Source organism: Cupressus sempervirens, chromosome 5 (genome assembly GCF_028749045.1).
Source record: "Cupressus sempervirens isolate cs-2001-9-10 chromosome 5, ASM2874904v1, whole genome shotgun sequence".
NCBI classification, from domain to species: Eukaryota; Viridiplantae; Streptophyta; class Pinopsida; order Cupressales; family Cupressaceae; genus Cupressus; species Cupressus sempervirens.
In genome coordinates, this window is record NC_143122.1 from 534669424 (window position 1) to 534741512 (window position 72089).

General features: G+C 35.9%; 1 protein-coding gene and 1 pseudogene across 1 annotated transcript; both read left to right on the forward strand.

The window, feature by feature from the left end:
- The first annotated feature begins 10463 nt into the window (after positions 1 to 10463).
- LOC149557053 (cytochrome b561 and DOMON domain-containing protein At5g47530-like) lies at positions 10464 to 14382 on the forward strand (annotated as a pseudogene).
- Positions 14383 to 17705: 3323 nt separating this feature from the next.
- Positions 17706 to 50277, forward strand: LOC149557054 (uncharacterized). The gene is made up of 7 exons (XM_089831727.1): positions 17706 to 18034; positions 19492 to 19755; positions 20055 to 20170; positions 20392 to 20470; positions 20571 to 20709; positions 49356 to 49469; positions 49634 to 50277. Exons 2-7 carry the CDS (start codon positions 19538 to 19540, stop codon positions 49823 to 49825), a joined length of 858 nt encoding a protein of 285 aa, XP_089687853.1. The 5' UTR covers positions 17706 to 18034; positions 19492 to 19537; the 3' UTR covers positions 49826 to 50277.
- The last annotated feature ends 21812 nt before the right edge of the window (positions 50278 to 72089 follow it).

The following is a 72089-nucleotide window of genomic DNA, read 5'->3' on the forward strand; positions in this document are numbered from 1 at the left end:
AACTTCTACGTGACTGAAGAAGAAGGACAAACTAGTGAAGAAACTTAAGACTAAATTGGGTGAGGGTGTAGAGGAGGAAGAGCAAGAGCAAGAACAAACACAAAGACCTCTTGCATTGACCCAAGGCTTTGGAGAGGACAAAGAAGAAGAGGAAATTTTAGGTGTCAAGGGAGAAGTGGCTGAGGAAGTACCTACTCAAGCATAGCCAAAGAAGAGGAAGGCTAAGGCACAACCAATTACTAAAGCAAAAAAAAACTGTTAAATCAAGCCCAGCCAAGCCTATTGCTCCTACCACTAGAGCCAATACAAGAGCAACAACTCAAAACGCCAAGGAGAAATCTAAGGCTATAGATCAAGGAGGTCAAATGGAGAAGAAGCAAAGAAGAAAATATGTTGCTCAACTTGATTTAGATGAAGAAAAGACAGAATCAAATGATATTAGCCAATTCAAAATGGTAAGTCACAAACCACTTTCTGATCTTAAAACCTCTGTAATAATGTCAAGAATAATGTAGATTTATCTAGTTTCAAGAATTTTGATTTTGATAAATTGAGTAGAGATGAAAAGAATCAAGTGGAAGAGGCATTGTATGGTATGATGTCTAAATATAAGAACACTCCAATAGAGTTTTCCAACCCTATACCCAAAAGTCTATATGATATTGTTGAGCAAAAGTGACATTATTGTTTAAATCTTGAGAAACAAATCAAAGAGTCAACATTAGCTCAAGTGATGCTAGAGCTAACAAAGGGATAGATTGCTAAGGCAGTGAAGAGATATGTAGTTAGGTTTACACCTAAATATAGAGCCTTCAGCATTCTTCAAAATGATATTGATGATGTGGTTAAGAAATCAACCTAAATATGGAAATTAATCTATGGGTTAACCATTGTGAAGCAAGGTGAGGTTGATCCCTCTGAAGAAAAATAGGATGATAAGAATGAGGATAAGCAACATGGCAAGGATGATGACAAAGATGATGATGATATGTAGGAAGATGATAGGATAGATAATATTTTTGGGGAGGAAACTGAAAAGCAAGATGATGACATGGCAACAATTGAGCAACAACAAGATGAACAAAGTGTGCAGGACACACAAGTGTCGAGTGTCAGCCCCCCATATGACACAGTCAAGTCAACTGAAACAATTATTGTTAAGAATGTTCTTGATGCTTTAGCTCATAACATCAATCCATTGACTCTAGATGACTTGAAGAGGATATTGGACTAGTCTACACTCCAAGAAAAATTATGTGAAAATCTAGTATTCGTGAGTGTAGATGAGCTCCAAAAGGTGGTAACTAATATCACAAGGGACAAGGTGAATCCACAAGAACCACCTTCCGTCATCCCTTCAGTTACCCATGTGCAACCTTTAATTCAAACATCGGTAGATACATCTACTAAGGTTGACACACTTGTGAAAGTTGACATTGTTGAGAAGAAGTAGACTAAAGCATAAGAGAAAGAAAAAATAGGATAGACAGATACATCTATACCTATACCTAAAGGACATGATCAAGGTGCTACTCAAATCATTGTGATAGACAAGAGTAGATCTGAAGAGAGTGAAGATACACCAAAGGTTGATGAACAAGAGGCCATCCAAGCATTGGTAACTCTACCAGCATTTGGCACTCCTTCCACTCAGGCTCTTCAAAAGTCAAGCACTGAAGCTATGCCATTGCAAATCTTAGTGTCTATCTCCAACTCTTCTAAGGTTGAAAAGGTAACTCACTATGGTGAAAACACTCTTGAAAAAGAGGTAATAATACCTAAGTTTGATTATGACACAATGACTCTAGATCAAATAGGTATTTTATAACAAGCTTTAGAGAAGAAGAAGCATCAAGAGATGCTAAGGAGAGAATACAGGCAGAAGCAAGCTCTTCAAGACATTAAAGACATCTTTTTAGATGCATTTAGTCTGCGTACTCTTGAAGAGACCAAGCCATTGATTGAACAACAAACTGATATAGTGGAAAAGGTCAACAATGAAGACATTGATACAAGTGTAAAACTTTTAGAATGGTCTGAGAAGAATTTCTAAGGAAAAAGTGAATGAGAAGATATCTGGTGAAATAACACTAACCCAAGTTGCATTGGCAACTAAGGTTAAGGATGTGAAGAAGGTACTTGAGAATATATTCTTATTGTACACCAAATTGTGTGACCTCACACTCTTCACCCAAAAGACTAGACATGGAAATCCTCCAAAAAGAACTAGGTTATTCAGGCCTCCCTCATCCCACACATGGAAATCCTCCACAAGGAACTAGGTTATGCAAAAACTCTACTAAAGAAAGATCCCAATATTTCTACTCTAGATGGCCTAGTACACCTTACAGTAGAGCTAGCCATCCAACTCAAGTCATTGGATGTTGCATGTGACAATTGGTATGTAACTCTTAAAATCATCATGGAAGTCCATAAATCCTTTTTGTACAGATACACTATAAGTGTATAGCCCATTTGACATAAGTCTCAAAAAGGGGGAGTAAGTAAGCAAGAGGGAGATAAAAGATAAAAGATAAGGGGGAGAATATCCTATGGGAGACAACAAAAAGGAGAGAGCAACATAAGAGTATAAGTGCATTGAAGTAAAGAGTATCAACATAAACAAACCTACGTAGGATGGAGATTTCTTTTTGGATATAGAACAAACATATTAACTCAGGGGGAGTTATACAATTTTTGAAGTTTTGTATATAAGTTGAGTCATGGATGTGTTATATTCGAGAAGATTAGATTGATTATGTATATTAAAGTGTTTTTGACACTCATGTCAAAGAGGGAGATTATTGATCTCAAATTGGTTTTGACAATTGAGTGTCAAACACACTTAAGACATTTACTTAGTTCTTATTGAACTAGTAATGCATGCCAAGTACAACATGTAACTAAAAGACCACACCGAGTTGCAATGAGTGCCAAGTCACTCATGTGTCGACTCACTCAGGTGCTGAGCAGATAGACCATGCTAAGTGATTCAAGTGCCAAGTGAACAGTAGATGCTGAGTCAAAAGCATAATTACAATGTATGTTGAGCATCAGTAACTTCATATGCCAAGTACCACAAATTGGACATATTTGTTTGTAATGACACAAATAACTATGTAAACCAATTTTTAGCTGACTTAAGGATAGATTATGATCATTTGAAGATAAGGATGAATCTATATGTGGATTTTCTATGCTATTACATACATCCAATTATAAAATAGGAAGGTTTAAGCGGCAATATGGATGAACCTCAGTCATAGATTCATACCTAACCCTAAGACACCAAAGTAATTTTAAGGAAGACAAAGCCCTAAACTTTTGATGTGGGTTACAAGAAGGTAACAAGGGGAGAATGATCAAATTGGAGAAGGAAACAAGATTTTTTATAGAGCATTTAAGATGACTTAGCAGTGAGAGTGAATTGCAGAATCAGTTAGAGAAGAACAAAGGATAGAGAAGGATACAACATTGCTCTATTTGATCGTGAAGGATTAAGAAGGACATTGTGTAGAGTTGATCTGTTATTAGGTAAGCAAGTGCCAATTACAAGATCTATGTTGGGACATTTTATCAGGTGATTTTAGTTAAATCTCCTAGGTAGAGTAGTCCTAATAGGCTTTACCAAATCCTTTAATAGGATGGCATTCCAATTGAATAACCTAAAGTCCCCTAAACAGACACACTTCTAATAGGGTGTTGAAATCTTCTAACAAAGTGGCACTTAATAGTCCTTGTAAGCCTTTAACAGGGCATGCCTTTTACAGGGCCGATCATGATTCATGGTTGAACCATTGTAACCTTAATTGGCTACACTTTACAACTATAGTAGTAAAGATTTGTGGGTGTCATCCCCTCTCCATTTTCACCTTCTCTTTTGGAGGGTTTCTGGGTAATCATATCTGGTGTTATATGTGTGATTGCTTATATGTTTACATGATTTAGATGTATGTTCTTTACATGTTATTTCAATTTATCTATTGAATGCATGAGATGGATGTGTGGTGAAAAGTTTAATGGGTTTATGTTTTAACTGTTGATTAACCCCAACCCCCCCCCCCCCCCCCCCCCGCCACCAAAAAAAAAGAAGAAGAAAAGTTTACCTTTCCTATTTGTAATTCCAACAGACCTAGAGACCAAAAAGAATTAGTGCTACCAAGTCGCGGATCCAAGAAGATTACACATGGAAACATGTACGAACAATAGGTATAACATAACATAAAACAACATATGTAAGAAATAGAGATACATATAGAATAATAATACAATAGGTTCGATTCATTTATAACCTTGCACCAAAGAAGAAAAAAACATCATATAAAAGAATCTAACAATATTTAGCAAACATATTATGGGAGAAGCACAATACAACAGATAAACACACAAAATAACTACCATGAAGGACCAGCTAATCAAGCGCACTGCCTACTCTCCCCATCTAATTTTTTTATCATTTAGGGAAGGTGGGTTACTCACAAGAGGGACTATATCCAATACAGTAGGAATGATAGCCAGTTCCAAAGAAGGATCCTCTTGAGATCACAATGTTCAATACTAGGTGTAACTGTTAATTGTTAGGAAATCATATTAGGTAAATCAATGTCAATGTCAATAGTTTCATATTCATCATTAACATCATCAACATCATCAAGAGTATCTTCATCATCTAAATTAATCAAAATAGGATCTAAGATGAAAAAACAATCATTAGAATTAGGTAACTTAACACCATTATTAGTAACAACTTCTTCTAACACATCATGCATATTTGTATTTAAAGAAGATAAAGATTTTTGAATAATAGAATTACAAGCTTTATCTTGAGCACTACACTTTTTATAACATTCGTTACCAGATCGGTTATGTTTTGTCTTACTTGAAATTTGTTGAGAACTAGGAGGAACATTTACAGGATCCTTCATAGGTTCTATAGGAGGATTAATATGATTACTAGCATACTAACAAGCAACAGGAGGAACTTGATTAATAGTTGTAAAAGCCATAGATAAAGGAGGTATGGAAGGTGTAGGTAAAAGACCACGATTAAGATCCTTAGGAGGTAAGTTTAACTCAATAATCTTCCACTACTTATAGACTTGATATGAACAAAAAATATGATCAAGTTGAGCAAGACATGAATTGGGTAATTAAGGCCAAAAGAAATCAATGGTAGCAACATCCCTCATCCTAGAAGTATGATATAAGCTATAATTAAATATTTTCATTGCATCATCATAAAAAAACTTAAGACATTTATGAATAGGTGAAGCAACAACATGCATGGCATTTAACCATGGTAAACCAAGCTTAACTTGAAATTGATCAGAAGTAGGAACAACAACAAAGGTAGTGTTCACAATCTTTCCACAAAGTTCAACTGATAAATCAATAGAACCAAATGATGGATAAAGAAAACCATTACAAGTTTGAATCCATACATCTGATTTATCATAAAAATCACATTGCAAACTTTTCATAAAAAGTTTTTCTTTTGTAACAACATTGACTAAGGAGGTAGGATCAACAAGACAACCATGAGTAGGAATCTCAACAATCTTAGCATAAATATGAAAGGGACCATTAGGAGCTTTAATAATCTTAGAATCATCAAAAGTAATCAAAAGTTCTCAAGGTCATTTTTTCTTAGGTTGTTGTCGAGGTTTAGGTTGAGGCTTCAATTTAGGCTTAGGTTTTAGTTGAGCTAGAGCTGAAACTGGAGATTGAAGTGGAAATTGAAATTGAGGTGGAGATACAGATTGAACCACATGCTCCACTTTATTAACAACATGATTAAGATCATCCATCTTTGAATCATACACAATATCCATAGAGGATGGCTGAGCAATAGTATTACTATCATGTGTAGGTAAAGGATTCGTATAGATTTGCAGATTTTGATTAGGAGAAGCATATTTACTTATACTTCCATAAAAATTATCAACAGATAAACCATTAGAATCAATTAAGTCCTGAACCCTATGTTTTAAAGAATAATATTTCTCAGAATCATGACCATTCTAGCAATGATATTGACAAAAATCTTTCGGATCAAAATATTTAGCCACCATTGTAGCAAGTAAAAGAGGACGAATAGGAGGTAAAGTAATCATATTAGAATGTAAATATTCAAAAAGAGGAGTAAACGTATGATTCAATTAGAAAGCAGTGGATGCAGAATTGGCATTGTGAGGTGCAACAACAATTACATTTACTTGTTTATTTATCTTGACATAGTTGTTGAATTTTTGAAATTTATTTGGATTAGGAGAAACATCACTATTATCAATAGGAATAGGAGCCATTGGAGTGGTGCTCTCAAATTGACTCACTTGTAATTGATAATGATGAAGCGTTGCACAAAGTTGTTGAAAAGAAGTAAATTTAGTAAGCAAGATTTTATCTCTAATATCCTTTTGCAAATTTGAAATAAAAATATGTTGAATATCAACATCAAGAAAAATATAGGACATCTAAGCATGCAAATGCTTAAATCTACCAATAAATTTGGTCAATTTTTCTTTACAATTTTGTTTACAATGCATCAAAATAGTCAAAGACACATGCGGGCCAATGTTGTTTTGAAATGGTTGAATAAAAGCATTAGAAAGTTGAGGAAATGAATGAATAGAATAAGAAGTCAAAAAACAAAACCATTGTAAGGCCTTGTCATGAAAAGTTAGAGCAAACAACTTCACTAAAATCCTATGATCATGAGCATAATCACTACAAAGGATTTGAAATGTTTTAACATGATGAATAGGGTCTCCCTTACCATTATAATTCTCAAGACGAGGCATATCGACTTGTTGAGGAATGGGAGCATGAATAATATCCTGAGACAAAGGACTTCCCATGTCACAAGTAGGGATACTAAACTTTTTTTGAGTCAAGGATGCAAGTTGTTGTTGTAAAGATGACACAGTTTGAGCCAAACTAATAATTGTAGAATTGTGAGAAGAAATAGGAGAATTGGCAATGTTAGAAACACTAGGTTTGTACAAAGCTACAAGAATAGAAGACACAAATGGAGGAACACTAGGAACTACATCTAGCATAGGAGTAGAATAAGTAAAGGGAATACTATGATAAGAAGGTTGTGAAGTAGGAAGGGACACAAGAGGAACACTCATAGGAATAGAGGGAACTATTGTAGTCATCAAATAAGGAGTATAGGTAGGAACACTAGGGAAAGGAACAAAAAAAGGTTCTACACTAGTGATAGGAGGAAACAACCCTAAATCGTGAGCTTCTTGAGCAAAAGGTTTAACATTAGAATGCACAAGGTGAATAATACCACACAAGAGATTAACACCATGTGTGAGGAATAAGGTGTCTCAACCTTGGATTATTCCTATTCTTATTATTTGTTTTGTAAAATGTATTTCTTGCAAATAATGTTGATGTGTCGGCATCTTGAATTGTGTATAAGGAGATCATAGCTAAAAAGATTATGACGGATTCCTATGACACGTAAGAGCTATGTTAGGAAGATTCAATGATAGGTGAAGACATGTGGCAACTGATAAATTTGAGTACTATACACTCTACCCCAATAGAAATTTTTTGTTAGGGTTCCTATTTTTCTCGGAGAATGGTAAAACCCTAATACGGTTACCTTTTGGAGTAGCCCTAAAAGTGAAGCGCATGATATAAGCATTTTTAGGGTTGTGAAGAGGTGGATGCAAGAAAGTGTATTGTTGGTATTGTGAGTTGCTACAGGAGTCTTTTGTTGTCGCTGTTGAACTTGCATTGCAAGTGTATTGTAACCTTGTGTTGAAGATAATACATTGTGCAGGTTCTAGAGGGGTGGGGTTGTTTTACTGAAAGGTTTTTCCCCATCGACAAATCTTTGTGTTATGTGTTTCTTTCTTTGTCTATTTTCTTTATGCTTGGTTTGTTGTAATATTGTTGTTTACATGATATTGGATCTGTAAGTATAAAAGATTTTAATAGGATTTGCATCATACTTCTCTCAAGAGATTAATGTAGGAAGTTGTTTCTGCACGTGAGTTTCCTTACACCATGGTCACTATCACAAAAAACTTTCTTAAGAGCTTCTATAGCTTGAATAAAATCTTGATTATGGTTTTCTTGAAGAAACCAATTACCCATTTTATCAAGTTCATTTGAAAGTTTTTGGACTTGTTCAAGAGCAACTCTTAAAGCATCATCCTCATCATGAGATGAGCGAGAAGAGTTTGGCTCCATAAGAGGATTAGAATTAGGAAGAATTGAAGTGTCATCCGAAATCCTAAGGAAAGGAGAAGAAGACTCAGGCTCAAAGGTACCCATAAGTCTACAAGTACGTCTAACCCTAAGATTAGAAGTAGGACTAGAAGTAATAAAGCTCATAAGCCAATACAAGGCAAATAGATGAAACTATAAAACAATAGTATTTTTGTATTTTGAAAGAAATTTTGTAATTTTTTTGTATTTATAAATTCAAAATGCAAGAGCATAAACTAAATCTAATCTTAATGAAAGAAAAGATCTAATGAAAAAAAAAAAAAAAGATAACACCACAAAACACAATAGGGCATCTAATTCCATAAAATAAAAGAGGGTAAATGTGTCGGGTTCACCAAAATGAACACACAAGATGATATGAAAGGAAATCTAACACCATAAAAAAAAATAGGGCATCTAATTCCACAAAAGAAAAGAGGGCAAGTGCATTAGGTTCACCAAAATGAATAGAAAGAAAATGGAAACCTCCTCTCAAACCCTAACTTCAAAAAAGAATGATCCAAATTGATTAAGCACAAGAAAGTGTTCAATGCAGAAATGGATCAAGTGATGGAAAATAGGGAGAAAGGAGGTTATATGGTCTTTCTATTGTAGGGGAGTATGTGCTTAAATCCTAAAATAGATAAAAGATGAATACTAACCTTGAATCTGGAAAATATCAATTTTTGATGTCTGTATGTAGTTTCTGGAAAATTTGTAACTATTTCGGATTGGAAATGTTGAGACAGAGAAAATCCAAAAATATTTTGTCTTTTTGAAGGGAGGTCAACTTTGACCCTGTTGGTGGAGCACAATCTTACCTCGGGGAACAATTGTACCCCAAAAAGTCAACCTTGACTTGCACTACTTTGATGAAATTTCTGTTCATAGATCTCTCAACTTTGATGAAAAGGGCTTCCAGATCTATTCTCCAATTCGTTGTTCCACACCTATAACTGCAAGAAAAATGGTTTTGTTGTTGGATGGGGGGTTTGCCTCATTCAAAGCCTAGTTTGGAATTAACCTTGAAATATAATTAAAATTATAATATGCATAAACAAAGTAAATGGAACTATTCACCTTGCTTATGTGGAAATAATTATGGACGATTCAAATCCTTGAATCCACAAGTACGGATGCTCCAAATGTATGTAGAATGCATGTAGGATGTTTCAAATCAATGTCATTAGATCTTCAACACCAATCTTAAATGTATCTTTGCATAGAAGAAGGCTTGGATGAATGTGGATGGAGAGATCTTCAACAAGAGGGCTCCATAGAGATTGAATCCTTCAATGGCTAACAATGGACCTCCTTGATGAATTGGATGCTTGAACACTTGAGTGATTGAATGATTGATAGATAGTAGAACTTCACTTCATAGATTGTAGATAGTAAATGTGCTCATGAAATTATAGATAACTTGTGTGTCAAAATGAGGGAAGAAAGCTTCCTTATATAGATATCTAGGGTACTAACTGCTAGAGAAGGTTGACATAGGAGCATTAAATCCCATTTAACCTTAAACCCTAGGAATGGACCTAGATTAAATGCAATTTAAGAGTCTACCATTCCAAAACCCGAAACAACCAACCCAGAAGTGGTGAAAGAAACTTTCTGAAGCCGAAGATCTTGAGACTCCTAGAAATTAAAAATAAGACCTGATGTCAGGGATGAGGTCAAACCTGCCCTAGGTCAGGGTCGAGATTATCCTTGACCTAGGTTAGGTTTGAGGTCATCCTTGACCCAAAGGCCAAAGTCCTTAGTTTCACATAGCAGTTTATCAGAAATGGGCTGGAATTAGAGAGAGAGGAGTAGAACAGGGGGAAAACAATCAGATCCATGTGAAGACCCATTCAAGGTGCTTGACATGACCCTAGACCACTTAATTGGAGGGCTAAACACTCTTAACATGGAAGTGCTTCCATTTTAAGAAGATAGAATTTGTAATTTGATAAGTTGCAGTAAGAAAAATGGTAAAGACAACGTGACAAAAGAAATAATTAACAGAAATCATGCTCATTAACATGTGGCTTTATACACACCCATCAAATCCTCTACAAACATATTCTTTGATGCCTGTCAACTAGGTGTAACACCAAATAGGTAATTTGGACCCACCACAATAAATAAATTTAAACATAAGTAAAATTGACTAGATTCAATATGTTAGAATTTTGGTTTCACAAGATGTCTTTCCAACATATTATGATTTCAGTTTTAGAAGCATTCATATGACCCAACATAGCACAATATCTTACCAAATTTGTAACAAATTAAATGCATTAGGAGGTACACTGTCATATACCTACCATGCATACAATGGGTCACTAGGTATAACTTTCTAGGCTACCTCTGCTACTTTTGGAGGATGGGTAGTTTTGGGGATAAACCCAAATTGGATACAAATGATTGGCACACATGCCTCAATTAATATTAGATTGAGTAATGGATCAATTGTTGTTGATACATATAATGAGGACTCTTAGGCTACTACTTTGAGTCCTTCAAAGATTAGTATTCCTATGATCAGTTATAGATGCTAAAAAATGGTTCACATCTATGGTTTAATCACATTTTCATACTAACTCGTCCCATTTTCTCATTTCACTAATTCTGATCTTTTGGCCAAACTTGAATATCACCCAAGCAAGTTTTGATAATGTCCTTCATCATTCGTATCCCCTTTCACATCATTTGTAGATCATTTTAGAATCATATCAAATTAACCCAGAATCATATCAAATCAACCTAGAATCATATCAAATCAACCTGGAATCATCCCTAATCAACCCAGAATCATCCCAATCAACCCAAAATCACCCCAAATCAACCCAAAATCATCCTAATCAATTGGAATCACTCCAAATAAACCTAGAATCATCCCTAATCAACTTAGAATCACCCCAAATCAAGCATAGTCAACTCAAAATATGTCAGATATCTCAAATCGATCATCATTTGTCAAACCCTAGGCATTGTCATGTCTCTCAGTGCCTTGTAAACCTATCAAATATTATCAAACTTATAAAATCCGACCTTCATACTATCATGTCTCTCAAGACTAGGTCAAAATCCCATTCTTATCATCTGATCTTTGACATTTTTGAGTCCCTCAGCATCAAATCGTGATATTATCAAACCAATTTAATAACATTGACAATGTTCATTTATGTTATTATGATGAACCTTATTCATCAATTTCAATCCTATAGCATTTACAATGTCTATTAGATGTTGAATTTTCTTAATCCATGTCATGTGTCCTTGGCATGCTATCAATCCTAATCAATCATTCAATTTGATCATGGCTTTGATCTACCCATCATTGTCCTAGTCGATCTGCATAAGCATCACATTTCATCAAAGGATATTAGCATCATTTATTTCTTCAAATTGGCAAATCATTTACTAATTTATCTTAAAGGATTAGATAACCCATAATCTAATCCTATGTCAGTTTGATTGTCTTCGTCTCACATTACTAATCAATCTTCCTAACTAACATCTTCGATTGATTAATATTTATTAATTAATTGATTTGTCTTCGCAAACTATGGGAATTCACAATTTCCTAAGTTCTATTTTCCACCTTTGTTTTCCATTTTACTATTTTTCATTTGTGTGGATATATGAATTTTTAATTCAATTATTCCACATAATCTTGCCACATGGACATCTTACATCATGAATTTTATCCTTACACTTGGTTTAAATATGTCATAATCCCTATATTTTATTCCTTACACATATCTATAACAAGCCTCCATCATCATAGATTCTTGGCTATAAGTGGCTTTGAGGTGTCACATGATGCGTCATAGATCCTCCTCCACTTTTAGCCATGTTGACATCCATGCACCATAGAATCCTACAAGTGGCTTTGAGGCGTCATATACATGTCATAGATTCTCTTCCACTTTTAGGCATGTTGATTTTCTTACATCATATAATCTCACATTTGGCATCTTGTGTCATATGCATCATGTATATCCTAAGGAACATCATGCCAAGTTGTGCATTTCCATTGACAAGTGTCCATCCTCTCATTCAATCCTCTCCTCTTGCACGTTGGCTATAAATTGAGCCTTCTTGCTCCCATTTATGATCCTTAATCCTTCAATTCCTTAGAGTCTTCATCTTAAGAATCCATTAGGCTTGACATCACTCTTCTTGTACTCTCATAGCATCATCTCATCAATAGGGTTTTGCTTTCAATTGTGTGCAACATAGGCAATTGGAGCTACATCAAATGGAGAAGAAAGAAGGACATGGGAGCTACAACTAAAAGAGGGAGTTTTGCTTTATGTTACTTTATTTGTTTTAGTTGGCTTTCATGGTAGACTAGATGGTTTTTAGTGTATATTTATTGAGTTTGGTAATTTCTCATAGTATGCTAGATATTAATCCATTTTCTAGTCCTACACTAGCAAGAGTGTTGTGTATGAAAGTAGCAGTGGGAAGATTACAACATTTTGCTTCCTTGGGGCTTGATTCACATCAAACTAGTGTTAATAAGGGGTGGAAGGTGGGTGACTCAGCAAGTAACTTGATTCTTCACATGTACAATACTAATGGGGCCAATCTGAGGAGTTTAGGGACACTCAATATACAAAATGGGGCCATCTCTACTCCTTTTGGGCTTTCTCACTAAACTTCGTAAAATGTAAGCACTCTGTTTCTTAACATCCATATCTTTTCAATTCAATTTTTTTGCAAATGCTTAATGTTTAAAGGGATCAAGGTGTAGATTAAAACCATGCTTTTTCTCTCTATATTAAATAGAGTAGCTTAAATAGTTAGGCCTTCATTTTTTAGTTAATATTGTATTGGAAACTCAGGCTCGATTTTAATAAAGAGCAAGGATAGTTGTGTTCATATCTTTCATTAGTGTTCTAATTTTAGAATCTAAAGAAGTCAATCATTAAGTTTATTTTCAAAATAATGTTAGATATTCATGCGGTAGTAGACACAGGTGGAAATATTTCTCAATTTGTTTTGTAAAAGACCAAAATTTTATATTTGTTGATTTATTGTAGTTTGATCTAAAATGTTGAAGGAAATAAACTTTAAAAATGATAATAAAAAATTATGCACAATAATATTATAGATAGCCAAATTCATATGTCTACAATCTTAGATGGTTTTAAAGCTATTTGACACTTATCCAATACAACATGAAATATATTTGCATTCTAATGGATATTATGGTTGGAATCTAGAGGCATGATATACTTTATGTTTTCAATTGGAGTTATAATTGCAAGGTACGTTAAAATATTTGAAGTTGCAGATCCTACATGGTTTTACCTTCAAGTTGTATGTTAATCCTCTAGGTATGTTATTAGAGTAAGTGGTTGGGTCACCGAGTCTGTGCTTGAAGTTGGACAACCATACTAAGGTGTAGAACAAACTTCACACATAATGATTGAGATTGCACTTTTTTGTCTTGCAACTTTATAGGTAATGTAAACAATAATAGTTCAAACATTCCAATTAATGCATTGGTCCTATATTATGTTAGGATCTTGATCTACATAAATAATGTTTGACTATTCAATTTTATCCAATTTTCAAAATCTATTAAATTAGTTCTTAGTTACTTCTAATTTTGATTGTACATGTATTTTAGGTATCAATATTTTAGACCACATTCTAAGATCCACATCTAACGCCCTCTTATCAGTCATTATTAAGATCCATTTTTAAGATGTTTGAGAATGCAAGGAGATTGTAAATCACCAATTCGAGATAATGATACTAAAAAGATGCACAATCAAATCCAAAAGCAACTAATAGATAACCGATGCATTAACTATAACATACTAGTTATTTAAAACTTTCTACAATTAAATATGAATGTTTTTAATCAATGGTTTCTTGAAATACTGTACTTTTTACTAATTTTAAAGTATGACTCTTATTAACTTGCAGGTATTTGCTGAGAAGAATCACAAGTTTCATCTATATTGGAATGTATATCACAATTCTATTTGTTATTTAGTGATTGTATTGAGCAATATAAACATCTTCAAAGGCTTTGACAATTTAGTTTTGTAGAAAAAGTGGAACGGTGCATATATTGGTGTCATTATTACCTTGGGTGCAATAGCTATTGTTCTAGAAATTATAACATGGATCATCTACTTTTAACACAAGTTAAAATTAGCACAAGACCATTGGTGAAATGAATGACAATGGCCTAGATTAGGAGAACAACTCTATTTTAAAAAAATAATTTTTTTTTGGGCACTCTTCTTACATGCAAATTAGAGAATATGATTATAATAGGAATTAGCAAATTTTAAAACTAGATTAGGAATGAATTTTTTATCATTTGTTTTCATTAGTAGGAATACATTTTTCATGAGAAGTATATCCTCTAATCTTTTGCATTAGGGAATTCTTTGAATGTTTTTTTTATATTAATAAAGAGTATTAGTCAGGGTTTGAAATGCATTAAATTTACTTTCCTCTTTTTTCATTTCTAAATAATATTTTTAATAGTACATTTCCCCTTTCTTCATTTCCTTAATTAATGATAAAAATAAGATTTTTAATAGATTATTCAAAGTTAATTTTGGTGAAGTGGATATAAATTTCAAGAGTTATACACCTTAAAAAGTTATTGTTTCTAAAATAAGTAATCAAAAAATTCTATCAATAAATATGACTTTAAATTGTTTATTTTGTCAACAGGAGAAAATAAATAATTTTTAGTGGTTTACAAATCTAAGATTATGCATTATATCTCTAGGATATCAAAATGGAAAGTTCATAATAAATCAATCTCAGTAGTTTAAAAATCTAAGATTATGTACTAGATCTCTGGAATATCAAAATGGAAAGTTCACAGAATTAGGAATAGAACATGTACACCAATGAGGTGCACTATATCTGTAGGATATCAAAATGGAAAGTTCAAAATAAATCATTCGTAGTAGTTTACAAATCTAAGATTATGCACTAGATCTCTAGAGTATCAAAATGGAAAGTTTAGAATAAATCATTCTTAGTAGTTTACAAATCTAAGATTATGTACTAGATCTCTAGAATATCAAAATGGAAAGTTCACAAAATTAGGACTAGAACTTGTACACCAATGAGGTGCAATTATACTGATAGAAATATATGCTTTGGGTAGTATATTGAAGTATTAATAATAAATAAATAATAACAAAAAGTAATAGAAAATGATTTTTTGTATATTTCAACAATATTAGATTAAACACTTCAAGTTAAATAGTACTTATGAAAGATATATGTCACTAAGGTGATAATCAAATTTTCCTGCATTCACAAAAGAAAATGCCCCCCCCAAAAAAAAATTCAAGGGAGGAGAGAAGGCCAAAAGAAATCAACAAGTTACTCTAAATAGGTGTAGTATGAGGAGTTCGAAATTGGGCATGATTAAAGCCTTCTATTAGCATGAGTAGATCATTGGGTATGTTTTACCAAAGCCTTTCAACTCCTAGTTGAAAGAGCATTCATATTCCACCAATAACCTTCCTTTGCACATTCTTGCTTCTAATTCATAGTTTATCTACTTATTTATTTATACCTATGATTTTTATCCTTTCCTTTTTCTAGGAATTCCAATATTTGGTTTGAGATGCGACTAGCACAAATTAATTTGAGACGTGACTTGCACAAATAGTGTAATAGGACATATCAAATAACCACACCATCATAGGCAACAAAATTAAAATTAAAAATGCTCATCTAATCCACCCATGAAAGAATAGAATACTCCTTTTATTAGAGGTTTCATCCTCCCCTTTTGGATAAAAGCATAATACCACAAGTCATTTTTGAATGGACAATGAATTGGAGGAGAGATTGCAAGATTTGAGGCATCTACAAGATTTTGAAGAATATGATAACATCCCTTATGAAGACCCATGATCTTACCTTTATTCCACCAAGTAAAATCAATTTGTTTTGAGATTGATCATCTTAGCACCTAGAGATTTAACTTTCATCCCTTTTTCGATAAAATTATAATGGTACGAGTCATTTTTGAGTGGACAATGAATTGAAGGAGAGATTTCAAGATTGGCATCCACGAGAGTATGAGGAATATTAGAACATCCCTTCTAAAGATCCATGAGATTACCATGATTACACCAAACCCATGACATTACCATAATTGCACCAACTAAAATCAATATCCTAAGAACCTTTCCTTTGATCCATGTTTTGAGATTGATCATCTTAGTGTCTAGAGATTTACTTGTAGTGAATATAGGATAAGATACAATAAGTGGCCCATAAAGTAATGACATGATTACTCAAATCTGAAGGGCCTATTTTGTTCAATAATGTTGTGATCTATAGAATACTAAAATCAAATGAGAAAACAAAAAATTCAAAAATGGCCAAGTTATGCTAGGTTCATTTAGTCCGTTCCATGAATAGTTCACATAGAGTATGTTTCCTTAAGAATTTGAGGATGAGGGATTCATTCATCACATCTACATAACCGACATTAAAAGAATCTTTACTTTTTTTAAGGTTTTGTTAAACTGGCATACTTATGGATCTAATTGATTCCATCCTTTTGAAAATAAGTAAAAAAAATCTATTTCCTTGTTATCATAAACACATCTAATTATTTTTTCCAAAATCCACCATGGTGGATTGTACATTAAATTTTGCTTTTGTGAATTTTAATTTTTATCATTTACCCTGTGAACATATCTTCCCATGTAGATGTCTGTAGAGCCAACTTTTAAAAATATATCGATAGGGTTGTCTTTCGCAACAACAATGAAAGGGTGCACCCTCTGACCCTTTTCATGCATCAATGTATACATCTCATGTGTATGATTTTTATTTTCTTATATTGTATTTTTATTATATGTAATTGACTCCACATAGAAACACTTAATACAAGAGTAGTAATTATCTTTAGTTAGTTATGATAATCCTATCTAAACAAAAAAATAGCAAGCTGGTTACATTTTCCACTTTTAAAAATTTAATTTTCTTACATTGTTTGATTCGTACTAGTTCAATTTTCTCTCTTTTAATATGATTAGTCTAATTTCTTGTGTGAAAGATTAAGGTGTTTCAATTTTACTATATTAATAAATAGTTTAGACTTTTAATTTAACATTCTTTTATTATAATTTTTTTAGTAGTTCAACTTATATTTTGTAAATAGATAGCTTAATGGATAAAGATTAATCAGTAATAAGTAATACAACATAAGAAAAAATGACATTTTGGCATCAACTAAATCATAAGAATATCTCACATCAACCAAAAGCACAACACCAAGAAGATGCACGCACAAAAATGGCAAAAAGAGTGAAAAATAATCCCCTAAATGGATGTGAGTGATTATTAATTGAGGATGGGTGGTGGGGTAAGGGAAGGTCTATGCCAATGCAAGGGAATGACGTGGCGAGTGGGACGTGGAACAATGCAAAGTTAGAACTTTTAAAATTAAAATAAACGATTTTAATGAAATCGCAATCAAGGAACGCTACCACAGCCTTGCTCTTTAAATCAAAATTTGGGTTTGTGAGGATTTCTCCCTGGAGGTCTGCCCAATGCAACATTTGATACGGGTAGGAGATTCCGACAAGAAGCCTAAGAATATGCGGCACCAGAGGAAGATGCTGCGGAATATTTTCTCCAGGTGCTCTTGTCAACTGCTTAACCACTCCCATCTTCCTGCGTTTTGGCAGAGTATATATAGCGAGACCAAATGTATACTTTCATTCCAGGCAGAGTAATGTTGCATGTCGATGTTGCCTGCCGGGCGATGGGCGATCACTTATCTTTCTTAAGACTCAAGGTACATTCCCTTCTCCCTCCTTGCAATATGGATGTGGGTGCCACTGCCAGTAAGAATATCGCCACTTCTAACAGGGACAAGAAAGCATTAACCATTAGTTAACCCTAGCACGGCTTACCACATTGTTGGTCACAGGTTCGAATCAACTGGATACTGTGACCATTCGTTCATCGATCCAAAACGAAAATTTGGTTCTCTAGTGAGCTTGTACTCCGACCTCAGTTGCATTTCGTTCACTTGAATGGCGAAGTTGCGATTCTATTCGAAATTTGACAGAATAGATAGTCCTTTTAATTTGGGAGAATATATATATCTTAAACTTGGCATTGAGGTTGAATGGGAGGAAGGTTCATATTTAGGTGTATTTTTGATAGGTTGCAATCGAACTTTGCACATCTTTTGGAATACAGGAAATCGACTATCCATTTCCTTTGAAAGCGCTGTGGATTTTTAGCCGTTTGTAAGTGGCGAGCGCTCCGCTTATCCATCAAACAGCTATTATGTTTTGATTAGCACAAGAATAGATTTGAGCCTGGGGGCCGCTCCTCCAAATAAGGATTGCTTACCATTCCCATAATCACTTTGTTGGTAAATTGCTGTTGGCTACAGCTATTGCAGGTTTTTTTCTTCCGAAGTCACTCGTGTGCTGGAAATCCCCTACTGCTAGAATCATAGAGTTTAGCTAGGGTACACCATCCAATGGGTTTGCCCCATCCCTTGCCAATAAAGGGTTTCATCTAGAAAGAAATATGTTACCAAATTGGTAAACACCATATAATTTTCAAGGTAGCAAAAATGAACTAGTTAGTAAAAGGAAAGGAAATTGATTGGAATTTTGATAAATTCGTAAAGCTATAATATGTGATTGATTAAAATATTGCATAGTCATGCCACCTAATAAGACAGTGTCAGATATATCATTTGATGTATCTTCTTGTTGTTGGTAGTAACGGTGTCATGGCTAATCCACAAAATTTAGCTCATCTTTTAGTTAGCAGGGGAATTTTCTTCCTAGTAATGTAAAATAAAATTCCTTTATTGATTGCTGGATATCCAAGATTTATCTCTGGTTCCATCAGTGACCTGTTTCTCATGAGCCGCCATTTCTTCTATGCTTTATCTCATGAGCTTGAATAGTTCACATGGCACTCATTGGACAGTGTGATGCTCATGGTGGGTGAACTTTCATTATGGCATTTTACTATTCAAATAAAGCTTTCAGCATTTGGTTGTATAATGAAAAATTTCTACTTTGATCATTGCCATTTAAAAAATTGTCAAGCTGCTTCTATAGTTGAAATTTTGTAAGATATTTGAACAATCTTCTCATTACAGCAACATCTCATTCATTATTGTCAATTGGTCGATAAGAGTGATTGCATGTAGAGAGACCCACTATTCTAAATCATATCCATAAATCACTTTTGTTTGATGGAAATATGAATTCTTTTCCATAGGAATTTCTTGGTTTATCCACACGAGAAAGAAGGTGGTACATGCCTGATGTTAGCTACAAGTTTGCTTGAATTTGCCGACATTTCAAAACAACAAATGGAGATTTGGAAAAAATCAAGACAGCCTAGAAGATTGAGAGATCTACATGGAGTGCGATTGGTACATCGCACATCATTCCAGGAAGAACTTCCTTTGGAGGGTGGAATTCAATTTTCAAGTGATGCAAATTCTGAGATTCCTGGAGATGATAGAAGATTGCTTATGGAGTAAGATCTTATCTTCTTCTTGTCACTAAAATTCTGCATTGGCTTCAGACATATGCAAAGCAAAGAAAGTTGTGTTGTAGGTAGCCTTCAAGAAGGCAGCTTCATAGTTTTTGAATAATCAATCAAAATATGAAACGCTGCATAATACTGCTTGATGCTTGGTAATCTATTATTCTTAATTAATAATGAAAGTGGTGTTGTCATTGAAATCTAAATCACAATCCCAGAATCCTTCTTTCAGATTGTCTTGCTTATGATGAGTTATTTTGTATGATTATATTTTGTTAGTTATCATTCAGGTTTGAAGATGATGACAACTTTAAAGATTCTGGGGCTGCTTCACCATATATTCATCTGAGAAGAATCTGGCAAATGAGAGCAGCATCCCTGAGGCCCGCACAGTGTAATCATCTAGGTATTTCATATAAGTTTTTCCTAAACCGAAAAACTAGTTTTAGTAAACTATGCTTTCTTTGGAATCTTAAAATTCTTTTATGCTATTCAATTTTCTTTAGCAGTTTTTATTTTTCTTTGTTCTGTTATCCATCTACACTTTGCAAAACCCTTGAAATCTTGTGAAGACACAGTTATGGAAACTGTATGCAATCTTTTAATTCATGCTTGGCATATTTTTAGGTGATCAGAGTTTGGCAGAAACCATTGCCAATGTGCTAACATCATTGCCTTTCATATTTCTTGGAATCCAAGCTCCAAGGTAAGTCCGAAGTCAAACTTTATGTCAGACATCTATTTACATATGTGCTCATGTATTTTGAATTGACTGTTAACTCTTATCTTCTAATTAAATGATGCAGAAAGCGAATGAGAAATGTAGTTTATGCAAATTCTTTGATTGGTGTTGGTGTTGCATCTTCCTTGTACCATACTTCAAGAGGAGATGCCAGAAAGTATTTTAGATGGGCAGACTACGCTATGATTGCTACTACAACAATTGTATGTATTTTGAGGATTTTTTTTGGTTTTCAACAGATTTATATTAATTGTTCAATATTACACCAAAACATTTGAAAATATAAGCATATTTTGGCCCATTGGTTCATTTATTTATTTCTTTGAATTGTAGATCACAAGACCTTATATTCAAGTATTTAGGAAGCATCTGGACATTTTCAAAAGGATAACTTCTGCTCTGTACTTTAAATATCATTGATGACTAGCATTATTCTGTTTGGATATTTGTTAAACTGGGCTGCTATTCTCTAAAGTAAAATATCAATGAAAATCTTTCGTATGAACTAAAGTTTATTGGGCATCTTAATTGTCCTATTGAACTTTAAGATGCTATCCGGATCACAAACTTTATCCCCTTTAAGTATTTTGCAGCTCTGGTTAGGGTCTAGTAATATTTCTGTCAGTGTAGAGCCTTAATGATTTTTTGCTTATTTTATGTGGCAGAATAGCAATGTTTCTACTTTCTCTTCTTATCAACTCTTCTTGACAGCTCAAGTTTACCACTATAAATGTTCATGTTAAAGTCTTTGCAGAGTGCATGGATGTTGCATAAGTTCATCTATGGTCAGTGCTGTATGCATCATATTTAGATAGACATATTTGTGACTAATTAGGCTCCACTGAATTTGAAGGATAAGAAAAATTGGATTGTACTCAAATCTCATGGGTGTCACTGCTTGAAATAGATGAAATTTATATACAAATGTTTATGTTGAGACGGTTCAGTGAAATGATAGATAGAAACAACAAATCTTAAAGGTAATAAAAAAATCATAGAGCATGCACACATGTACTATAAAATTTGCATTAATGATATGGGCTCAATAAGGATACATAGTGCATCATGATCAATCAACCATACACTAATTATGGTCATCTAGCATGCCTCAAGCATTTTTTGGTGGCAGATCTAACAATTCTTGGGTATTATGTATGCCATTGAAATTGCAATTATTTCTATAGTCAAGCTAATGAAATATTACGGATGGCACCTCTGAACCTGCCTGTATCTCTGTTGTTCATATAGGACAATCTATGTTGGCATGCTTCAGGTCTACATCCCATAATAGAACAATTCTGGTGGCCCCAAATTATGTGGCTGCTCTCAAATTGTTCTATAGTTGTCATGAAACTATGGGTAGATTCGTTCTGCTGAGCAATAAAATAATTAGCCATTTGCTAAGAGGTCAATAGTAGGGTATCTTAGATCTGGAGTTCCATCCCCTTTTATCCTAGACTATTGAATGTGGTCTCCTTGACTGCGGTCAGCTTATTATCTGTCTTCTCCAATGTGTCAAATTAGCTGCCTGTTCTTCATAAGACTAGACTTTAGTAAAAGCTCCTTGTCCTAATCACTACTAACCACCATTTTAGTGGCATCTTCTTCATCTCCAATCAAAGATACATTCTCTCTTATTGCTTGTTATTTTAGGTTCAATGCAGGGGAGTTGATGTAGAGAGGAGTATTATTCCTTTCCAAACCTCCTTTATGCATTGTTATTATGTTCCTTATAAATGTCCTATATTGGACACTTCGTATACATGACAATGCAAAATGCATGTGTCAATTGTTTAGTATAGCTCTTCAAGATCATGTTAGGTTATTTGTGCATGGCGAGTGGTCTTCGCCAATTATGGATGCAACTAAATAGTTGGAAGCTTCCTTCCAATTATCATTTGATATCCTCCACTTTTCTTTCTTGACCTAATCTGTTTCAGTCATCCTCTAGCTAGATTATTCACAGTACTCTCATTATCCAGGGCCCATGCACCAAGATCTCATAATGTAATTTTAAGAATGACATCCGATCTTTTCAGAGTTTGGAGGACTCATTTCCTAGCACAACTTGAAATAGGTAGAACATACAAGAGTGCCATGGTTGTAGATAAACATATATCTTGAATATAGGTGAAATTGTGAAATAAACTTTAAGAGACTAGGGGAGTCTTCATATGTCCTTCGGTGTTGTTTAGATGCATCTGTACATTACTTAGAAGATATGTACCCTTCATTAATAACAACACTGCATTCTATACTTATTCAATATGTTTAAACCTATTAGTGATTTCTTAACCTATTTTTCACATAGGTACACATTATGTAATGTTCCCTTAGCTCACCATACGGTGTACGAAGTCTAAGAGGAAGTAACGACATGTCAAAGAGGAGACCATAAGGAAATATGGGTACAATGGTAGGGAAAGGGGGAGTATGGGGAGGAAAAAACTGTATGAAGAAATTGACTGTACAGGTGGAAGAAGGGAGGTGAGATGAGTATAGTAAGTTCGAAGAGAGTGGCAGGAGTGTGATGATGATGAGTACGGAGGGAGAAGTCGTACCAAAGGGGAAGTGGTGTGAAGTCGTACAACTAGAAGTTGCATAGATTGGAAAGTGCTCTACTTTTAGGAGGGTGTTGATGTGGGAATCAATGATGGGGAACACGTAGAATTCACTAAATGCACCAAATATTAGCCAAATACAGATGTGTATGCAAAACACAGAGATATAACCATTTATCGCCAAAACACAAAATATTATATTCACAAACAAATATGGTGCCCCAATTCGCCAGATCTGAGCAAGGTAATACATAGAGTTGAATAGGGTGAGGGTTGAATCCCACCGAAACCATGGTAGCCAAGTAGGGAAGATCTCCCACTTCCAAAATGGCGAACAATAGAGAAATCCAAAGGAATTCGCAGTACAAATAAAATAATCCAAATTGCATGTCTACAACCACCTACAAGCTAGCCTTATAAAGGATTTTGGGGAAGCTTCCCAAAGGATTACAAAAATGCCACCAAGTTGACAAGCTACCAAAAACTAAATGAAGAGTTGACCCAAAAAATGAATACATTAATTGTCAGCCACTTATAAGAAAAATTATTATTTAATATTATTGCGCATTTCACAGTCCTCCTGACTCGGAAATTGCTTGGCCTCAAGCAATTGTAGACTTGGATGCTGTAGAATCTGTTCGCCTTCCCAAGTGGCATCCTCAATCGGAAGATCCTTCCATCGTACCAAAAACTACTTAATTGTGCGGGACTTGAGTCTCTTTTATCGAACATCTATAATCTCAACTGGTTCTTGAATTAATTTCTCCTCTTCATTAGTGGGAGGCAATTCCTTCGACACTGTGGCACACTCTCCAATTGCCTTCTTTAGACATGACATGTGAAAAACATTGTGGATTTGGCTCCCTTCAGGAAGCTCCAATTCATAAGCTACTTCGCCTACTTTGCCTACCCTTGGGACCACTCTGTACGGTCCATAGAAGTGTGGTTTTAACTTCTCCTTACCAGACGACTTTAGAGAGGATTTTTTGTATGGTTGAAGTTGAAGGTATATCAGATCACCAACCTCAAAACTTCTATCTACTCGGTGTTGGTCAGCATACATCTTTTGTTGGTTTTGAGCCTCTTGTAAATTTTCCTTGAGAGATCTCATGATATTGAACTCTCCTGTAGCTAGTCTTTAGCCCTCAGTGCATGACTATTGCCCAATGCCACATCCATGAACAATGAAGATTCATAACCGCACAATGCTTTGAAGGGAGCCCTGCTTATAGACATGTGATAGCTAGTACTGTAACAATGCTCACCCAAATGTAGCCAACGAACCCATGCCTTTTGTTGAGCTAAAACATAGTTCCTCAGATATCTCTTCAACCATTTGTTCACAATCTCCATCTGCCCATCTGACTGTGGATGGTAGCTAGTCCTTGTTGGCCTAAATAACTCCATTTAAAAAGTACTAAGAAAATGGCTGTCTCTGTCACTTACTATATTCCGTGGGAGACCATGTAAGCGGAAAACCTCAAGAAAGGATAACTTTTCCACTTGAGATGCTTGGTGTCTAGTGGAGATGGAACATAAATGGGCATACTTGGTCGAACGGTTAACCACAACAAAAATGCAATCCTTGCTTTGCACTGTGGGTAGCCCAATGATGAAATCCATTGAGATACTTTCCCACTTTTGGCTAGGGTTTGGCAATGGTTGAAGAAGCCCTGTTGGTAAAGTGTGGTTGGATTTGTTCTATTGGTAGGTAGAACATTCTTGTACATGCTGCAAGATATCATTTTTGAGGTCATTCCGTGCAAAGCGTTTTCGGATCTTCCTAGAGGTCTTAAGGTATCTTGGGTGTCCGACCAAAGGTGAGTCGTGCATCTCCTTCAAAATTCTCTGCTTCGTTTTGGACTTGGGAAGCAAATAGATCCTACCCTTGTAGTAGATGACGTTGTCTACCACCTCATACCTATCATTTTGCACTTGACCATCCATCAACTGATAGGCAAATGTGTTTTTGGAGTACTCAACCAATAGGTGTTCCAATTTGCTGAAGTCTGAGACAAAGAACATATTGTAGCTCTTCTTTGATAGAGCATCAGCCACTACATTCTTTTTCCTTCACATACTCAATGCCAAAGTGAAATGCTTGGATTTTGCTCATCCACTTTTGTTGTCGTTCATTCAAATCACTCTGCCCTAAGAAATATCTCAAGCTATTGTGATCTGTCCACACCACAAATTTTGCTCCCATGAGATACTGCTGAAACTTTGTTATTGCATGCATGATGATGAGCATCTCTTTGTCGTAGATGGAGTAAAGTCACTCCGCTCTTGAGAGCTTCTAACTCTCAAATGCAATGGGGTGACGATCTTGCATCAACACTGCCTCGATACCTTCTCCCAATGCATCACACTCCAAGATGAAGGGTTGATTGAAGTTAGGTAGTGCCAGCACCGGACATGAACTCATGACTTCCTTCAACTTGTTGAAGATGTGTTGTGCCTTCTCATCCCAATGGAAAGATCCCTTTTTTGTTAGGTTTGTCAGTGGTACACTAAGCTAAGAGAACCCCTTCACGAACCTTCTGTAATAACTGCACAATCCAAGGAATCCACGTAGATCAAAGAGTCTTGGGTGACAGCCTATCTAAGATGGCTTGATTCTTTTCCTGGTGTACCTGAACCCCTCAAGCATTGATTATGTGCCCTAGATACAATATCTCTGTCATTTCAAATTCACATTTGGATCTTTTGGCAAACAATGATTATAAATCCATGATCCCGAGCACTTCATCCAAATGCTTCAAATGTTCTTCCCATCTCTTACTATAAATAAGTATGTCATGAAAAAACACCACCAGGAACTTTCACAGTTGTTTGTTGAAGATGTGATTCATGCATGACTAGAAAGTGGCTTGAAGATTGGTCAAACCGAATGGCATGGCCAAGAACTCATATTGACCGTAATGACAACGGAAGGCAATCTTCTCCACATCCTTCTCCTGTATGCAAATCTGATGGTAACCAGAATGGAGATCTATTTTGGAAAAATAGACTGCACTATGTAACTCATCCAACAATTCGTCGATCCCAGGAATGAGATACCTGTTTTTGATAGTTTTCTTATTTAATGCATGGTAGTCCACACACATTTGAAGGGTTCCATCCTTCTCAACCAACACTATTGACGATGCAAAGGGGTTGGAATTGGGCCTAATCCATCCTTTTTGTAGGAGTTCTTGGATCGCCTTTTCTATCTCATCTTAAAACCTTTTAGGATGGCGGTAGGGTATAGTGATGATGGGTTTGGCTTCTTCCTTCAACTCAGTGGTGTGCTCAAAGCCCCTATGTGGAGGTACCCTAGGAGGGATGTCAGTAAAGACCGTATTGTGCTTATCCAACATTGCTTAAAGCTCATCATCCTGGTAGTTTGTCTGTTGCCTATTCATTGGTTTTGTTGAGATCAAACAATGTGCTGCCCAGACAATGTCATCATGTTGAAAAATCTTCCATTTGTTGTGTTGAGATTTCCTTCGGCCCTCTATTTGACATTCCCCTTAGAATTACCTTTTTTTCCATCCACTTCGAATGAAAATTCCATTTGTTTGAAGCTTTGTGTCTACTCGTCCAAAGTTTCCATCCACTGGATGACCAGTATGACTTCCATGTCATCCAGATCTACTACAAAGAAGTCATCTGTCATTGTATGGTTCCCCATGGTAATGCTGAGTTGTGGACCAAATGGGTACACGATAGGAGGTTTCCTCCTGCTACCTTGACTTGGAATCATGCATGTGCCTCCGTAGCTTAACCTCTTTGTTTCACGAGTGATGAATTGATGAAATTAAGTGTAGCCCCACTGTCACGCATGACTACGATCCGTTGTCTTTGGAGAGTGCCTTGCACCTGAAAACTAGTACATCTTGGAGTTCTAGCAAGAGCGATGGTGCACACCAATGCAACAATCCTCTCTTCATGGTTTATGTTAATCTCCTTGGAGACTTGTTGACCATCTCCTTTGGTTTCTGGTTCCTGATCCTCTTCACTGTTAGATACCACCTCAATGTAATGGACCTTCCCCTTTCCTAAGCATCGGTGCCCTAGCTCCTACAACATCTTACAATTAAAACAGAGTTTTCTCCTCCTCAACTCTTGTCTCGTGGCTTTGTCCATTGGTTGCTTCTTTGGAGGGGGCTTGTTGTCTTTCTCCTTCGGGCTGAGGGGTGGCTTGGCATGTGAATAACTCTTGGAAGAAGTGGATGTTGCCATGTCCTGTGCCTTCTTGATTGCTTCCACGAGCGTGTTGGGGCCTTCACTCAACCCTTTAAGGGCTCGGTTAATCCATCCATGAACAACACAAGTCTTCTCTCTGAAATATTAGTGACTAATACTGACAATCTTTGAAATTCCTTAATGTATTTGTCCACTGATCCAGTTTGCTTTAGTTGTACCAAGTCCTTGAAGTTGAGCTCCGAATCCTTTTCGTCAAAGTGATCTATAAGTCTCTCCATGCAATCGATATATGAAGTGATTCAGTCATGAGCAAGGGTGACCATCTCATGGTGCCAACATTCATGAGTAATTCCTTTCAGATGAAGTGTTGCGAACTTAATCGCCTCTTCTTTAGGCATGGGGTTGAGTTGGAATTATGTATCAACCTTCTGAACCCATGTTTGTGTTGATGTTTGCCTAGATCGATCAAAGCGTGATAGGTTTATCTTGCTTATCTTCTGTGTACTGTCATCATTGTAGTTGCCCTATCCCCTAGAATATCTCATTTGCAAATCCACATAATCCTTGAAGGATAATTCTTCTCCAAATCCAACATCAAACCAGCCTTGTCGGAACTGATCTTGCATCTCGACAAAGGTAGGTTCTTGTTCCCCGCACTCCTCTAACCGTTGGGGACATGTCAACATCATTGACAAAATTATCACTGTGCCCATTGTGTCCTTCCTTTTGCCAAAAGTCTAAGGGTCTTGCCAATTTGTTCTTGCCCCTTCGCCAAGGTCTCACCAAGTTGTCATTGTCCTCTTGTTAGCTCCTTTAGAAGTGTCATCATCTTGGTACTTGATTCACCCATCCTGCCTACTGATTGGGATCTTGGTGACATCCAAGGTTACCCAGTGGCTAGCAAGATCACCAGCTCTGATACCATTAAAATGTTCTTGTAGCTCACCGTACGGTGTACAGAGTCTAAGAGGAAGCATCGTACGGGTCAAAGAGGAGACCATATGGAAATATGGGTACGGTGGTAGGGCAAGGGGGAGTACGAAGAGGAAAAGTCCATACAAAGAAATTGACCATATGAGTGGAAGAAGGGAGGTGCATACAGGAAGTTTGAAGGGAGTGGCGGGAGTGTGGTGATGGCAAGTTCAGAGTATCGAAGGGGAAGTGGCGTGAAGCTGTATGACTGGAAGTTGCATAGATTGGAAAGTGCTCTACTTTTAGGAGGGTGTTGACGTGGGAATCGATGATGGGGAACATATATAATTCACCGAATGCACCAAATAATAGCCAAATACAGATGTGTATGCCAAACACAAATATATAACAATTTGTCGCCAAAATGCAAAATATTATATTCGCAAACAAATATGGTGCTTCAATTCGCCAGATTCAAGCAAGTTAATGTAGAGAACGGAATAGGGTGAGGGTTGAATCCCACCGAAACCATAGTAGCCAAGTAGGGAAGGTCTTCTACTTCCGAAATGGCGAATAACAGAGAACTCCAAAGGAATTCACTTTACAAATAAAAAAATCCAAATTGCATGCCTACAACTAACTACAAGCTTGCCTTATAAAGGACTTCAGGGAAGCTTCCCGAAAGATTACCAAAATGCTGCTCGGCCGACAAGCTACAAAAAAATCAAATAAAGAGTTGGCCCAAAAAATAAATACATTCATTGTCAGCTACATATAACAAAAAATATTATTTAATATTATTAGGGATATCACACATTAAAATACCTTCCAGCTAGGGTTTGTTCATTTCTTTGGAGGTTTGAAAGTTGGAAAGGTATTTTCATTTTGTTTGGGAGATGGAGTCAGTTTGGACCTTTAAAATATTGAAAGCCTTTTAGAAAACAGCATTATTGTTCTCGTTAGAATCTGAATGAATGGTGTGGGTTGGCTTCATCAGACATCTTCACTACCAACTCCAAGATTGAATAACCTGAAGCGCCTCCAAGTGGCTAACCAATAGGTAGGGAGATGTTTCAGCTGCCCTTGCAAATGGGGCAGGTGCAAAGTTGCTAGAAAAATTGCATGAGATCTCAATGTTCCCCTTTATTAATATATGTTGAAATGTTCCCCTTCATTAATAAATAAATGTTTTGTGACTAACCACATTTATGCGAAGAGTGCCAAGCTGCTTCTAAAGCTACCAATAAATGCATAAACTGAAGTCTGAGGTGACTACATTGATATAAGATTATATACTAAGCATTCTGTAAAAAAATCATGAATTTTGGTGTCAAATGAGCCTAAGTGATGAAATTCAGCCCTTGGGTAGATTGAGATTCAAATGACTGAGATATACAAATTAGAATTGAAATATAGCCGGGTGCCCTCACATGTTGGTTCTAATTGAAATATCCTGTGAAAGAGACAAATTAAATGTTCACTAGGAAAATCCTTGATTACTTAGACATACCTATTCTCATGAGAGCTGGGTTCTTGTGGACCACTACTAATGAAACACAGGTCAATGAGTTTGACTCAAAAACTACACAGTTGAAACCTAATAGCAATATCATAACTTAGACAAACATATTCAAGCATTTACGACTTCAAAATTTCTGCAGTCCATGTTTAGAATAAAAATCGAAGGAAATGAAATATGGGAAGAGAACAATAAATCTGCTCTTACATGGGTGCACTAGTCTTGTGAAAAGAAATGTTTAATCATAACTTCCTGTAACATGTGGTGGTGACAATTATTATTTTTGAATGATTAATAAATAAAATACAGTAGAAGCCAGTGTCCAAATCCTGTCTATGCATGTGTATTATGGGTCTCCAAGACAGCTCCAAATCAAGGCTATCGTCTCTGTTGAGCTTATTAGGACACTTAGCAATCTCTGTTGAATTTTCCTGAGATATTGCTTTATGAGATGAATCATGTCAGTTGGGAGACAACTAAAATGTTTTCTCTTTGTGAGATGTTTTATTACATGGTTAGACTTTCTTTATGTAGCATACTGCTTGCCTTGTTTTGATACCATTAATTTTTCTCTCCCTATGTTGTGGATCTATATAGGCTATAAAATATGCTTGGATATAGGCAATGAAATGGTTGTCTAGAGGATCTTTTGTCCTAATCATTTTGATAGTGGGTTTGACAGTTCAACATGAAGACTGAGCATTGAAAATGCTTCTTATTATGTAAAATTGTGCCATGTTAGAATTTGCAAAACAGATGATAATGGATGATCTAATGTAGAATATAGAAACCATAAATCTGCAAATAAAGATTTTTCAGAATTGAAATAGCAATACAAAGCTAGAATCCTATGAGAGAAATGCAAATTCTCCAAAAACACAAAATACTATTAGGAGAGCTCAAATGTGATGTCCCCTTTTGCAGTTCATTAATACATGATGTGCCTTTAGCCCTATTTTCCTTGGTCCCATGGGCTACCTAGGACTTTGCAGGGATCAGAGTGAGATTTAGCCTAGGCAACTCCATTTTCAGACCAACTAGAGTTGATTCAATAGGGTTTCCAGATACTATATATAATAAGGCAGCAGGGTTTAGTATTTTTTACATTCCAGTATCAGACTTGGAAAGTCTTGCCGTGACCCTTCCAACGAGCTATCACACATGATTTTCTGAGTTCAATTGGTTATCATATTTTGTTAATGTATAGATTAGTTAGAGAGTTATCCTTAACTCTTATAATTATTCTTATGTCATCTGATATATGTGAAAATTGATAAACATATATATATATATATATATATATATATATATATATATATACTAAAGACATATATTATAATTATGTCTATGCACATTAAAGTAGAGGCTCATCGGTATTATAAACCTATCCTATTATAATCTGGCGTGGGTTTATATTAAACTCGATATAGTTATCGAGCGCTTGTTCTATTATATGATTATCGGGCATGTATGAGTTACGAACTAGTTCTGAATTATATTAAACGTGACATGATTTTAGTTCTGAATTATATTAAACGTGGCGTGATTTTAGTTCTGAATGGTCACGACTAATAGACGTGACTCAGATATGAGTCACGGCTATTAGTCGTGACCCCATCTATATACTGCCACATATAAATAGAAATCGATCTCCTCTGTTTTATATACAGCGAACACATAAATAAATAAGTCTTCCAGTATATATTCAGAGCATCAGATCTCCTCCAGTATATTGCAGAATAGCAGACACATCATTACTTTTCAGTGCACTTCATCATCTTTAGAATCATATTATATCTTGGCCTTGAGTAAGATAAGTTTTCAGTCTGATACAATAACATGGTATCAGAGCAGGCTTAAAAAAAAAGTATCCTGATATCAGATTATAAAATTTCTAGTTTATAGAGGCATCAGATATTGTTAATAAAATGGTGAGCGGCATGAGACTTGAAGATAGGCTAGAAGATGATTTAGATTTTGCAGGCTGGAAGCTACGTCTGAAACTTATACTTAAAGAACATGGTTTAAATAAGTTTATTGAAAAATCTAACCCGTCTCCTAAAGGAAATGATGAAATAGAAAAATGGGAAAGTGATAACAATAAAGCTATGAAAATTATTGTAGACGGTGTTAAAACTCATCTACTTCCTGTAATCTCAGAACTAGACACTGCCCATGAGATTTACAATGCTTTTGAAAATATGTTTGAGATAAGCAATACTGTTTGGATCATTACATTAAAGGATAGAATGTCAAATATTAAAATGAATAAAGGAGAGAAAATTTCCTCTTACTTCATGAGAATAACCGATATTCGAAATCAACTTTCTTCCGTAGGACATATATGTGACGGAAAGGAGTTAACAATAATGGCTCTAAAAGGTCTTCCATCATCATGGGATACTTTTAGACAAGGGGTATGCTCTCGATCTAAGTTACCTAAATTTGAAAGACTAAAAGCAGATTGTATACAAGAAGAGTGCATGCAAGTAGCTCGAGGTCAAAATGGTTCCTCCTCAAAAGAAGAAGTACATGTTTTATCTACTCAAGTAAATAAGAAGAAAAGGAAATTCAAAGGAAGGAAAAAGCATATTGACTTCTCCAAAATGCAATGTTGTAGGTGTGATAAATTTGGACATCCAGCATCTAGATGTCCTGATAGAGTTAAGACTCAAGCTTCATTTGCAACCACTTAAAACTCTAATGGGAATTCTGAACATAATGCCTTCTATTCAGCACTATCCAATGAAGCATCATCCAGATCAAGCACTTGGGTAATTGACAGTGGAGCCTCTCGACATATCATAGGCTTTAAAGGGTAGTTAGACTCTCTACAAGAAGACTATGTTGATGAAGTAACCATTGGAGATGATTCAAACTACCCTGTAATGGGAATAGGAACATGTACCAGTCATCTGAAATCAGGGAAAACAGTCGAACTTACTAAGGTACTATATGTACCCGGCATAAAAAGAAACCTGCTTTCTATCTCTGCTCTTGAAGATGAAGGACTCAGGATTACATTTATGGAAGGAAAGGTCTTAGCTTGGCCAAAGAACTCTAACATTAAAATGCATACAAAATTGGCTCAAGACATGGATGTCTTTATCAGGTTAACTTTGTATCTAATTTAGCTCTTATTCATGATTCCTTCAAAGAAAATGAAATTTGGCACAAGAGATTAGGTCATCTTCATTTTCGAGGACTATCTTCTATAGGAAAAATGGTAACTGGTATATCTAAGCTTAATCCATATCATGAAGGAACTTGTAAAGGTTGTGCTCTAGGGAAGAATGTCAAAACTACATTTCATAATAGTCAAACCAAATCCAAAGAAATTCTAGAACTTATTCATTCAAACTTATGTGGCCATATGTCAATCCCATCTCTAGGAGGGTCTCTATATTACATCATATTTGTGGATGTTTTCTCTAGGAAGACATGGATCTATTTTCTTAAAAGTAAAGAATTTGAGGAAATCCTTTCTAAATTCAAAGAGTTCAAAGCCATTGTAGAAAACTTATTTGGAAAGAAAATAAAAGTATTAAGAACAGACAATGGTAAAGAGTACATTTCTGATATCTTTATAGACTATTGTAAAACTGTTGGGATTAAGAGGGAGTGTTCTGTTCCTTACAATCTGCAACAAAATGGAAGCTGAGAGGAAAAATAGATCTATAGTTCATTCTGCCAAAGCAATGCTTCGTGATCAAAGTCTTGAGACTTTTCTTTGGGGTGAAGCTTCAAATACTGCTGTTTACCTTCAAAATAGATATCCCCACTCTTATCTTGAATTTAAAACTCTTGAAGAAGTATTCACAGGGAAGAAACTTGATCTTAAGCACCTAAGAATTTTTGGTTGTCCTGTCTATGTACATATTTCTAAAGAAAAGAGAACAAAATTAGAACCCTCAGGAAAGAAAGGAATCTTTGTAGGTTATAGTGAAACCTCAAAAGCATATCGCATCTATATCCCTGGACAAAGGAAAATTGAACTAAGTCGAGATGTAATATTTGATGAAGATTTGGCCTACAAAAGATCTAAAGATGAATCAAATTCAGAAGAAACTCTAGAAGAACAAAACCCTGAGAATGAGAGGGAGTCTCTAATGGAGGAAGATAAACAAATTGAACCTATGGACATTACTCTCACCTCTGAGGAAAGGAAAAGACCTTTATGGGCCCGAAAGCTAATTGAAGAAAATAATTCCATTCCTTCAGATTTCATTAGGGAGAGGAAACGTCCTAATATATACTCAAGTTACATTGCATTGATGAGTGAAATTTCCAAATCTGAACCATCTGATGTAAAAGAAGCCATAAAACATCAACACTGGAAAGATGCCATGACAGAAGAATATAACTCTATACTTAAGAATGATGTTTGGGATATTGTTCCTAGATCGGAAAATAAATCAGTTGTCTCATCCAAATGGCTATTCAAAATAAAACATGCTGTAGATGGAAGTATTGACAAATACAAAGCCAGGTTTGTTGCTAGAGGATTCTCCCAAAAGGAAAGAATAGACTATGATGAAACTTTTGCTCCAGTAGCCAGATATACCTCAGTTAGAACTGTTTTAGCCATTGCTGCATCCAAGGGATGGAAAATTTATCAAATGGATGTAAAAACTGCATTTTTGAATAGTGTTATAGAAGAGGAAGTTTATCTTGAACAACCAGAAGGATTTGAAGTGTACAATAAACAAACTCATGTATGCAAATTGAAAAAGGCTTTATATGGATTGAAACAAGCTCCCCGCTTGGTATGAACGGATAGATCAGCATCTAACCAAACTTGACTTCTCTAAAAATATTGCAGATCCAAATTTATATTGCAAAGTAATACAGGGGGATATGTTAATTATGGTTTTATATGTTGATGATCTTTTGATTACAGGAGAAGATCATTTAATTAAAAAATGTAAACAAGCTCTCATATCTGAATTTGAAATGAAAGATCTAGGAATACTACACTACTTCTTAGGACTAGAAGTATGGCAGCATTCTGAAGGGATCTTTCTAAATCAAGGCAAGTATACTCTGGATTTACTTAACAAATTTGGCATGTTGGATAGCAAGGCAATGAAAACTCCTATAGAAACAAATCTTCTGAAACTAAAAGAAGCAACTAAAGATTTTGAAAGTGTTGATCCTACTCTATATCGACAGATAATTGGTTCTTTAATGTATTTGGTGAACACAAGACCTGACATTTGTTATGCTGTAAATGTTCTCAATCAGTTCATGTGCAAACCTAAACAAACTCATTTGATGGCAGCAAGGCACATTCTCAGATATGATATGGTCTCAAATACTCTAAAATTGAATTAAATTTGAAGGGATATACAGATTTTGATTGGTCAGGAAATTTAGAGAATCGTAAGAGCACTTCAGGATGTTGTTTCACATTGGGCTCAGCAATGATATCTTGGTTTAGTCGGAAGTAGTCTTTAGTAGTGCAGAGTTCTATAGAAGCCGAGTACATAGCTGCTTCTATGGGAGCAAGAGAAGCTGTATGGTTGAGGAAACTTCTATTTGGATTATTTGGGAAGCCTCTTCCACCTCCTACTATTTATTGTGACAACCAGAGCTGCATCAAGCTATCTCTTAATCCTGTGTTTCATAACAGGTCAAAACACATGGAGATACCTTACCATTATGTTTGAGACATGGTTGAGAAGGATGTAATCAAGCTAGAATATATTAGTACTGAGGATCAAATTGCAGACATTCTTACCAAACCACTTGCTAAGACGAAGGTGGAACTTTTCCGTAAAGAACTTGGTATGATTGTAAAATCTGAGGACATGTCCCAAAGAAATTGATTATTGTACTTTATTTTTATTATAAATAAAACCTGTGTTAAATTCTTAAGAAGTGACGACTTCAAAAGGTTTTTCACTTGTATCAGGAGAAGTTGTTGTAATGTGACGTCCTTACAATAACTTGTAGCATGATTCATTTTTGTGAAAGTGTTTCATGTAAGGGCTTTATCTTGTAAATCAAACAACTAGGCGGTTGATATCATTAATTTGATTATCTACAAGTTGTTTGTATAGATATATTTTCGGTACTTGGTGTATATCATGCCCTGATATTTTGATAGGTCATTACCACACTGAGCATTTGGTGATCATCATTAAGTTGATGGTTTTGATAGGCCATTGCTTTTGAGAGATTGGTGAATATCATGAAATTGATATTCTTGTAGACCAAACTCTCATGTGTTACAATGTTTTATATTTGACATAGGATAAAAGAAGTCTTCTGATCAAAGACATCTTATATGAGTTTATCCCACTAATCTAAGAGGGAGTGTTAATGTATAGATTAGTTAGAGAGTTATTCTTAACTCTTATAATTATTCTTGTGTCATCTGATATATGTGAAAATTGATAAACATAAACATATATATATATATATATATATACTAAAGACATATATTATAATTATATCTATGCACATTAAAGTAGAGGCTCATCGGTATTATAAACCTATCCTATTATAATCTGGCGTGGGTTTATATTAAACTAGATATAGTTATCGAGCGCTTGTTCTATTATATGATTATCGGGCATGTATGAGTTACGAACTAGTTCTGAATTATATTAAACGTGACATGATCTTAGTTCTGAATTATATTAAACATGACATGATTTTAGTTCTGAATGGTCACGACTAATAGACGTGACTCAGATATGAGTCACTGCTATTAGTCGTGACCCCCATCTATATACTGCCACATATAAAGAGAAATCGATCTCCTCTGTTTTATACAGCGAACACATAAATAAATAAGTCTTCCAGTATATATTCAGAGCATCGGATCTCCTCCAGTATATTGCAGAATAGCAGACACATCATTCCTTTTCAGTGCACTTCATCATCTTTAGAATCATATTATATCTTGGCCTTGAGTAAGATAAGTTTTCAGTCTGATACAATAACATATTTTAATGCCAAAAGATTAAATAGTTTATTAGTAAAGTGATTATTAATATTATGTACATATTAATATGTGACTTTATTATTAAAATGATTAATTAAAGCCTGAAAAAGAAAGGTGAAGATCCGGGCTCAGGGAAAACGAAGAGTCACAAGGATGTGTTATAAAAGAACTTTAAGAGGCTTATTTTGTTCAAGCTTGATATATAATTTGATTATCGGTTCTGTTGGAGAATTTGGAAGTTTCAGCTTTTAGCAGGTTTGAGGATGGAAACTCTCGAGCATGGAGGTAGTGGATGGAAATCCATTGTTGGTTGGAGACATCGCACAGGTGTTTCACATAGTGTTTCTGACTCATATTTCTGGTATCCAAACTGCTGTAAATTCTGTAGCTATGAGTGGATCCATGCTGTTTCTTATTGAAGATTTAATCGTAATATTCATTTCTGAAACTTTATTACAGCTGGGTATTTTGGTGTTTTTGCTGGATAAATTGAAGTCTATTGCATGAAATTATCTGTTATAATTTTGTGCAAAAAATTAGAAAAATATCTTTATGGGGATATTACAGATACCAGAGCTGGTTTTCCTATCAGCCTGTGAAGTTTCACGAGACATAGAAATTAAAGTGTTTACAGTTCTGGAGAATTTTTATTTGATTTGAGGAATATAAATGTTTTATTCAGCTTATATATTCTGCTAAACAAGAAATATGTTTGGTCTTAAAAGAAATATTGGAAACTTTTCTAGAGTCACATATTAAATATTTTATAATGTCGGGAATGAAGTTTTAATTGTCATTGATGTGAATTTATTAAAGCATCCTTAGTCAAAGGTTCTAGTGAAACTAGAAAATGCATTGCTGAGAGAATAGCCAAATATGTTGATCAGGCAATATAAAGTTTTATTGAAGCCTTTATATCATTTTTATCAAGTATATTATTGACGAAGAAACTGGTTGAGTTGTTGCATTCAGTCACAATTGTGGGAAGAACAATCATCGTTTTTGGCATTGAAGGGCTCATATTGGTGAATGCATAAGAAGTACTGACGTGTATGGGAATTGCAATATTGACAACATTGGTACCTACTATAAGCCAGTTTGACATCCAATCTCAGCGTACGTGGTGCTCTAAGTAAGAAAATAGAGCCGCGTAGTCCATGTAGTGTTATTCATTTGCCAAGAATGGATTAATGCCTAAAGCTGAAGGTTAGTTATTCAAGAAAGTTACGACAATGGGAGTCTGTGTACCCAGCTTTAGACATGACCACAGGTTCAGCATCATAGCCGTTCAAGATGCATTTGATATTGCCTTATTGGTAATAGGGAAAGACTTAGGTGATTTGGGTATAAAGAAAAAACTAGTGCGTGTTCTTGGCGCCAGAGAAGGAAATATCTTGCGTACTCTACAAATTATAATTAAAGGAAAGATGGTTTGTGCATGGTTCTGAAGCGGCTGGGTTGGAGTTACATTCATTTTGGAAACACGGTTTCTATTCAGAATAATTCTTTTTGGAAATTAGAATGGTTTGAAGTTAGTCTACATCGCCGATCTGAAATTGTCACTTATCCAGATTATATTTGGGCAGCTCACCTTGTGAATCATATGTATTTATAGAATGATTGTTCTTACCAAGCATAATTCTGGGCAACAATTCCACTACCTTATTTGCTAGCAGTGAATCCTTGAGGTTAACTGTGGTCGCATAATACTCCAACCTTATTCAGTACAAAGATTTACTGGGTATTGTCTCTTCTCCCTGGCTGTAAATAGGAATTGTAGGGAATTTTGGATCACTGAAGTCAACATAAGAATTACATTGGACATTTTCTATCCTTGTTCTGCTGTTAATGACAGTATGCAGTGGAAATATGTTCTTCTTCAATGGTTGGCTTGCACCAAAATCATCTTAGATTCTATGATGGAAGTTAGTCCCTATTTAACAAGAATTCTCGTTGTAATTTAAATGCATGATTATCAGTGCTCATAAACTGGCAAAATATTGAATGCAAATTTATTGCAACTTGAAAATCTGTGTATGCTTAGCTGGTGAATAGAGACAAACTTTGTTTATATTGTTAATGTGTCTACTTTAGTCCTGTAGTAGCAAAGCAAATGATTTCAGCTAATAGGGAATTGTCTATTGTTTGGAGTTTGAATGCAAACAGTTTGACAAGATGCTCCAATAGTGACAATTTGCCAAAAAGATTGTAGCAAACAAGGCTGGTCATTACTGCTTTGAACCTTACAAAACTCATTAGAGACAAAGTCCTCGCTAGTTTTTGGAGCAATTTATCTCAGAAAACAAAATAAAGACAATGGAAAATCTGAAAAGCAATGTGTTCTCAAAAGAATTTAATGACACTTTTAATGTTGAACAAGTAAGGGACTTTCAGAAAGAAAAGGAAGTGGGTTATTGGCTGTGTATGGTTGTCTTACAATTGGAGTACATGAATCTCCTAGATGGTGTTCTCATCAAGTTGCAAGAATCAGAAACATATTTGTCCAAAGTGTAGACTAGGCAGATTGGAGTCTTCTTAATTGGGCTTCCTAGCTCTTAGTGCTCGTTTTGGTTCAACAGAAGTTTATGGAATATCCACATAAAGATGTTAGGCTTGCAGTTTCTTCATGTCTCCATCAGATTGCACGTATAATAATTCGTATAGCAGCTTCTAATGATGATGTACTGAGAAAGGTTCTACAATTGATTTTGAAGAGCTTTCAGGGGTTACAACATGACAGGCCCTACCTTTGTTAAGAGGGTTAAGATCTTAGAAATTATCTAATGCCTCTTAATTGAAAACATGAGGCATCATACAGACAATGCGAGAGCTTGTATGCAAACCATTATGTCCTTAATCCTAGATGAAGATGATGATATCTGCAAGAATTTGCAATCAATCTTGTTAGCCATTTGGAGGAAGGAACATGTTGTATGACCTGTTTCTTATGAATTCTCCAAAAGACTGATTGAGTGTAAAATTAAAAAGTTCAAGGAGCACATGACTGAAAATGAATTAATCTCAAAAGATGTATAGGTTGTAAAATCACCTAAGGAAAGTAATAACCAAATGAGATAGGAGCACATTTGTTTCACATGTCAAGACACTTGGACACCTAATCATGTTTGTGGGGATTATAATGAAGATAAGGCAGCCAAAGAAATGTAGACAACAATCAAGAAGATGGGAATCTCATAGCTTTGTCCCAACAAAATAACAGAAATATTGGTGATAAGTTGAATTCAACTATTATTAAAGGTACGAGATATACAAATCTCTACATTGGTGACTTGGAGGTTGTAATTGCACACATTTTGTTGAGGATAGTCTTAAGGCGAGAGCATGTTGGGATCTCAAGATGCTTCCAAAGAAGTTTACGAAACATCACATCATGAGAAATTGTTTGAGAATGCTGACATAGCAACAACCTTGTCTTTGTATGCAAATCAATCAAATAGGGAGTTTGAGGCCTAGGATGACATTGTCGACATCCTTGTGAAGTGTGATGAATCATGTGTTCTTTAAAGCAACATCTCACTTATGTATGATTGTGTTTCACAATGCCAATCAAAGATGATAATTTAGGAGGATGGTCTTTTGAACCAACTAAATACTCAGTGGAGAAGTAGTCAAGAATTGAGGGGTACCGCCTTGGGCGAGGGTTAGCCCTAGACCGTCTCGATGAGTTGCTATGAGTTAGGTGATGTTGTTGAGTGTAGCCTCTGCGAGGTTTCACAGACTTGGTGTGATCCAAAGAGTGGCAAAGGGGCCACTTTGTTCCTTAGGCGAGGGGCCCAAGAACAAAGAATGAGGTAATGAGCTAGTTGTTAGATTGCATTGAAGATAACTGAGGTTGTAAGATTTGGTCGTGAAGCCACAAGGCCTCCTGAAGATAAGGTGTCAAACACCTTTGATCTGTGTACTTGAAGAATAACGAGAGGGATGTGCACTCTTTGAACAAGCAATGGAACCTCTGTTTGATCTTGTAGAAAACGGGGCAGTGGAAAATAAAGTGGGTCTTAGTTTTCGCCTCCCTAAGTTGGTAGAGAGAGCAAATCCTCCCCTCTGTATCTATCTGATGATCTGTTTGGATTTGAAGCCGATGAGATCCCACTCTGAAAGAGTCTAAAGACATGTAGAGGGCATGTGTCAAATGACGAGTGACGTACCAAGGACGCACAATAATCCCATCTTGGATATTCGTGAAATGCTTGTGTAGAAAGCCATCCTTGACCAAAGACCCCCTGGAGGGTTGGTCCAAGTCATGATAATATGTTTGTAAATGTCAGTCTTGACGTGCTCATTCAACTCTTGTTGGGAGGGCAAGAGGTGAGTAGAGGCGTCCAGAGAAAACTGAAAAGTGGGAAGACAGTCCATCGGGATCCCAATTGAGCCAAGAAGAGCAGAAGCCTGGGTGAACCAACAATGAGCCCTGCTAGCAGTGCCGGACCTCGTGATCATCTCAGAAGAGCAGCAGGCCAAGTACGAGTATTTGTAACGCCCTTCAAAAGAGTCTATGAAGCCCCACAACCAGTGGAAAAATCAAACCAAATCGAAGATGGTCCCAAGCTTGAAAGGATGAGCCCCAAACTTAGCCAAGATGATACTAAGAGAGGTGGACCGGTGACATCTAATAATATGCTGAAGGAGGGTCTGAACTTGCTCCATGGAAGCCCAATTTGACTCTAGGAGAGGACCCCATACAATGGACTCTTTAAGGACACTCGGTTTGACCAAAGAGTCCAAGAGGGACATCTTGGTTGTGGTATCTTAAAAGTGATGTTTGAAGCATTGTCTCTCAAGCATAGCCAGGGTGCTGAGCCTCTTGGCTACATGAGGCTACATAGCAAGTCTCAGACTGAAAAGGGCCCCTGAGAGCTTAACCCCCAATTATGTGTAGGAGAAAGTGATCTCAATCTCCTCACCCTAAAAGTAAAAGTGGAGATGTGAGGTCTTCAAGCAATTGAAGACCATCAATTGGGTCTTGCCCAAGTTTACAACTACCTGTTGCGAAGCACAGAAGGATGCCAACCCATCAAGGAGTTGTTGGAGTCGCTCAGGGGAGGAAGCCAAGAGAACCACATCGTCCACAAAGTGTAATATGGACATTAGAACCTGGTGTAAAATGCAACCATTATCAAGGAGTGGGAAGTTATGGAGGGTCTACAACTCATTGATGTGATGCCAAAGAGAGTAGGAGAGAGAGGACATCCTCGCTTCACTCCGATGGTGTTCTGAATATGTCTGATTACCCTTGAGGGGTTTTGAACTTGGCCACCACACACTCATATAACCTCATGATAGACGTCAGGAGGACCTCCGAAATCCCAATCTTCCTAAGCGTCTAGAAGAAGTCTATCTTGCGGACAGAAGCAAATGCTTTGTGAAAGTCTACAAAGTAGTAGTAAGCTTTTACGAGCAGTGCTGAACCTCCTCAATGATAGTCTGCAAAGTCAGTATATGATACATGGTTTGGTAATCTGTCTAGAAACTAGCCTGCCCCCTGGCCTGACAATGCCAACGTTCTAGCTTTTTGGATAAGATATTGTTCAACATTGTGGTGAAAAACTTAGCAAACATATGCCCAATCATGATGATCCTATAGCTGTCGGGGTCTAAGATTGACCCAGTCTTATGTATTGGGTAGATAATGTGCCATGACCAAGAGTTAGGAAATCCAGTACAAACCACTTTGTTATAGAGCATTGTGAGATAGGACCCCAAAATAGTAATGCCAAGCTTGAAGAGCTCCGCCTATAACCCCTCCTTGTTCGTGGTCCTACTACTGTCTATGCATCTAATTGCCTCACAAATGTTGGTGAATGTGAAAAGGTGACAGTGGGGTGAGGGGATGAGATGGAGGAGGGTCTGGCCAGGGATCTCATAAAGAGTAGAGGTGTGGGAGACAAGGGAGCTATGGTCGAGGGTGGATCATGAGGGGTATGGCAAGAGAACATGGTACGCTAAAAGAGCTTTGGGGACTGCAGAAGAGAGGTACAAAGGGAAGGGGGAAATGACAAAAACAGACTATGCTGAAAACAATGGTGAAGAAAGCAGTGGTAATCAAGTCTTAACTGAGCAAAAGAGGGGGAGTGAGAAGAGAAGGCAAAGAAAACTGAGCAGAGAAGGACTTGCAGTCCTCATCAAACCACTAGGGGAGAATGAAGAGTTACAGGGATGTGTTATAGAAGAGATTCTAGAGGCTGATTCTCTTCATTCTTGATATATGATTTGATTATAGATTCTCTTGGAGAGTTTGGAAGCTTCAACTTTCAGCAGGTTTGAGGACAGAAACTCTTGAGCTTAGAGGCAGTGGATAGAAACCCATTGTGCTAGGAGACATCCTGCTAGTGTTTCACAGTGTTTCATACTCATATTTCTGGTATCCAATCTTTCTGTAATTTCTATAACTACCATTGGATCTATGCCATTTCTTATTGAAGATCTAATTGCAATATTCATTTCTGAAACTTTAATTCAGTTGGGTATTTCGTGTTTTTGCTGGAAAATTGAAATCTATTGCATGAAATTATTTGTTTAAATTTCTGCGCAAAAATTTGGAGAAAACATCCTTATGGGGATATTACATCCAAACATGAGTCTACATGAGTGAATATATAGACTTAGTGAAAGGGAAGTGGTTGCAAATATGACTAATTGGGAGAGTATACCAAATGGACTGACTTCACTCACATAATGCCCAATTTACTAACTTTAAGCTTTAAGCAAGCTTTAAATGAAATTGTAGAAAAAATCTATACTAGGAAAGTAAAATCCTTTACTAATAAACCCCCTTCAAGAATAGCTTTGGTGGGAGAAAAGATACTCATCAAATGTATGCTAGGAAAGTAAGAACCTTCCCAACAAATGACCTTCAATGAGATGCTCATGTATAATATATAAACCCCTATTAAATAAAAGAAGCCTTTGGAATGTCTCAAGCCAAAACAATAACTCAAAACCAATTCTTGACATTCTGCAAACTCTTATTATTTTAATGAACATTATTGACCCTAGTCGTCATTCAGATCTTAGACAACTCAGATTAAAATTATTTAAAATTATTACTGTTGTTCATTGTAATATATATATATATATATATATATATATATATATATATATATATATATATATATATATATATATATATATATATATATATATATATATATATATATATATATATATATATATATATATATATATATATATATATATATATATGCACAACTGTTTGAAAGTAATACAGCCATTATTGTATCAAGAAGGAAATCAAGATCCACACCTATTACTGTTGTTCATTGTAATATATATATATATATATGGTGTGGATCTTGATTTCTTTACCCATAGCAATGGTAAATCAGATCAATACAATGTGGTTGGAGTTTGCATGTAGTGAATTTCAAATAGGAACTATGTATGAGATTGTCTTCCAAAAATGGTAGGTGCCCACCCTTGAATACAAGTGCTCAAAAGAGATTCTGAAAGGAATTTGATTATGTGTAAATGACAATACCAGATGAAAACATTTGGTCTTTTATAGCCTCCACAAATGGACAGATCGATAACATGCACAACCACAACTTCAAATTTGAACAGTGAACATGGGCAAGAAAGAAACCATTTAAAAAATATTGGTGCCAAAAACAGACTTTTGAAAACAATATGACACTTATTGGGAAGGAGGGAAATGAAAACATAGACAGAAATATCAGGGATCAAGGGTTGCACATGACTCAACTAAAAGAAGAGGCTGTAGGAGTTGAGCAACAACAATGACAGGATGGAGAAGTTTAACAATTACAACAGGGAGAAGTTTGATAGATAGAAGAAATGACAAGATAGAGGATTTTATATTTCCAATAGGAAGAAGGGTAAAACACATAGCAAATGGAAATAAGTACAGATTCAGATTGACTAGAAAATGGGACATAAGAGTCCTCTCAAGTAAAGAGAGAATATTTCTCTAATATTCCTTACCACTTCTGTCTTGAAATTCTATCACCAATCACCCTGAATAAGGCTTAAGAATTTAGTCAAGCACATTGCATGCTACATGAAAGACTGTTTCCTGTTCTGTAGTTTATGCTTGATTGTTTTCAGAATGAAGAGATACTAGCATTGGGTATTACATGTTTATACTGATGAATGCATATAGAATCGCTATTCCCAACTTACAGGTATATAAGATTGCAACACAGTAATCATAAAGACACCACAACATATATATCACACTACATAATCACCGTGCAAAAAAAACTCAACCATTTGCATTCATATCCTTCAACCATGTTATACTCAAGGAGCAACTAAAAATATACTCAATGAAACCACTGCAGTCAATGCAATTATAATGATGAACAGTTTCGACTTCTAGTGCTTCTGTTGGCCACTATTCCTTGCATTTATTTTGCACTTCTAAATCTGTCTTCTGAGATGGAGTATTGATTTAGAGATCTCTTTGCGTTGCCCAGCTCATGTCCTGATTTATTTCCTTGCCTTGAAAACCCAAGGACAATGCTAAACTCTGCTGCTCAATCATAACTATTGAGAGGCCTCATCATTATCTGGCTGCATACATGCCCAGATGGTGCCAAAATGACTCCACAATATAGACGGCGCCCCTTGCAAGGAGTAGAAAAGACTAGTTATGCATGTAATGTAATGCGATATAGATGAATCATGAATGTGAGCCTGCAAGGAATGATAGCCATCTGTAGATAGAAGCGTGGATGCCTTGTACCTTCTGAATATATACTTTTCCTGCCTGTGAGTATTCTTTTGTTTATAGTCATATACACACTCTATTCATGCTGAAGTATGCTTCCTGGTCCAAATACTCATCATAATTCTTCAACAGTAATTTTCCAGCATGCTTCTGATAAAATCAAGGCACAGAAATATTTCCTCTCAATAAGCTGGATCTGTATGAGGTTCATCATTGAGTTGGCTTACTTTCATCTTTACCAAGAAATATTAATCAAGCCACCGATCTAGATTAATCTTCGTCCATAGTGAAAGATGGTATCAATATCAATATTTGAGAATGAAACAGAGCATTAAGCAATTGCAGCTAAACCGTACTATAATATTTTTTCACTGTAAATCTGTAGAAACTTATAAACTTTGGTTATTGATTTCCACAGTGGCAAATATAGACCAATCTTGGAAGGAGTCAGGTCGACTTAACTAGTATGCCAGTAAATATTTTACATTTGGCTCTATACTTCTAACACCAATAATAGAAAAAGCAGATAAGGATCAACAAAACCTAGATTGATGCCAAATATTTCCTGTTTTCAACAAATTAGATATAAATATTAAATACCTCCAAATTCCCTTATACTGCATATAACAGAATAGTAGACCAAATATATTTTTCAATGAGATGCAAAATACATTAGTTGTCTGCAAATTTGCCATCAACGGAGACATACAATTTTGGCACAAGTGTGAATTTCATCGCGAATCCTCTCCCAAGAAACAAATTGGATTTCCGTCCAATCTGTTGAGAGAATCTTAAGGGTTTCCGTCCTCAGAAAACTGGAATTAAAACAAGAAGCTCTCTGAGCTCTGCCAAAGAAAATGAATAAACCAAGTATAGCTCTTTAACAACCCAACCCTAAGACTTTGTTTTTCCCTTTGCCTGCCTCTTGATATTCCTTTTCTTTGTCTATTTTTTTCCCTACTTTTAGTTTTAAATTGAACTTGGAAGGAAATAATTATGAAGTGACTTAATTTATAATTTTGTGTTGACATAAAAAGTCACAAAAAATTACTCTATTAAAGAATGAAATTGAATTATCATTAATTTTGATGTAAATTGACTATTTGAAATTCAATTATTTAATTGATGATTAATGTCCCAAAAAGGGACATTACAGTCCTCAAAGATTGCTTGTCCTCAAGCAATCAGAAATCTGCATACCAATACCAAGATCTCATATAAATCTGCAAACAACTCCTTTGCTTGTTCTGGAGCAATTTGATTCAAAATCAAAACTTGCTACACTATGAAACATTCTGCCTAGATGTAACTTATTCATCATCAGGATCCCTGGATCCCAAGGCCAATTCGGAGACCTTTCATTCCCATCACCTGAAGACTCCAGCTCATTCTTAGTTTCACCTCTTTGTAACCTGGCATAACAACGAATCAGACGGTCCTACAAGCTGCAAATCCTCCTTCCGAAAAAGAGTGCATCTCATACCATGATGTATTATAACTCTCTTTATACCAATCTCTCAGTCTCTTCTTTTTTGTCATCATTAAGATATTGAACCCATCAATTTGTGGGCTTAAAGAGAAATAATGTGCACTCCTCACATTGCAACCAAGCTGAAAAGTACCACCTTTTTGCAAAAGCCAGTGCTCACTTCCAGTGGACTTGTATTCTTCCGCTGCTTCACTCTATCAAAATTACAATTTGGAAGCCTGCTATCGCATGAAAACAGTTTTGCAAAGTTTCTGCAGCAAATGATATCAACATCTCAAAAACTGAAAATCTAATTTTTAACCTGTTCAGGAACACATTTCTTGTCATCAGCTGTTAAAAACTTGTCAACATTCACTTCCCAAATTCGATTATGACCATATTCAATGCTCACCAACATGACATCAACTCCTAACTGCACTGAAAAAATAAGCTTCACACAGCAATTAATTCTTGAGACATGTGATTCTTCCAACCAAGATTACCTGGATAGAGCATGTCCATCAAGCCAATCAGCATACTGCTGTTTGAAATTTTGTAATCCTCATTAACTTTGTCCTCTTTGAGAATCTCCTTCTGCCCGATTTCTTCCAACATTGAAAGACCATTAACCAATTCTGTTGCATGACTGAAACTATTCTGAAATCTACCTTTAGAAACTGTTATGGAAGCATTTTCTTTGCTACATCTTGAAGCATAATGGAAACATTGGTCACCAAAATTCATGAGTTTGTTTCCTTGTTGGTCTTTTTGATCTTCATTAACATAGTGTGCCTCATTAGAATGGAGAATGGTGGAAATATTGTGCTTACTTTTATGGAATGTTGTGGAAATATTGGAAGTATTGATTCCTTTAACAATCTGCATTATCTCTATAGTCTTAAAATCAATTCCATCTTCCTTGTGAGTGGCTGCAATAGAATTTTGATTTTCAGTCTTGTATAATGAGTAGTGAGTCATGCTCAACTGCAACAAAGCTCATCCACCTCTCTTTCCTTATCTTCAGAAAACTTGATATCGAGATCCTTCTCGAATAACAATTTCAAATAATCTTATTTCATCCTATCAAAAGCTTCTTTGATTGTGCGCAATTGACTACTAGTATCTCCATTTGCAACTTCTTTTTGCATCTCCTCAAATTGAGTTTTCTACATAAGATTTTCAATGCGTTTGTGAGAATCATCTGCCCTTCTCATTACTTGCACAATCTTGCTCTTGTACATTAAGTTTTCTAATTTGTTCTCATCTATGGAAGGGTTATCACCATCACACATAATTGCTTCCATAGATGATGTCATGCCCTCTTCATGAAGTAACAATGGAGTAGCATCATGGTCATGTATGGATTCATCAAGGGAGTTCTCCTCTTCGCTAGTTTTGGCAATAGTAATCTACAAAATACCAATTTTAAGAGTTTAGTATACCTCTCACCTGTGGCAACTGATTCTTCCTCCGTAATATCATCCTTGTTGGAAATCATCATCCTGTTTGTTTTCAGCATGCCCGAAATCAGGTGTATTTGTTTCAGCTTTTTCCTCATGAATCAAGGCTCAATTTACATCCGCATGTTTATCATTATCATTGTTTGGCTGCAATAGATCTTCCTCCTTATTGACAACTTGTTAAGCACCTTTTTAACTAACTCATAGGTAGAATCAGAAACATTATGTTCTTGCCTTGAAGTTGCTAATAACATATGCTTAAGGGGCTGAAATTGGGCTTTACTCTCATTAATTGACATACATCTCCATTGTGTTCATTCCTAATTGCGACCAAAAAAAGTTGAAACATGCTATTCAGTAAATCATGCAACCCCATGTCTAGCATGAGATTACTCAATCTGATTTTTGCAAATGCTTTTTGTATGATGACTTTTCATGTCCCCAAAATTTTGAAAACTACCAATGCTTAGCTGATGTATCCTTCATTCTTGTGATCGCAATCAAACAAGAAGTAACCAAAAGGTTTATCTCACCATTTGAATGCTTCAACCATGTGTGTTGACTTGACGTAGTCACTTTAGGAACAAGAGCAATCTGCAACAAATCAGGGGTTGATTGTTCCACAATGGTCAACCATCCTTCATTAGATCAAAGCGATGAGAACATTCCCCTTGTTTGTAATTCCAACCCAAGTTTGCTATTTGTCTCATAGAGTACTTTGGTTGACTCCAATATGTCATTTGATGCCATTTAAAAACCTGCGGATTCTTTTTTGAATCTGTCAAATAGGCTAGCAGGAAAAACAGCTCTGATACAAAATTTATAAATGTAACTTTTGTACTGAACTGTTTGAATGGTTACTAAAATAGAACACTAGATTTAGGTTCAAGTAGCTATGCATTTTTAAATTTTTATAAGAAGATGACCACTTAAGTGTAACGCTACATAGAAACTGCAGTGAAAACTAATCATCAAATTCATTATTAGCTGTTTGATTGGTTGATAAATGCAAACAACATTGAGCTCCATTTTCTTAATCATATTTCCTTCTTGTACAGTGCCTTACAACAGCACTGAGGAAAGACAACCCAAAAACATTGATCATGGCATCTGCTATGATGTTACCATTTCAACCATTCTTGGTATCTGCTATTCACACTGGAATAATGGAGGTATACTATCATGGAGTTGGGTTGTTTTATTTGCTATGCCACTTTTTATGGGTTCTTGTAGTTCTAATTTCAAGTACACAACTTATGAGAATGCTGTAATCATAAATAATTCCATAGCTACTGAAGGTTGTTTAAGATTTGACTGTACTACCTTCAATTTGCAGTTGGATTTTGCTAAAAGAGTAGTTTCAGAACCAGAATTGAGAATGGCCTACAACTTGCACACTGCTTCATCTGTGGTAGGTGCCGCACTTTATGTTGCAGATGATATGTTTCCCCAAACTCCTTATCTTCATGCAGGATGGCATCTTGCTGCAGCTGTTGGAGTTGCAACCTGTAATAAGCTTCTTAAGTGACAATAATATGATTATCCTTTTAAGAGTCATTTGTAATCACTGAAACTGCACAATTTGTGTGGTTTCTATCAAGATATAATTCATTCCATTTTAATTTTGGAATTGTGAAACGGATTTGTTACTGAATTGCAAAATTTATTTAAGACTGAAAATCTCTGGGAAGCAATATGTATGACATTTCTGTGAAGGAACTTGACAGGAGGCTCCTAATGCTGTTGTTAGTTTGTATTCACATTATGGTTTGGTAAGAATACTTCAATGATCTAAGGTAGAACTATACTGGAACCTTTATTATCCTAAACAATTTGCTTTTCAGTAGTAACTCTTTGAGCAGTTACATTACTTGATGGCTGGTTTCCATTGTCATCCTTATTTCTGGCTAATACGCACCACTAAACTTGGGTAAGTGGAGGATTGATATTACAAAGTTTAAACAAATGGTTGTTTGATCACAGGCCTTTTTTTCCCATTTTGACATCTTTGTATTTACCATTTTCTAGTCTTTTTTCCTACAAGGCAAGAAATTTGATGGGTGGATGGAGATTGCATAGAACTTTTAATGCAAATGGGTTATAGCTTATTGTTTGCAAGGACTCCGTCATGCTTGCTTGATTTTATGGAGAGTGTAGGAAATATTAGATGGATTAATGTATAAAATATGAATGTAACCATGAATGTCAAATGTTAATAGAATAATGAATGAAAGTGCAAAAGCCACCACACAAGTTCTGGTCATTTTTTAGAATTGTTTTAGATGTGTTAGAAGAGAACATGTATAGAGGTGAAGAATCTTGATGTGTAGTGCCCCTTCTCTAATTTTCCCATGAACTTTGCCCAAAAATCACAATTACACAATACTAGAGTTAGGGTTTACCATGTATTGGGTTTTCTTCAATTGTGTAATCCATAATTTAAAACCTCGTAATATTGTTAGTATTGTTCATAATCATAATGTCATAATTAGATTTCTTTAATTAGAAACAAACATATATGAGGTATTAATAAGTAGATTTCTTTTAATGCCGTGAACATATATGAGAACGTAAATTTGATAAACATATATGAGAATGTAAATTTGATCAAAAGATTGCTATAATGAACTTCGATGTGACTCAATCGTAGAGATGATAAGGTAAGAGGGTTCAATGAGGTGTCCTAAGAGCCTCCTACCCTAGGCTCAAGAGCGGATACATTGTCCCCCTTGGCCTAATGTGACCCTTGCCATGTGTATGAGGTGGGCCACCTACAATGGGGTCCTATCACCTTTCCCTCCATCAAGCTTACTTTGTCTCCCTTGATAGAAGGTCCACATCCCAAGATAGATATTGTGAGGTTCTTCATAACAGGGTGTCCCAAAGCCTACCCTTCCTAAGTCCGAAGGCAATCCTACTTGTCTTCCTTTGCATGAAGTGGCATCCTTAGAAAGTGACCTCATTGCTATCATGGCAGTTCATGATAGTTAGAGATGAACACAATATTTTATGAACCCATTAAATTTAATATGCCCATATATTAAATAAATCTTGTGCAAGAAATCAACAATGTATCCATTGTACTATAATTATAGATGATATATTCAACCTCCAAATCATGTCAATATTTGAATGGTCATTTCCAAATAAATTGTATAGACGTCCCACTATTAAGAATGTATGGTTGATATACATAGATGATATATTCAACCTCCAAATCATGTCAATATTTGAATGGTCATTTCCACATAAATTGTACGAACGTCCCACTATTAAGAATGTATGGTTGATATACATAGTGTTGTGTATGCATAGCAAGTTTACTCATACCAGATACCGTTGAATAAATGTACATAAAAGTGTTGTTATAGATTGTTGGTTCTACAAATATGTTGATGTAGAATTTTTGGTTATTGATGCTTGTTTATCTCTCGTTTGTCGATTCCTTAAATTTAATTGATGTTTCAATATTCTTGTATACCTTCATCCCCTCCATCTTAGAGTTCCTCTCTTCCGAAGGTCACCTCTGTTCTGAAAGCACATTTCTTCTTCTAAATCACACCCCTTTGGAGAAGCGCATTGACAAGATGGAAAAGAGGAAACTACAATCTTTCCATTATATTCCTATCATTGGAAATAAGATAGTCACTGTTTACTTAATCTTAGTGATTCACTATCTATATTTTGATTAATCACCACCTCACCAATAATCGCGGTTAACAGGTCCGCAACAATACATTTCCCCATAGTAGATTCCTTAGACTCATCATTGTTGCCCACTCTATGGGTGACATGTTTGCATACTTAATAACTAACTTATCATTGTGCTGCTATTGATTTTACTTATTGATATTTAACACAAGCTGCCATTTTTTAAGTATTGGTTTATATTAATTTTTGATCTCCTTTCAATATATTCAGCTATCTTAATACATCAATTGGTTCATGCTTATCGTTTCCTCATACTACTACCACCATAGTTGGGCAATTCACAACCAATGATGATATGTCTTACACAGAGGTTGGGCTCCTCAAAGATCCTAATTAGCTATACAATCCCATATTCTCAACACATGATCTAATCCCTAAAGCAGAGATCACTGTTAGATGATATTGTAGCATAGGCAAGATGGAAATATTAACCTTTCTGACATTTGACATTAGTACAACTGCCGCAAAGGAATACCGATTCCATTAGTAATTTGTTGCTCTATATAATGGAGACTATTATGTTGCTTATACTCTTGATAAAATATTGATACTGCTTAGACTTTTAATCTTTGCCCTCATTATAGATAATTTTTTTGTTGTAATCATGATTGCATCAACTTCACATTCTACATATAGATAAGGACATCTTTTTTGCTTTTAATTATAATCAATAGTCTAATAAGGGGGGAGATTTTACATAACACTAAAATAGGGCATTGATTATAGGCCATAAACAATTTATTAACAACATATGAACAAAACACGTGCTTAAAAAAACAAAATACAAAGTAGACCTCCTTAATAGTGTGAGGGTTGCTTAGTCATCGCTTGTGGAGAAGAGCGAGTTTGATGGTTTATAGTATGAGTATTGAATTAGCAACATGAGCTCAACAATAGCAACGCCTAGATTTGTAGTAGCGCCATCCTTATTATCAGTCTCAAAGGAGTTCTTAGAGGTAGAATCAAAGAGTGAATTAGAAGTTCAAATGGTCAAATGAACATCATTTGCATCCTTCCACCAAGTGGCAACACCTTTACGACACAAAATAGCATTATGTAGCTAGATGTCCAGTAGAGAAGCAATACCATCATTGCAAGGGGATACCCTCATAATCCAACAATTGTGTCCAAGGCATAATCATTAACATTACATCCCTAGGCAGTGGTGCAGAAATATCCATGTCAACACAAATGCGAGTGAGCATAGAGTGGCCCAACAAAGCTATATCCTCATCCACCTTCAACAAATGCCCAATAGAGTTTCCAATGACCTCAAAGAAAACATTCTTCCAAAAATGGACTGGGAGATTGGGGAGATTAACTCACACAAAGTACACATTGAGTGGTTCAGTCAGGGGGTTGAAGCAGACTATCTAGGATTTGGTAGAAAGAGAGTGATTCTGCCAAACCCACAACTTGCTCAACACTAAACCATGGTATCTATGTCAACACAATTGCAAGTGAGCATAGAGTGGCCCAATGAATTTATAACCTCATCCACCTTCAAGAAATGCCCAATAGAGTTTCCAATGGCCTCAAAGCAAACATTCTTTGATTTTTACATACCATTCCTACTATAATTAAGAAGTAATAAATGAAACCACAATGGTTGAGATTTTTTATTTTGCTCGGGACTACTCGGGACAACCTAGAATTGCTTTAATTGCATAACAATGCAACAATATTTATTTTTATTTTTTGACATTCACAACAGCTTCAAAGAGGATGATTGCATTTTGCCCACCTTTTGTATGATTTAATGTGTTGTATTGTTTTTGGCAAAATCAATAAGCTAGAGCCTCTTTTTTGTTATTAAATTAAATAATTCTTACAATTTCCTCTATTCACTGCGGGAATTGGAGGAAAATAAAAAAGGCAAGAAAATAATTCTGATATTGCCTGGTTTAATCACCTAAAAATGGTCATCTAGACTATTAGCCCCCTTCTCAGCATTTTGGCTAAATTAATTAAATCATTTACCTAGACCAAATTGCTAATAATCAATCAATTTGATTATAACCTATAGTTTGACTATGCTATCCTAAGTTCATTATTTGATTAAAAGAACATGTCCCTTTTTAATTATATAAAAGACCACATTCTTCTTTTCCACTTAAAGTGCACACATACAGTCCTTTTTCTATTTCGCAATTAAAAGAAAAGGCTTTGTGACTTTTGTCTTATATGACAAGTCAACTTATATTGTATTGGTTGACTTGTGTGTGGACGTGGATCACTCCTCTTGTCAAATTCCACTGTTGATCATCCACCATCTTCATCTTGATCTCTACCGTCCATACGACTTTAAAAGGGAGAGAGCTTTCCCCCTCGAAGCATCCATCTTTTGAGTATTGTTATGTTGGAGGTTTTTTAATAGGGTTCTTTGGAGCTTTGTGGAGAGCTTCTATTTTTTTGTCTACATTCTCTCATACCATAACATTTTAGCTTAGATTCATGTTGCATGTTAGTTTAGCTTCTATTTTGCAATAATCTATCTCACATAGCTTAATATTTGGATTGTAACACTTTCATACATGTTTTAGCATAGCTACATTTTGCATTCTCATCTTAGCTTAGTTTCCATACTTGCATTGCATTTTTGAGGAACTCCTTGAGACATTTGCATTCTTGCATCTTGTCTTTAGAACCTCCCATTGCATGGTTTACAAGCAAGAAGAGTATTCCTAAGGCTCAGCTAAGAGCCCTTGAACTTGAAATACACTCTCTTGCACTCCGTGGATAGGGAGCTCTAAGCCGGCATCCAAGCATTCCAAACTCATGGAATCATTTGGACATAAGGGTTTAGAGTGGGACACTTTTGAGTGTACATTTTTGGCGCCCACCATGGGGCTTGAATCAAGTTTCTAGCTCCATTTGCTTTCATTTCTTATCTTTGATTTTTTACAGTAGCATATTGGATCTAATCAAGTGCTTTTGTAAAATTATCACTTTGGTTTTAAGGCCAACCCATAAGTAGATTGGTTTGAAGGCCAAAAATCTAGTTGGTTTAAATATTTGATCATATCTTTTAAACCACTTGGAGTTTGGTTCTGAATTTTTTTTTTCAGGTTGGGTATGTGTCCAACATGTCTTAGTCCAATTTTTAGAGCATTTTGACATGATTTGCGAGAGTTATGATTTTTTCTTTATTTTTCATAAAAAGCCGTTTCTGATCGCAAATCAGCGTATTTTTCAGAAAAGCTTACATTTTCAAATTTTTTTTTGAATTCTAAGGGGGGTACTTTCTTTGTGTTTTGACTTTTGAGGTTGTATTAGGGATCAAAAACTTGATTTGATAAATCTGGTCTGTTTTCACAAAATGGGTCCCTAGGGCACAAATGAAGAGATATTTTTGAATTTCTTGCATTTTTGGAAAGTTCTCTAGTTTTTAGTAGGGGTCTCTTTTTTCTATTTCTATTTTTGGGTCCGAAATCATAGCAAAAAAAATCTAATCATGTTGACTAGGTTAAAAGCAAAGAGTAAAAATGAGAGCATTTGTGATTAGTTTGCACTTTCTTTGCATACACTTGGTTGGAAGATAACTTGGATATTTGAGGCAACTAACCACATTTTATTGCAATTTTTAATGTTATTTCACACTAACTTGTGGTGTTAACAAGTTTTGATTGCAGGTTACTATCCTTGTGAAAAAATTGAAACATTGCATAAAAAGAACGCATGTCAAAGCTTCAAATGCACAAGGGCTAGTAACGATTGTTTGCAGGGCTGACCAACACATAAAAACTGAATTTTTCTTGTTCTTTACTTTTACATGTGTGACATATACTAGTTGTTTGTTTTTAGGCATATTAAAACTTACGTTTGGGATCTTTTGGTGATAGGAGAGTATGCTCTTCACCCTTGTGGTGAATGAGAAATCTTGACTTACCATTTGGTTTCAAGAGTAAGAGGCAACTGAATCTTCTTGGCGTGTTTGGGAGAAAACGATTGGAATATGAGAGTATGCTCTTCACCCTTGTGGTGAATCAGAAATCTTGACTTCCAAAAGTTGATCCACTCTTTGTGTAGTTTAGAATCCTTTAGAGGGCTTGCTCTCGGACAACCTGAGAGGAACGACCCAAGTGGGGACAAGCAGATTACCTGACTCTTCCAACTCACTATAAACTCAAGGCTATCAAGGACACAAAACCTTGGTAGACGTAGTGTTTGTCTTCGCCTAGTGTGATCGCTTATGGGATTTCGATCATAAGGAGATCACTAGGCAAGAATGCTTAAGGTACTCTTGTGGTCGTGAGATCGGTTACTCATCGCAAGGTGAGGCGTCCCATAATTGGGAGCAAGAGGAACATTATGAACAGAAGCCCTATCTAAACACTCTAAGTTAGTAACTACCCTTTTTAGCCGCTCAACTTCTTGGTGCAAGGATCAATCCTAGTGGACTACTCGGACCACCCCAAGATTTTACACTCACCATATATGTGTTCCCTTGGTTGTGCTTATGGCACTTCCATGACAAAGCCAATATCTCTTCTGGGCAACCACTTGGTTTGAGGCGAAGGAGCATCAAGCATGGGCCAAGTTGGTGAGTAATGAACTATGACTTTAAGGTAGATTGCTTGGCTACTATTTTCGATGTGTTGACCTATGTTAATGTTCTCACAACATAAACATTTCGGTAAAATTGCTAGGAAGGTTGTTTTGATATCACAAATGCATGTTGACAAGGTTATTTTTACCCTTGCTCAATTGTTTTAAGACATGTTGAAACACTTACTATTTGCAAACCTTGCTGATAACTGATACGAATTGAAAAAAAAAACTGTCTGACTTGAAAAACCATTTGATTGATGAATTGAAACAAACACTTTAAGTCAAAAATTGATCTTTTTTGCACAAAACTAGCACTTTGTCACTTGCTTACTGAGAAAGTATCGCTTGAGGTTTTTTTTTTGCCAAAACAGTGTTTGCAGTCAGATTTTTCTAGTTTAAGGTATGTCACGTTAGTCTCCTTTGATTCTAGTTGCGTATTAGTGTGTTAGGAATTTGTCCTAAGTCGAAAAGATGGGTTTAGTCCGTCGAATGTAAGTCTTGAAATATCCTTGATGAATCACTTGTCAAAATCTGGTTATTATTCTATTCTAGCTATTCGCTATTGAGCTTCTTGCTCACTCACTCGGCTCAAGTCACCAGTGCTGTAAGCTCTTGAGTACTGTTTGACAAGCCATCTGTTACACTTTGACAAGTGACTAGTCCTGGTTGTAAAAGCTTCAAATCTGACATACTTCTCTTGTCCTATTAAACAAAGACGAATCTTTACATGCCAGTCAGAACTAGATATCAAGTTGGTAACGGTGACCTTACACCTTTCGTTTTCAAGCAATTGGAAACACCACCCAAATGTCCTTCCAAGCAACCTTGTGATAAGAATCTTGAATTTGCTCAAACACAAATGGCCAACGCTCGGCACAACCTACTTTATAGTTTTGAAAATCCATTTGGTATACCCTTTGAGACACCCAAGGATACAAGTGGTATAGTCACTATGGTGCACCCTGATGAAATTAAATGTCGCTTAGAAGAACAAGCATGTGAAACCCAAAAGACTTTGGATGCTATATACGCTATTGAAAGAAAAAACTAACAAGTCGACACTGACAATCAGACACACTATGTAGGACATAAAGGAACTTGTCCTCGAAATCCTTTTGAGAACAATGATGGCAATCACATGCCACCAAGGACTCCTAGAGTTGTTGCCGGCACATGTCCTTCACCACCTAAACCATCCCATCATGATAGTGATGAAGAAGTAACTAGCGAAGATGTGATCAAATTTCAACAAGATGGCTTCGCCCAAAAACTAATGCTTAGAGCTTTAGAGGAAAATAGAGACCAATACTTCTGATACATGGCAGCTAGGGGATGGAACCTCCCTCAAGGTTTTGATGTTGAGCGTATAATTCCAAAACGAGAGCCCACCGAGGCTGAAATCTTAAGGGAAGAAATACAGGAACTGAGGAAACAATTTGCACAACTGCAAACTTCAAAAGAGCTGCCTAAAACATCATTTGTTGAATCAATTTGTGCTCTTCCATTTGATAGGAGTCTATACATGCTGCCATTTCCTAAGCATATAGAGGTTCCTAAGTATGAAAAATACGATGGAAATGGTGACCCTCACGACCATGTGAGACATTTCTATGCTCTTAGCATGGACTTTATGCATGAAGACACCTTTCTTATGCGTTTGTTCCCCAGAAGTTTAAGAGGACAAGCCATGGAATGGTTTACTAAATTGAGTCCCCCTCTTAAGACGTTTAATGAACTTGCACAACATTTTATCCAACAATATTCATACAACATCCAACATCCTATGCCTGTGTTGGACTTATGCCAAATCAAGCAAAAATCAGGGGAACCTTTTGCCATCTACCTCCAATGGTGGAGATCTCTATACTCATGATACCCTCAGCAAGTTCCTAAAGTCGAGAAAATTGACATCTTTGTCAACACGCCCGTACCTGAGCTATGCTTTGATTTGAGAAAGCAATTATTCACATCCTTCAACACCATGGTTGAGAGCACATATCGCATTGAGGATGTTGCTATCAAGAAAGGGGACATTGTCATAAGCAAGGATAAAACTAACAATGGAAATGGTAAAGACAAAGGCAAACCTTGGAATAAAAACAAGTGTGTTGTCAATGACGGAGTAGTGGACACTCCTAAGACTTAGGAGCCTACATTTAATCTTTCCAATGCCATCTATGCAACGAAACAATAGGAAGGTTCAAAGCCACAAACCTTTGATAAAGGCTCTAAATTTGCAAAGAAGCGATGTGTTTACACACCTATGGTCGAACCTTATGAAGTGGTTTTAAAAACTTTAATTGCAAACAAGTTGGTTACCTTGCCAGACAACTCACGTCCTTATGATCCACCCGTTAGACCGCCATGGTGGAGAGAAGATCATACTTGCAACTATCACCGAAGTAAAGGGTATAACACCAAAATTTTCTTCAAGCTCAAAGATGTAATTCAAGACCTCATTGAAGCTGGCAAAGTTGTCACAAATGGCCTTGTGAAAAATGTTGATCATAAGACCTTTAAACAACCCCTACCTGAGTATGAAAAGGGTGAGACCTCAAAGGCGGCTGCCAAAAAGAATCACGATGCCAAAATTAGTTATGCTAATGATGACACTGATAATGTTATAGACATGCTTGAGCCCGTTGGATACATATGTATGGCAAGCTCCAACAATGACAACTGGCCAAATTATGACGCTGAAGATGAATGACCAAAATTGGTCTTAAAGACACGATCCACTCCTCAAGACCATACTGATACTAGACCGAAGGTGGTACTCTGAGTGGCTAAGTCTTTGTCTTCTTAGAGTGAACCACTTAACGCTATTACTAGGAGGCAATCTAAGGTTGTCCTAAACGTTGCTCATGACCCTAAAAATGCTTCATCATATAAGCAACTGATTACTTCCAAGATCTCCAACTATGATCTTGTTAGCCAACTACAACGCACACAAGCACAAATCTCCATTTTCAAATTGCTAGAGTTATCTCCTTTGCACAAGGATATCCTTGAGAAAGCTTTATGCTTTGCCAGCGTTCCCATAGATATTGATGTGGAACGATTCCAAGCTATGGTGAACCACATCTCCTTGCCTCACTATCTCACCTTTTTTGAAGAAGATGACCAAGCTCTCAGTCATCCCCATAACCTTGCTCTCCATGTCGAAGTTCAAATCTTTCATACCCACGTCTGCCGAGTCCTGATAGACAATGGTGCAGGGTTAAATATTATCTCATTCAATGTGATAGAACAATTGGGCATGTCAGAATTTTCCATTGACCCTAGGCGAAAGATCACCATAAAAGCCTATGATGAGGTTGAACACCCTTCTAAGGGTTTAATTGTGCTACCAATTCGAGTTGGTTCAATGGAAAAAGATGTTGTCTTCTAGGTCCTAGATATACCTCTCGCATATAACTTGTTGTTGGGACAACTATGGATTCACGACATGCAAGCAGTGCCCTCTATGTACCATCAGTGCATTAAGTTCCCATTCAATGGTACTAAGATAGTTGTCCCCGGTGAAAAATCGATGTCCATCAACACATTGTCCGCTGCTGAAACGCTGGTCCCACACAACCGCTCTTCTCATGAGCCAGCACCATCTTTCACAGAGTGTGAACAAAAACTAAAAATGATGAGCCTTGGTATGGGCGAGTACACTTTGGACTCTATTGCTACATTACCAGTTTCCCCTTGGTCCTATGGGAAACCAACTACTACAAAGAAGCCTTCCGCTTCCACTATGACACTTTTTGGCACTTTTGTGCAATCAATAGTACCTCTAGAAGCAGAAAAGGAAGAACAAGCCATTAAGGACTGGATCTACAGAGAAGAGGAAGACGAGGAAGTTACAGTGATTACTATTTCTCCTAAAAGATATGGAAAAAGCTATAAATTTCTAACAAAAATGGGCTATCAGGGCCATGGGTCCTTAAGTAGTCGTAAAAATGCTCTAGTTGAACCTTTAAGTCACACTCAAGGTTGTGATACTCAAGACACTGCTGGTCTAGGCTTTGGGCTAGACAATGATATACCAATATGTGGCCGAAGATTGTTCACGTCTAGCAAAACAGAGGGTGATGACCCTCCCATAATTGCTACCACTTCACAAGATGAAGACTTTGTCCCTCTCACTTCCCTCCTTTGGGGAGAAGAAATATTGACTACTAATAATAATGAGGAAGCTTCTACCTGCCAACAACAGGAACAAGAAGAATCTACTCCTGAGGACACGAATAGAGGACGAATTAGACAGAATATTGCTCATCTCAAAGCTAGGGATCATAGTACAAATTCTCATGAGTATGAGTGGAAAAGTCTCTTGGACACATCTTGTGAGCTAGGGGTGGATGTAATTCATGCCTATACAACCCAACCAAATGTAGTTGAATGGTCTAGTATAGGGTTGGATGAGTTTGACTCACAACATGTCTCAATGGATCACACTAGTCCCTCTAGGTCTATTCCTGAGCTGGACTCCTTTGCGAAATTCTCTATAGGCTCGACTTCACAAGTCACTAGAGACGACTCCTTCCATATCAATCACATTGAAACTTTCGCCTCACTCTAGCTAATTCACCTGGATCTCATAGATTGGTCTCTCCAAAATCAAAGACCTGAAATACGGTCTTTCCAAAATGACTATGAGATTGCTTGTTACCTGAATACCATTGAACTCATCACTTCTTCCATCAGTGAACCCATGGTTAACATGACAAAATCTGATATCAAGTACCTTAGTCAAAAAATTAAAAGAAAAAATAAGCGGTCAGATGGAAAAAACCACATTGTGGTGGTGTTTGATCCTCAAAAAAGTAAAAATAAAGGCGTATCTAATGGTGAAAACCTTCCTGAGGCACCTGCGAATGAGGTACTTGGTAGTTTGCCAAGCTATTTCCTCGATAGATCTTCAGTTCTCATTGAACCTACACAGCCTATCAACTTGGGTACAAAAGAATGTCCTAAGATTATTCATGTAGCCCAATCCTTGTCAAACGAAGAAAATACATAGTTTGCTCAATTCTTTCAAGACAAGAAGGTGAACTTTGCATGGACATACTTTGATATGTTAGGGCTTGATACAAATCTCATCATGCATCACTTATCAATCTCACCAGATGTCAAGCCTGTCAAACAGAAGTTGAGAAAAATGCATCCACATGTGGCCCTACTGGTCAAGGCAGAGTTGGAAAAACTCTTAAGTGCAAACTTCATTAGGGCCATTGATTATGCAGAGTGGATTTCCAAGATTGTACCTATCTCTAAGCATGACAAATCCATACGAGTTTGTACTGATTTCAGAGATCTCAACAAAGCATGCCCCAAGGATGACTTTCCACTACCAAACATCGATATGATAGTGGACATGACTGCGGGTTATGAGATGTACTCGCTCATGGATGGATTTTTTTGGGTATAACCAAATCAAGATAGCTCTAGTAGACCAAGAAAAGATAGCTTTTACATGTGCATGGGGTACCTTTTGTTGGAATGTCATGCCTTTTGGGCTTAAAAATGTCGGCGCTACATATCAAAGAGAAATGACAACCATCTTTCATGATATGATGCATAAAAACATGAAAGACTATGTTGATGACACACTGGCTAAATCTAAAAAATGAGACACATCTTGGAGACCTTAGTTTGATATTGGACCGTATGGAAAAATTTCAACTTAGGCTAAATCCAAAAAAATGTGCCTTTGGTGTCACTTCTGGGAAATTGCTAGGGTATATCATTTTAGCAAAAGGCATTGAGGTTGATCCTGAAAAAGTCCAAGCTATCATGGATATGCCTCCACCAAAGAATATCAGTCAGCTTAGAAGTCTGCAAGGATGTCTACAATCCATAAGAAGATTTATCTCTCAATTGGTTGATAAGGCTCAAGCTTTCAATAAAAATCTGCATAAAGGATCTACCCCTATTTGGAATAGTGACTATCAACAGAGTTTAGATCAAATCAAAGGCTACTTGGCAAAACCTCCAGTTTTGACGCCACCCATTGTAGGAAAACCTTTGCTTATGTATATTTTAGCTACGAATTCTTCTCTAGGAGCACTCTTAGCCCAAAGTGATGAGATGGGTAAAGAAAGAGCCATATACTATATCAATCAAACTTTGGTAGCTTATGAAATGAACTATACAAGTATAGAGAAGGCATGCCTTGCTGTAGTATTTGCCTCTCAAAAGCTCCAACATTATATGTTGGTGCATACAGTTCACTTGATTGCTAAGATAGATCCTTTGAAATATTTGTTAAGTAAAGTTGCACTTATTGGTTGTCTTGCTAAATGGATGATGATTCTTTCTGAATTTGACATTCAGTATGTCGAACATAAGGCAATCAAAGGAGGGGCCATAGCTGACCAGTTGGCTGATTTTCCACTCGAAGATACATCACCTATGCAAATTGAGTTTCTAGATGCCTCAATCATGTATATTATTGAGAGGACATGGAAGATGTTTTTTGATGGGTCTCATACTCATAATTGGAGCTGGAGCGGGTGTTTTGTTTGTTTCCCCTCATGGTTATACGATCCCAAAGTCCTACAAACTCATGTTCCCATGTACAAACAACATTGTAGAATACAAAGCATTAACAAATGGGATCAAAATGGCTCTTGAATGGCGAATAACTGAACTACACATCTATGGCGATTCTCAACTTGTTGTAAACCAAGTAAACAATGAATACCAAACAAAGGATGACAAGTTGATCCCTTATAAGAAGTTGATAGACGCTCTAAGGAATTATTTTACCTTTGTAACCTTCCAACAGATTCCTAGAGCAGAAAACAAGGTTGTTGATGCTATGGCCAACTTAACATCTATCCTCCAACTACAAGAACATGAATCACGATTTGAGTTCTTGGTGCAAGAACTATGTCACCCTGTCTATGATTCCTCGGATAACTAGGTGATCTGCACTGTTGTGGGTCATGATTCCTCCCGCTACGTGGCTATCTTCTCCTAATACCTAAAACCCTCACACGCAACCAAAAATGCCAACTCCTTTGTAATGCTTCACATTACACTTTGGTCTCTGGTGACTTTTATAGGAAGAGTCTAGATGGAACGTTGCTTAGGTGTTTAGAACTAGAAGAGTCCGAAAAGGCACTCACTGAAGTTCATGATGAGATTTGTGGTGCACATTCTAATGGCCTTGCACTTGCTCAAAAACTACTTAGGATGGGTTATTACTGGCCTACCATGCAAGATGATGTTGTTCGTTATGCCAAGTCTTCTTAGAAATGTCAGCTTCATGGCAACTTAATTCATGCTCCTGGACGTGAATTGATTCTTTCGGTGACATATTGGCCATTTCAACAATAGGCCTTTGAATTGGTAGGCAAAATTCACCCAAGTTCATCTAATGGTCACAAATTCATCATCATAGCAACAAAGTATTTCACTAAATGGGTTGAAGCTGTACCATTATCTGTTGCCCTGTTTATACTGAATCACATCATTTGCCGATATGGTATCCCATCCTCTATTGTTACGGATAATGGAGGGCAGTTCAAGAATAAGGACTTAAAGCCGCTGTGCAAAAAATTTTGAATTAAGCAACACTGGTCCTCTATTTACTATCACCATGGGAATGGCCAAGCTGAGGCCTCTAATAAAAAAATGCTGAAAATCCTACACTGCACAGTTCACAAGTCTGGGAAAGATTGGCACTTGCAAATAAATTTGGCACTTTGGGCTATAAAACCTCTATTCGTACTCCTACAGGGGCTACACCCTTTCCTCTAGTCTATGGCTCTGAGGCTGTTCTCCTGTTAGAAGTTGAGATACCTTCCTTGCGTGTCTCCTTGCACGGGTTAATAACCGATGAAGACCATAGAGCTATGCAAGTACAAGAACTGGAAACTCTTGATGAATGCCGCAAAGCCACCTTTGATCACATGAGGGCTTATTAGAAGCACATGTCTACCCAATATAACAAGAAGGTTCACCCTTGCAAATTTCAAGTTGGTGAACTTGTGCTTAGAGAAAATCCCAAAAATCAGCAACATCGAGAACATAAAGGAAAGTTTGAACCTAATTGGTTAGGCCCGTACATTATCACAGCAGTATTTGGGTCTGGTGCTTATCAGTTGTCTACTTCATAAGGTGAAGAACTTGAAGAGCCTATCAACATCCTACATTTGAAGAAGTTCTATGCTTAGAGGCTTACTACTCAGCTATCTTGTATATATTTATGATTCTGAAAAAATACTAAAAAATAAAAAAATGTCCTGAAAAAAGATCACCTTAGTGAAAACCTAGCAATAGGCGCTTTGATGTATCACCAAAAAAATAAAATACAAAAAAATTGAAAAAAGTCTTGAAAACATCTATCAAGTGGTGAAAACCTGGAAACATGCACTACTTGAAACCCTTGTAGCTATGTCTATCAGTCTCAGTCATCCATTTCACTACACATTTCCTAGCTTGGAATTGTTTCTTGTCCCCGTCTCGGGGGCATAGCTACTTAGCGTATTGAGGTATTCTTGTGCATTAGGGTTTCTTTGACAACTCACAAAATAGTGTTTCTCAACACTTCCCCCACCTTGACATCAAGTGTTTTTCAACACTTTTTAGATAGTTTACCTACGGTCTCTGATGTCGCGATATTTCTCACTATCAGAATCAAGTCTTGAAGAAATGGCCAAGTGACTTACACACATGCACTTTAAAACTTAAATGACCGAGCTATGCTGATCTTTATCTACTTTGTGTGCTGTCTATGGCGATTTCTTTATTATGTGTTCCCTCCCTAATAGTCTTTCAAGGATGTCATTGACTAGAAGATTGGGGGCATGGGACATGCTTTCTTGATTTCTGCTTGTGGGTATACTTCATTTGTCTATAGTGTTTTAAGCATTCATGCTTATCCTATTTGACACTTTGACTTTTAAATGTATCATCCTTGACTATTTTGCAAGACCACACTCGAGGGTTATCCTGGCACTTATGCCTTGATATAGGTGTAATCCTGCTAAATCAAACTTAAGGAATCTAATCGCGTAGTTATCTTGACTTACATGTCTCTGATGCTTAGATTGGATTTGTACATGCCTATCTGATATTGATCATATTCATATTCTCATAGTTATGCTAGTGATAATTATATGATCTCATGAAGTCCCTGATAAATTCTCAGTGATGAAATTAGGAGTCTAAATAATATGCACTTCTTGTTGGTAAACCACTTTTAAAATTAGCTTGCATTTTAGGTTCATTTTCTAGCCTAGTCTTGCATTGTTGCATATGGGGAGAGCTCTCTCTTCATCTTTTCGCAGACATATCGACTAACTCCTTTCATATATTTCTTTACTTTCTTCTTATTCATGTCTTTTCACCTTCTTAATCTTTCGCTTCATCTCTTTTCTATCTTATCATCACATTATATAAAGCTTTGACCTCTTAAATAATTTCAATGTCTTGGATTCATTTTCGGGATCAAAATCAAAATTCGAGTTCATCTTGATGGTCAAAATTGTCTTTTAAAATTCTACTTTCTTTTGAGCAGTTAGCTAACCTTTTGAGGTCTAATCTCCAAATCATCATCGGGGCATCTTCATTTCTTCATGTCTTCATCATTTTCATACTTCATATCTACTTCAATTCACTATTTCATGTCTAAAATCACCTTTATACTCATTTTGAATTAATTTTTATGCTATATCCTTCAAGGTCAACTTTAGTCAAACTGGGGCATTTTATCAGTTTCTTATAGTCATTCTTGGGTTCTAATCATCTATCTGTCATCTTGGACATTGCTATATTCTAATTTTCTCATGTCTAGCTAGTTTCTACATCCCCTTACCTCATTTTGATTTTGATCCCGAAGGGGCAGAAATACTCTATCACTGATTGCTACAGCTATCTATTTCTTAGGAGTATTTGTTTGATCTTCTCACTTGCTCTCACTCTATCCGCTTTTCTAGGTGTTAACATTCTTCTTGAATTCTAACATCATCTCTTCCTAGTGTTCAATACTACCACTATTAGGCTGTACATTTAGGACTTGCTATCTTTTTCTACATTTCGTTCTTCAAAATTAGATATCTATATCTATCACTGCCTACTTGGCTTTCTATTTTCTTTGACATAATGTGTTCCCAGATCGATCACGCATTAGTCAAAAAGGGGCAAATGAATCACCTAAAACTGGTCATCTAGACTATTAGCCCCCTTCTCAACATTTTGGCTAAATTAATTAAATCATTTACCTAGACCAAATTGCTAATAATTAATCAATTTGATTATAACCTATAGTTTGACTATGCTAACCTAAGTTCATTATTTGATTAAAAGAACATGTCCCCTTTTAATTAAATAAAAGACCCCATTCTTCTAACCCACTTAAAGTGCACACATAAAGTCCTTTTTCTATTTTGCAATTAAAAGAAAAAGCTTTGTGACTTTTGTCTTATATGACAAGTCAACTTATATTCTATTGGTTGACTTGTGTGTGCACATGGATCACTCCTCTTTTCAAATTCCACTGTTGATCATCCACCATCTTCATCTTGATCTCTACCATCCATACACCTTTAAAAGGGAGAGAGCTTTCCTGTCCAAAACATCCATCTTTTGAGTATTGTCATGCTGGAGGTTTTCTAACAGGTTTCTTTGGAGCTTTGTGGAGAACTTCTGTTTTCTTGTCTACATTCTCTCATACCATAGCATTTTAGCTTAGATTCATGTTGCATGTTAGTTTAGCTTTTGTTTTGCAATAATCTATCTCACATAGCTTAATATTTGGATTGTAACACTTTCATACATGTTTTAGCATAGCTGCATTTTGCATTCTCATCTTAGCTTAGTTTTCATACTTGCATTGCATTCTTGAGAAACTCTGAGAGACATTTGCATTCTTGCATCTTGTCTTTGGAACCTCCCATTGCATGGTTTACTAGCAAGAAGAGTATTCCTAAGGCTCAACTGAGAGCCCTTGAACTTGAAATACACTCTCTTACACTCTGTGGATAGGGAACTCTAAGCCGGCATCCAAGCATTCCAAACTCATGGAATCATTTGGATAGAAGGGTTTAGAGTGGGACACTTTTGAGTGTACACCTAGGACTTTCGTCTTGTATACTAATACAAAATTTTAATGAGGCATACCTCACTTTACATTGATTTAAAGGGGCATTCCCTTTTTTAGATCAAAATTATATAAAAAATAGAATTTCCATATAAAATGAAATTACATAAAAATGATGTTACAAATTTCTCTTTAAATGAAGAGTTAACATGATGAACCTTTTACAACAATATATCCCTAAACATACCTTTTTTTGTCATTGATTAGATCAAGCTATTAGTAATTTATTATGTATGATATTGAAGACACACAAAACTTTCCTTAAAACCATAGTTAACTTTACTTTAATCAAAATTTTATAATCATAAGATTTCCCTTTTTTTAAATAATTGATTCTTAGTGGATTATGTTTATGTTTAGGAGTGTGTTTATGGAATAGATTTGTTGAATTCATAAATTTCTGACCCTTCAATTTTTAAGTGAGCTAACCTATCCGCCTTTGAATTACCTTCTCTATAAATGTCACTAATTCTGATATTATTAAAGAATTTTGATAATTCCCTAGTACTTTGGAGTTGTGAATTTAAGACCCAATTTGGAGTTGAGCTTATTCTCCAAGTGTTAACGATGATTTGAGAATATCCTTCAATTTCTAAGTCTTTTATACCAATTTTATGATACATTTTTAAGCCCTCAAAGAGAGCTTTGAGTTCTCCAATATTATTCATAGTGGTCCCAATAGATTTGGCTATTCTTCCATAAACTTCTTTATACCACTTATGGATAACACATTCAACATCAACTTTCCTTGGATTACAATGTGAGCACCATTAAAGTTTAACTTGAACCAATTAGGTTGAGGAGGAGTCCATTGACATTTTATTCTATCAGTTAAGGAATTATACCTCTTTGTCCATAATGCAGAGGGATTTATTTCTTCTTATCTTCATATTATTGTGGAAGATTTTTGTGTTTTTATCTCCCTTAGAAAGCCAATCTTCTCTTGATTTCTATTTACAGAAGTTTCTTCAAAATAGGGATTCTTGCTTAGATAATTCTTGTTCTTTAAGACATCTTCCATTATTCATACCTTCTTTTAGAACTTTTTAATTTAATTCATTAATTTTATTTTCAACATTTTATTTTTCCTCAAATATGTTTTTGATATAAGGTAAAAATAGGTTTTGAAGGGATCCCAAAACCCTGTACACAAGTCAAAAGTTTCCATAGAACAACATTACATGTCAAGCATCCCAAATTAGAGCAAAAAAAGAATGTCATAGCTCTATCCAAGATTGAGATTACTAAGACAGTATAAAAAAGAAACCATTAAGTTCAAACTATCAAAGAGGGGAAAAAAATACACAAGCAACTAAAATAAAGACAGAGAAGAAATAATCATTAAGCCCAAAATGCCCCTAAAGATTTTGCAAATAGGAACCCACAACCTACAAAAAAAAAGCAAAAGCTAGGTTTTTCCTTTACCTCCCTTTTTTTGGGAGCGAAGAGTCATATTAAAGTGAAGAGGGGACTTCTTAGAATGCTTTCCATTAACTGGGATCTAACCCTTCTCAACCATAGCCACTTTATTTTGTCAAGAAAGTACGTGCTAAGATGAAACACTAGAATAAGGCTTAGACGAAAATACCAGACGAAGCCTTATACATTTTTTGCTGAATACTTCTAACAACATCCTTTTGGAGAGGGACAACAACATCAATATTTCTTTGGTCAACTACAACAGACCTAGACAAAACTACCATCACATGACCCCTAGAGAATGCAACCAACATGACCCCTAGAGCACGCAACCAACATGCCAAAACTAGTAGCAACCTCCACCTTTTCCATGATAGAATCAACAGAGGGTGATTAATTGCCATTGCTTGAACAAATCTTCCTGAACCCTTTTTCCCGTTCAAGGTATTCACTTCCACATGAGAGGATTTTTTAAATAATTTTGTAATGCTCCGACAAAGCTCCATTCCACCATGAAGAGGGCCTCTTAGATTTGACTCTGGCTATGTCACATTTAGCTGCCACATGACCTATTTTGAAGCATTTTCTACATCTATAAGGAATACCTTCATAATCTAAAGTTTGAATCCATGACCTCTTTGGAGATCAAAGTTTGATCTCTATTGTTATTCCTTTGGAAGCATAAATGTCTACAAGAATATGAGCATAGGTCTAGTGAAACATATCAGAAGATGTAGAATCTACAATAATTTTTTTCCTAAAGCTTCACCCACTTCCTCAAGAACATAATCCAACCAAAGATGAAGGGGAAGGTTTGGAAGACGAACCCATATAAACATCTTACAAAAAGATTTAGAGGATGGATTAAAATCTTGATTCCAAGGTTTACTCATCAAGGGAAAACTATTTTCCCCAGTATAAAAGTGGTCACAAAGAATGACCCTCCCATTGTCAAGGTTGGCAAATCTAGCAATAAAGAAGCCATTAACCATAGGGAATATCTTAACAAGTTTAGAGATATGTGGTTCCCAGTACTTAGAAATCCAAGCATGGAGCCCCATGAGATTTAGCCACAAACCTCAAAACTTGCATATAACATCATCCCCCATAAGAGCCTCTGTCTATTGCTTTATGTTTGAAATTGTATCCTATTTTAGTTCCATCATAATAGAAGGGAAAACAAGAAAAAGGTTTAGCTTCAGCCCTACTACCAACATCCTCCAAACCACCCACCAACAATTTTAGAATAAGACGAACCAAAGGAGCCAATACTCTTCCCTCCAACACCACCTGTGGGGACACCACTAGAGCCTTAATAATTGGGGTCACTTATTATGAGCATTAATTTTCTCATAGTTTTGGCTCATTAATAAAAAAGAAGAGAGGCTCATTATGAGGTGAAAGTACAATAAATAGAGCTATGAAGTGTGAAGAAAGTGCTACAATATGATTTTCACCATTTGAACACCTATTTTACTTCTTCTTTTCTTTGATATTTAGATATTTAATGTCCACATTTATCATATTCATGTTGATTCACTAGTGGAAGACACTATAGGTTTCACAACGTTAAGGTAACATGCTAAAGCACAGTCATTTTGGAACATATGGACTTTAGTGGGTGTTCGATATGCATGAGGGGAAGTGAATTAGATGGTTTAAGTGCATTCAAAGTGAGATCGTCCAAAGTAAAGATTAACAAGTTGAGACCTAAGGAAATCTCATTCAAAGTTGTGTTCAAATCACTATAAGATTTAACATCATCAGAGATGGACAAGTTAACATAAGTGAAATCAAACTTATTTTACCTAACACTAGACACTTATCCTATTTCGAGTATGTTTTCATAACCAAAAACCATATCTATTGTTAGAAATAGAAAGTATTGAGGGGGAGGGGGTGTGGGGTGAATCAATATTTTACAAACTTTTGCCCAACTATGGATATCTTTAACAATCTTATAACACGCACATGTAATCAAGCTAAAAAGTAAACATAACAGTAACACAATGCAACTCATAAACCATTATTTGTTAACTAGGGAAACCCTATCCAAGGGAAATCCCTAATGTGGAATATACCCATAAAACGACCCACTAATCAAAAGTATCATGTGAAAGATATTGACCTTGTTAGGATTCTATTACATTTGTATAGTGTCTCTCTCCTTGTTATAGGACTAGGCCTTGTTAGAAGCCTCAACCCTGTTAGAATTTGGTATTAAAATTTCAAAAGTAGCAAGATGAGCCCACTGCTCAAACATGTGTATACAATGATATATTCTATACACAAAAGGTATAGATTCACAAACCTCTTGACAATTCTGATAGCTTCAATATCTGATTTGTCTTTTGTAGCTCTATGTACACAACTTCACATATACTATCATTTCTCTTCTATAACGTAAAGTTTGCACTAATAATGATCATACAAACTGTACATTTCAACATTATAAAAATACATTATAATACCACACTTTTTACAAACAAATGGTGTCTTCTTTATACCCAACTACTTAATTAGTCAGCCTTTATTTCCTTGCACATTTCCCAAAATTCAAAATTAACTTTTTCTAAGTGAGGGTTAACATCTAGGATTTTGTCCCTACCTTGTTAAGCCATTGTTTTTGTAAATGAAAACAATCCCTTAACCAAAATGCCTTTACTTTGTCATCTACACTATTATTCTTGAGTAACATGTACCTGTAAAACTTTCCATAACTTTGTGCGTACATGGAATATTATTTAGCACTCTTGGAAACATTATTATGACATCATAACCTTGCTTCCCTTAACTGTGCATAACCTCATCTAGTTCCAATAAACTGTTCTAAATCAAAATGCATAACTGTTTACCGACTTTCTAAATTACACTTAGACAATTTTCTAAGTTCAATCATCCAAAAATTTATATTATATTTTACCTTCTTCACAATCGATATATGTAGCCATAAATGGAAACCCTATATCATACTTACTTATTTTCTTAGTCAAATTTCCAACAATCTCCC

What these genes read in the sequence shown, in the direction of transcription:
- LOC149557054 (XM_089831727.1), top strand. Translation starts at nt 19,538, where the DNA reads ATGTTAGCTACAAGTTTGCTTGAATTTGCCGACATTTCAAAACAACAA. An exon ending in GATAGAAGATTGCTTATGGA is followed by an intron (nt 19,756 to 20,054) that starts GTAAGATCTTAT and finishes GTTATCATTCAG; the next exon opens with GTTTGAAGATGATGACAACT. An exon ending in CGCACAGTGTAATCATCTAG is followed by an intron (nt 20,171 to 20,391) that starts GTATTTCATATA and finishes GCATATTTTTAG; the next exon opens with GTGATCAGAGTTTGGCAGAA.